This window comes from Diplotaxodon limnothrissa, linkage group LG3, assembly GCF_057381915.1.
Source record: "Diplotaxodon limnothrissa isolate DT_005_m linkage group LG3, D_limnothrissa_male_GT1.1, whole genome shotgun sequence".
Lineage (NCBI taxonomy): Eukaryota > Metazoa > Chordata > Actinopteri > Cichliformes > Cichlidae > Diplotaxodon > Diplotaxodon limnothrissa.
Genome location: NC_140598.1, coordinates 35,488,939 through 35,560,451, shown reverse-complemented (window position 1 = coordinate 35,560,451; position 71,513 = coordinate 35,488,939). Strand labels below are relative to the sequence as shown.

General features: G+C 39.5%; 5 protein-coding genes across 5 annotated transcripts; all 5 read right to left on the bottom strand.

Moving 5' to 3' along the window:
- Positions 1–12,156: 12,156 nt before the first annotated feature.
- On the bottom strand, positions 12,157–13,716 carry LOC146635557 (type-2 ice-structuring protein-like). The gene is made up of 5 exons (XM_085350179.1): positions 13,656–13,716; positions 12,991–13,127; positions 12,782–12,901; positions 12,369–12,474; positions 12,157–12,230 (listed from the first exon to the last, which is right to left on the bottom strand). The coding sequence occupies exons 1-5, from the start codon at positions 13,714–13,716 to the stop codon at positions 12,157–12,159; spliced, it is 498 nt and encodes a 165-aa protein (XP_085206305.1).
- A 6,809-nt stretch (positions 13,717–20,525) lies between these two features.
- On the bottom strand, positions 20,526–30,122 carry LOC146635556 (Fc receptor-like protein 5). The gene is made up of 4 exons (XM_085347503.1): positions 30,053–30,122; positions 21,868–22,131; positions 21,476–21,733; positions 20,526–20,656 (listed from the first exon to the last, which is right to left on the bottom strand). The coding sequence occupies exons 1-4, from the start codon at positions 30,120–30,122 to the stop codon at positions 20,526–20,528; spliced, it is 723 nt and encodes a 240-aa protein (XP_085203629.1).
- A 2,634-nt stretch (positions 30,123–32,756) lies between these two features.
- LOC146635555 (type-2 ice-structuring protein-like) lies at positions 32,757–34,196 on the bottom strand. The gene is made up of 5 exons (XM_085347572.1): positions 34,136–34,196; positions 33,540–33,676; positions 33,331–33,450; positions 32,969–33,074; positions 32,757–32,830 (listed from the first exon to the last, which is right to left on the bottom strand). Exons 1-5 carry the CDS (start codon positions 34,194–34,196, stop codon positions 32,757–32,759), a joined length of 498 nt encoding a protein of 165 aa, XP_085203698.1.
- A 10,407-nt stretch (positions 34,197–44,603) lies between these two features.
- LOC146635554 (Fc receptor-like protein 5) lies at positions 44,604–52,076 on the bottom strand. The gene is made up of 5 exons (XM_085347490.1): positions 52,046–52,076; positions 49,069–49,332; positions 48,677–48,934; positions 46,334–46,483; positions 44,604–44,644 (listed from the first exon to the last, which is right to left on the bottom strand). The coding sequence occupies exons 1-5, from the start codon at positions 52,074–52,076 to the stop codon at positions 44,604–44,606; spliced, it is 744 nt and encodes a 247-aa protein (XP_085203616.1).
- Positions 52,077–59,678: 7,602 nt separating this feature from the next.
- On the bottom strand, positions 59,679–66,560 carry LOC146635553 (Fc receptor-like protein 5). The gene is made up of 4 exons (XM_085350178.1): positions 66,533–66,560; positions 63,549–63,812; positions 63,160–63,429; positions 59,679–59,797 (listed from the first exon to the last, which is right to left on the bottom strand). The coding sequence occupies exons 1-4, from the start codon at positions 66,558–66,560 to the stop codon at positions 59,679–59,681; spliced, it is 681 nt and encodes a 226-aa protein (XP_085206304.1).
- Between the last annotated feature and the right edge of the window lie 4,953 nt (positions 66,561–71,513).

Sequence of the window (71,513 nt, the reverse complement as noted above, 5' to 3'; positions counted from 1 at the left end):
ACATTTGGACTGAGAGGATTCAATATCAAGCCAGATCGGGGTAGAGTCGCATCTGAGCCAGTCTGCGATCACTGTAAGATGAATAGCAAGTTGGTAAAGTCGCAGATTGGGTAAATCAACACCTCCAACTCGACTGGACATCTGGAGTGTGGCCATTTTAAGTCTGGGCCTTGGTAATCTCCTCTTTAACACGAATACCAGAAATTAAAACATCCTGTCTTACAGCCTGGGCTAGTGGTTCTTAAGTTTTGAAACATGTTTTGAAAACTATTACTTCTTCCCAAGGCTGCTCGCTAATTTATGATAAATGAGCCATGGTAAATGATTCTCACTTGGTGGCGCTTTGTATGGCTCATGTGTGTAGCCTGTTCTAAATAAAAACCTTTACATAACAACTTCTTTTATAGTGTGATCTTCACATAGTTTAAAGCAAAATTCACAGTATTAACTAATTCTGTCTTTGAGGATTCTAGCTTAGCCTAGCTATTAGCTTAGCTCTTAGTCACTTACAGCATGGCTTCTTCACCTGGCACCCCCACAATTTACATATATATAGTGATTAATTTTGGGGTAGCATGTTTTTAGGGTTTGAAAGGCACAGATATTGTTTTAAGAAAATATGTCTGATCTGTTGTGAAACTCTGGACACATATGGGATCACTTAAGGTTTTCCCTTAGGCAGCAGTTGTCCTTTATCTCTCTGAAACATTCTTTGGGTACTTTCCCAGCTGGGAATTTACTCAGGGCCTTCGTGATATGATGTTCTGCTTCCCTGGCCTCTGGCTGCTAAAAGGTTAGAGATGAAAACATAACTTTTCTGAAACAATATCAGAACTTCAGTTTTTAAAACATGTTTTGAAAGCTGATACTTCTTCAGACTAATCAAGACTGTCTTGTAACTGGCCTTGTGCTGGCCCATGTGTGAACCACCACTGGCAAACCTGATCTGGGCCGCCAAAGAGCCGTCATTTTTAGTGGTATGTGGGCCATGTGTAAGCACATTGTGTGGGCCAGGTCGGGGCCATACCAATTTTGCTATGTGGGAATGTATGTAATGTATATGCCAGATATGCCAGATATACATTATATCTGGATTTCACCATTATGGCTACGTTTAGGACCCTTTTGGCTAACTGTAGACACTCTTCTCAGTGCGAGAGAAACAGTCCTGCAGTTGATGTTGACGTTGGGCCTTGTTGTGTATATGCATAAGAGAGGAGCAGAGGAAGTGGTCAGACTGGCCTAAATGTGGGGGTTACCTGAATCTTTATGTTTGTATAAACATGATCCAAAGTTTTTTTCCTTTCTGGTCGCACGTGTTACATATTGTACATATTGGTAGTGTTAGTTTAATTAGTGTTAGCCTCCATAATTAGCAAGACTGTTAGCTCCCTCCATAGAAAAAAAGGTTGTGGTGTAACAGGAAAGTACTCTAGGTCCAGTCAGCAGTGTGTGTGTGTCATCATTCTTTTTCCAGACCAGCATATAAATGCACAACCCCCCCCCCATCGTCTCCTTGCTCCACAGGTGTGTTGGATCTTATTGAAATGCAGCTCTCTCAGACATAGAAATTTGCATGAATGAGTAGTTCAAACTTGTTCTTTTTTTTGATCAGGGATTGTGTATTGCTGAGAAACACTCCTAGACTGTGTCTGGCTGGTACTTTTGAGCAGCATCCCTGCTTCTGCTTCCTCTATCCTCCATCTTTCCCATCTGTGAGTAACAATAACAATCCACGTATCACCCACTGGTCGCGTTAGTTCCTTTGGTATGTTAAAGGAGCAGCAAGACTCTTCAAATCTTGTCAGTTTCATGTTGTAGCCGATGTGCAGTAACTCCTGGCCCCTTTATGTGAGATTAGCAACAATTTTAAGCAAACTTTTATTCACTTAGTTATTAGGGGGTAATGTGCTTAGAATTTTGAAGTGAAAAAATAAATGTAATCCATTTTGGAGGAAGCTATAACATATTATGACGTGGAAAAAGTGAAACGAGAACAAGTGAATACTTTTCAGATGCATCCAAAAAAAAAACGGAGTCACGGGATTGAAAATGAACAACAGCCTTCACAAGAAAGCCTTCAACAGTCCCACGTTTAAAATTTTGCACACTTCTTTCTTTACATCATTATTATTTCAGAAAAGTTCAGGAATATCATTCAGTGAATGGGGAATCATTTTAGCATACATCTTGGTGTATACAGTCACGTGACCCTCTCTGAAGCTATGTGTATCTGTTTGTCCTTGGCTCCTGGAAACAGAAAAAACAAAAGACTTGGCACATATCCTCACCCCTCATTTTTATGTGTCACTCTCAAGGTTGTACTTTCACTTTCATTTTGACTGCACAGAGGCCCGGTACAACCTCTCTGATTGCTTTGAGATGTCATTTCACTGACAGTTTCTTTTGTTTGCTTGGTAATTAAACTTGATTTTATTTATTTTACTCTAAAGAAATTTTAAAGAAAAATGGTCATATATTTAAGGAAACCTATTAAAGATTATAAATGTCAGCTAAACCATCTGTAAGGTCAAGTAAAATAATAATAATAATAATAATAATATTACTTCCATCAATTCAGTTTACAACATGGTGTATTATACATGTTAATAAAAAACACAGAGATCCTGAAAATTGTTTTCTGAAGTGGTCATTTGTTGACACAGCTGACACTGCTCTCTTCATTTCCCAGACATCGAAGATCATCGTGTACATCTAAACCTTTGATATGTTCATCATTACAGATGAGGTGCACTTTGGTGCCAGTGTCCTGTCTTAATGATCACTGCATTGCTGACTTCTGTCCAATAACAGCCCTGTTTTGATGACTTGTAGTAGCAAAATTTTCATAGTTGTCACAGGAACCTATGATTCAAACTTGCACTTGTTTTGCTGTTCCCTCCCAGGACTCAATGTCCCCACTCAGTTTTTCCTTTTACTGTCAATCATTGCTTGTTTTTAAGCACTATAACAACCTGTTTTTGTTTAAGCACTAAAATTTGGCAGATTGGGGGAATTTCCACTGCTGCTGTCACTTTCAGAACACTAGGATTTTCTACACTTTGAGTTTCAGTTCCAAAAGAAAAACAAAAAGAAAATCTGTATCCGTTTAGCTAGTTTGTAGATGTGTGTCATAGCAGCATCTGCCTGTATTTAGCAAATGATTAAAAAACTTTCAAATGTTTCCCTCAAACAATCAGCTGCTGCTGGTATGGATAAAGACAAATTACTTCACCACATTTTATTAATTAATTATTTTTCCCTTGGAAAGCTAATTCAGTGCAGGTGTGTGTTATTGTATTAGATTGTTGTTGACAAATCAAAAGCAAACCAGGAGTTAGGGAGTGTTCTTGCATAGGAGACTGGAGGAGCTTAAAGCATTTATGTTTTCCAAAGGTAAGTTTAACTCTATGGTTCCAATGTCTGACTGAACTAAAAGCTGCTGTGGTGCATTATGGGTAATGTGGCACCAACAACTGAAACAGGAGGATGACTGTTTTGATTTATGGTTTTACTCAATAAGTGTACTCACAAGTCATCAGACAAAAGCTTAATCAAACCTAACATCATCATCATTATCACCTCTCACTCCCAGCCAGCTCTGAAATGATTCTCCTTTTTGTGGGGTTGTCACACGTCAGCATTAATTCTCCTTGGACACATGGATAAGGCACTGTCGTCCCTCAGGCCTTTTAGAATCCAGTACTCAAATCTGATGTAGACTCTTTTACATATTTTTCTTTAATTAAGATACAACAGAAACAACACTGTGATGTTGATGGTGTTGCTGCACTCCCCGCTGTCAGATTCACAGCAGTACACTCCACTGTCGGATGGGTAATATAATATATAATAATGGATTGGATTTATATAGCGCTTTTCAAGGCACCCAAGCACTTTACAATGCCACTATTCATTCACACACACTGGTGGAGGCAAGCTACGGTTGTAGCCACAGCTGCCCTGGGGCAGACTGACAGAAGCAAGGCTGCCATATCGTGCCATCGGCCCCTCTGGCCAATACCAGTAGGTGGTAGGGTAAAGTGTCTTGCCTAAGGACACAACGACCAGGACAGAGAGCCCGGGGATCGAACCGGCGACCTTCCGGTTACAGATGGGCTTCCCAACCTCCTGATGATGCAGGATGACTCATGTAATTGGCCCCAGGTCTCACATTAAGCAGAAGAGCATGTGGAGGTGTTTCTCTTCACTGTCCAGCTGCTGAAGCTGCCTGGCACCGCACAGCTCAGATTTATGGTTTCATAATAAAAGAAGACTGACCTGCTGGGATGATGCTCAGAGTAGCAGCGTCAGGTTCAAAAACATCAGGCTGACACATCATTTAACATGCAGTATAGGCAACACTTGGAGATTAATAACATGAATAAACATTAATAACACTTCTACTGCGATTGTACTGATTAAAACCAGCTGAGCTAGAAGAGAGGAGAGACTCACAAAACATTAAAATGACAGTCAGAATACATTTTCAATTAGATCAGCGGATGTGAAGAGATTTGAGCTACAACAACTGATAACTGATAACTGAAATAACTGATGCTGGATTAAGATATACTTCATTCTGCTATATGTAGTCTGTCATAGTTCGTTTAGCTGTATTCTTGAAGGGTCAAACAGACCTCCACCATCAACATTACAGTGAAGTACTAGGATGAAACCCAGAGACCCACTGTAAAACCTGATGGTACAGTGGTCCCTCTCAGGCCACATGTGGCTAGAGTGTGTAGACAGTTCCTGGATAAAGGCATTGATGTCATCGGCGAGCCATGTTTCTCAGATCTGAATCCAACCAAGAACCTCTGGGCCGCTATGTACAGGTAAGCTGACATTTCCAAATAGTTCCAGAGAGGGTCAGGAGGCTCAGAAGTGCCCTGATCCAGATCTTGGAGGAAACCATCTACCTATATCAGGAGCATGCCCAGATGTTGTCAAGACTACATGCAGGCACGTGGGGAACACACGCACTACTGAACCGCATTATGACATGTGTTTGATCCTCGCAACTTTGATTTTTCGTGTGATTTTGAATCCAGCCCTCAAAAGGTTCATGATTTTAGTTTCCACTGATTATCATTATATCATTTTGTTATTAATACTAGTCCAGGATCGATAATTTTAATTAAATTGTTTGAAGTTAAGGCAAGGGTATCGAACTCCAGGCCTCGAGGGCCGGTCTCCTGCAGGTTTTAGATCTCACCCTGGGTCAACACACCTGAATCAAATGATTAGTTCATTACCAGGTTTCTGGAGAACTTCAAGACATGTTGAGGAGATCATTTAGCCATTTAAATCAGCTGTGTTGGATCAAGATCACATCTAAAACCTGCAGGACACTGGCCCTCGAGGCCTGGAGTTTGACACCTGTGAGTTAAAGGTTGCAAGAGAAGATTGCTTACTTGTTTGTAGCAATTCCCAGGGAGCGTTATCCAGGTGAGCTATCAACAAATGGAGGGCTTTCAGATAGTGATGTGACGTTCTGTATCGAGGCTTCGAAGCTTGTGTCGAGTAATGGAGGGGGCGTTTCCGCGATGCGCGTATCGAGGCTTGCTTCATTTATGGGAGGAGCTGAAAATGATGACGTCCGAAGCCTCGCTGCCCGGCTGTACCACGTGACTGGTTCATGAAGTGGTTCGAACTTTGCTGCGAGCTATGACAGAGATATAAACCCCTCAGACTTCATTCAAAATGTGGGTGTTTGATAGAGAGTTGCGGTTAGTGAGAGTTTGGAGACAGTTTGGAGGTTTATGAGAGTGAGGAGAGAAAGTCAGGAGAGAATGGAGCCAGCTAAGAAGAGGAGGATGTCCTCCCCTGTGTGGGAACATTTTGATCTTATTCCTCCCAACAAGGTATGTAAATTTCTACAGAAGATGTATTTTCATAATACTGATGGTGCAATACAATTTATGTTAAGCGCCTTTACTTTTGTACAAGGTGAAGTGTTTGCTCTGTGCCAGGGAGCTGGGATATAACAACAACACCTCATCCATGCTTAGGCACTACAGAGCTTTGCATGAGAATAAGGGGAACAGCGATTGTGGAGCAAGACCAGGTGAGCCATCAAATGCAATGATAATATAGCATGCAGTAATGTTACTAAATGATATAACAATATTATACAGCTGTTATAAGTTACGTGTGTGATATTTATATTTGTGCTTTGTCTTTATTGTCTTTCCTCAGGAGAACAATCTCCAATAGATGAAGACCTGGTTAGCATGGTGATTGAGGACTCCCAGCCATTTAGCATTGTGGAGGACAAAGGATTCAAAAGATTTGTTAAATCATTAAATCCTAGCTATGTTCTCCCCACTAGAAAGGTCATAAAAGCAGTGAAAATTTAGTTTTTACTGAATAAAATGTGAACAGGCAGGACTGACGCCTCAGTGTGTAGCTGTCCATACCTCAACGTTACAAAAGCACAACTACTGTCCACACCCCAACCACACCTCACCTCATAGTAAATGATCATTTTAAGCATTTCCAAATAATCATTTTCCATACTGCCAGTATAAATATACACAGTATACTGCCATCAATACAATATACATGTTTTACACACTCCTTTTGTTGTTGACATTTACAGGCTGTGTGCAAAAGGCCACACTCTTCAAATTCATGCCAACTAATATTTTTACGTCCAGTAGGTGTCCTACTAGAGCAAATGAAGCTTCAAGAAGCTTTGCGCTGGGGTGAACCAATTGGATGAAAAGCTTCAGTGCTTCATGAAGCTTCATCTGCCCATCACTACTTTCAGACCACGTGTTTCTAGCAGGTTCCTTTACCGAGTCCAGAGGGAAATGGAGTCCAGGAGGGGCAGCTTCTCTAACATTTGATTGGTTGCCATGCAAAGTAAGTCAAGACAGGTCGATCCTAGATAATCGATTGCTTGTGTGGACTTGGGGCAGCCAGGTATCCCAGAATGCATTTCAAACCACAGGCAGCAATGGTTTTAAAATACCCCGTTTTTCTGTCACCAGCTACACTTTTAATACTGTTTTAGCCGCAAATGTAGTGTCGTATTCTTCACATGTCTGGTCAGGTTGTCAACATGTTTACAAATTGCTCAGATGCATTCAGAGATGTCACTAGCTCCGCTAACAGTCAGCTGACAGAGTGTACCAAGTGTACCGAGCTCACAGCCCCGGTGTTCCAGCTTAACTGTGAGCTCGGTACAGGAAATAAAAACCCAATAAATATAACCTCAGTAAATGAAGACAGTGTACTGCGGGGGTTATTTCAGCTGTGTACCGGGGCCTGCGCTTTGTCGGCGGTAATAACAGCTCGACTGTTTGCGAGGCGAGCGAGTCTATCCCACGTTTGATCCGAAATCATCGAAGCACTTTTGCAAAGAGGCGATATCTTGACAAACCAACCAGATATCTGAAGATTAAACCACTACATTCTCGGCTAAAAAATATTAAAATGGTATTTGGTGACACACAAACAGGGTTTTTCAAAGTTCAGTTCTGTTAGTTTCAACATGCCGGTTGTTGTGTGCTAGAAACAATGGCCACCAGGCCAAAGCAATGGATTTGACTCGATCAGCGTTAACCCCGCCCCCTGAGTTTGATGGGTGAGGTTGACAGATAAAATTATTTCATGGTGGGACCTGAAGGAGTCAATAGTGCCAAAATGAATTAATTAAATACAGCATTAAATAATTGTTTAAATTTGTCAATAATTAATTACTTAAATGTGTCAATAATATTTATTTAATTAATTAATTCCCATTTTAAATAATTATTTACAATTTTAATTAATTATTGCCACATTTAATTAATTATTTAATGCTGTATTTAATTAATTCATTATGTCAGTCCTGGCGTTCCATATAACAACAGCTCCAATTTGATTTATTTTTAAACTCTTGTGATCAGTATGAGCAAATTGTGTGAGTTTCCATACCAAAAAAATGGTATCAGAGACACTGATTTTTAGCATGGTATACTGCAGATGTTCCTTGGGTTGTTTATGATTTTATGCATAATTTTGCGAACTGCATTCCCTGTGTGGTAACAAAAATAACATTGTTTATAGGTGTAAGCAAAATATTCAGATATGCTACCAAAAAATCACTAACAAAAGAAATGGAGCACATTGTTAGGATCTTGTGGCTGTAATAGCATCCATAACTGAAGGTTTTTCATTCATTTATTTTCACAGGTCTAGATGATCACATCTGTATTTTTTCATTTAAATGAGTTGGACTTGCAAACTTTGTAGTTGTTTGTGGAAATTGCAAGGGAATAATTGAACATTACATTAACAGTCACACACATTACAAAAGAAGCTGTCCACTGCCTTGCATATACACAGACTGTGCACAGTATTTCAGATCTGAAAAACCCTTGCAGGTCCATTTAAGAGATCAGGGGGTCACGAAAAGGAGTATGCAATTGACTTGCTGGCTTTAATGTAAAAAGCCTGTTGTGTAACTTTAATGAGGCAGCTAGACTAAAGCAATATATTGCTTATCAAGGTAAACATCTGACTGATAAGGAAATTGGTACTTGTCCTTTTTTTTTTTTATTGATATTTTAGATGGACAGAAACATTAACAAATATACAACTAGAATAATCATACTGTCAGTTCTCTGTCTGTTTTTTAACAACAACCAACAAATAAGGACTAACAATAACTAAGACAAACAGACAAAAAAACAAACAAACAAACGAAACAAACGAAACAAAAAAAAAAACAAAAAAACATAACCTTGACCACTGATGACATTAGACAATTTCTTCCCTCTACTGACTTTAAAAAAAAGGAAAAAAAAGAAAAAGAAAAAGACAACAGCAAAAATACCAACGACACATGAACCCCCCCCCCCCCCCAAAAGAACATTTATCACAATATCTAGGAGACATTGTCGATGTACAACAAAAAAGGACCCCAGACCTGCTCAAAAATATCTTCTCTCCCCTTCATTCTGTACATAACCCGTTCATATGATGCCATCTTAGACATTTGTTCAGTCCATTCCCTGAGAGAACAGGGGCTGGATGACTTCCAGTGCCTCAGTATTATCCTGCATCCTGTTATGAAAGCCAGACGCATCCACAGTCTCTGTTTTTTTGAAAGGATATTATTGTCAGGTAACAGGCCCAGGACACATACAGCTGGAGATTTAGAAAGATTAAGTTTAAAAATATCATTCACCAAGTTAATGATCCCATCCCACAAATAATCATTTTTCCCACATGTGTACAACATATGAACTAGAGTCCCGGCTTCCTCCTGGCATTTCCAATGCATCATTATCCACAAGCTTCAGCCTGACTAGTTTACTGGGAGTCCAGTAATTTCTGTGAAGCAATTTGTACTGGATAAGTTGAGACTGTGTTTCAGGTGAGCAAACATACCATGATGAAACCAGTGTCTTCCAACTGTCCTCTAAAATCTGGATACCCAGATCCTTCTCCCAACACTGCCTCAGTCCCCCCAAATTGGGAGAGTGCGCCTCTCTGAAGATCCCATAAAATTTGGATGATCCTATTAATGACAGGGGCTGCAAACATCTTCTGAATACTAGATGGAGGGTCTGGATTATTATTCAAAATGGTTTTAATACAGTGTCTTATTTGAAAAAACCTCCAAATTTCCCTTGGATCCAGATTAAATTCTCGTCTGATTTCTGCAAACGGTTTCATACCAGTCTGCCCAAATAAATCCCCCACCTGATTGATACCTGTCCTAGCCCAAGCCTCCCACCAGACCGGTTTCTTATCAATTAATATTTTCTTATTATACCAGATAGAGGCTCTAGCGGTAAGATAAGGGCTAATGTTGGTATATTGGTGAGCTCTAAACCAGGTCTCTTGCATGAAAGCCAATACTGGATCTTTAAACGGTACTGGTCTTCCCTTCTGAGTAAGGAAGGCCTCTAAAGATGAAGGAGCCACAAGATTTTCCTCAATCGCAACCCATGATGGCTTCTCCGTAAAGGAATTATGTATCTTAACTAACTGAGAGAGGGAGAAAGCATAATGATACCAGACCATCTTGGACAATGCCAACCCGCCACTCTCTTTAGCAGCATATAATTTGGACCGATTAAAAGATGGCTTTTTGCCTGCCCACACAAAACCCTCCACACTTGTATTATAAAGCTTTAGCAAATTATGTGGGACTGCTATCGGTAACATGTGAAGAAAGTACTGAAGTTTAGGGGGAATAATCATCTTCACCAAATTAATTCTGCCCAAAAGGGACAGATTTATTTTAACCCAATTCTGCAACAGCGGACGAATGTTTTGAATCACTGGGGAGATGTTTACTTGCATTATGTTGTCTAAACCAGGGGTCAGTTTAATCCCTAAGTAAGTCAAACCCTCGGGCATCCACTTGAAATGCCATGAGCTCCTCACAACTGGCGGACACAATTTAGAAATGGGCATAACTTCCGACTTAGACCAATTTATGGTGTAGCCAGAGATAGCAGAAAAGGAATCAATAATTGAGGAAATTGCAGGAAGTTACTTGTCCTTTTAATCGTCCTTTTTCATATAAACACCCGTGTTTCTGTTTTAATCCTCAAATTAAGGAAGTGTGCTCAGATTGCCAGTTTTTCTTTTAAAGGTTACTGGGTGAATGTCCAAAAGATTTCTCCGTGGCAACCACAGTAAGAGCTGGCTGACTTAAGCTGGTGAAAAGTGATTCAGTTATTTATAATCGTATTTACCAAAGGAGATACTGGGTCATCTTTTATGAAAGGAAAAAGATCACTCTGTCCCATAATTCATGGCAACACACCAACCCCACTGTTCAAGAATGTGATGGAGCTCATGCAGATGTGTGTTTTTAATTTGATTCCATAACAACAGGCTCTTAAACAAACAGCACAACATTACACTGCTGTAACAATATCTGCTCCATATCCAGGTGTTAACATCCATAAAGAAGATAATTTGCATAAACATTCTGAACCAAGATTATAATTATATTAATTACATTATATAAGGTGTTCAGTTTGCATTGAAACAAGCGGAAAGTGTCAAAATGTCCACAAGGTGGAGACAGACAGTAACACACTGCTGATGAGGACATTTGTGAGACTATTTTTCCACCAAGCATTTGTAATCACATAGCTGAATTCGAGATTAAGGATATTGTTTATTAATTTAAATAAATATAACATACACTGAATATCAAAATAAAAGCTGATAGTTTAAATCCACTGAAAAGTAATAATATAAATTTATGTTGCATGTTAGTTTTTCCAATATTACTCATATTGAAATAACTATATACAAAAATATACTAATTTTACATATTTGAGTTTACTTACATCTTATCATTTATCTTAACATATCATTTTATGTTTAAAATTTGTTTTTATTTATTATGGCACCTTGTGAGTGCTAATTTTTTTCCCTACCTCATGTTTACAGTGGGAATATTTTTGGAGTGTAACCTGCTCAAGTGTCATATGTGTCAAAAAGATATTTTTAAGGGAAACTTTAGCCTGCCACCCAAACCTTAAACATACTGAAGAAGAAAAACGTCAGATCTGGATCTGAGAGAGATGAGTGTATGTGTGTTTGTTAAAATGAAAGCCTGATGGTATAGATGACTATGTACATCTCTGTTTATTTGTTTTTGTATGTTTTTATTGTGTATACTCGTCTTCTTTTATTGTGAGGACTAAATTGTTATATTTCTTGATAAGGGACTATAACAATTTAGTCCTTTTTTACTTTGTAATTAGTGTCGTTGTTGTTGTTGTTGTTGTTGTTGTTGTTATTATTATTATTATTATTATTATTATTATTATTATTATTATATATTTTTTACATGTGCAATACAATTTTGTGCGCTTTTGCAAATGCTCAAATGCTGCGCAAAACAAGCAAGTCATGACATTTGCACAATGTCTTTACTCATGGAGCACATTTTGAAACATGCTGTGGTTGCTGGACTGTTTACCCTCATTTTAGTTGTGAGGAGAATCACTGGCAACTGGCAAGGTCAGAAGTCATAAGGACATCAATGCAGCAAATGTTCTTTGCTCACAAGAAGAGTAGCTGATGCTGCAGGAAGCTTAAGTTAATGTTGCAAAAACAAAGAGCAAACACCATCATACATCAGTGTGTGTTTTATGGGAGCTTCATGCTTTGAGTGTCAGTCCAACACTGTCAGGTGAAGATATTCTTGGCGCAGACAGATGGCAGACGATATCCACACCATGCATCAAGCCAGCAATTTGAATCTGCAAGATTCAAGAGCAGAAATCATTCAAATGTTACTCAAATGAAAAACCTAAAGAACCAGCCTTTATGGCTTGTATATTTGATCACTTCAACCAGTCATACACATTAAGCACTCGTTGATAACTGTTCTAAATTACCTCGAGAACTCATCTGCAGACAGTTCTCATAGTAACCATTACTGGGCTCTCCCCAGCACCATTTTGAAAAGAAGAAACTGGTCCCATCATTCCACCACCAAGTACCCTTGTAGAAGAAAAAAATTAGTAGTTCAGACAGGCCTGTGCTTTATCCTAACCAGTGTTGGGCAAGTTACTTTGAAAAAGTAATTAATTATAGTTAAGTTTTCAAGTAATTAATTACTTTTACAATCTTGTTACTCAGTTACTAGCTCATCTACTTTTTTGAAGAAGTAACTAGAAACTATAATTAATTACTTTTTCAAAGTAACTTGCCCAACACTGGTTATCATTAAGGCCTGATCTTTTAGCTTCTCTCCCCTGCCTCAGGTTTCACTGCAGGTGGGAATTAACATTTTCTTTTGACAATATACCTTGAGTCCTTTGCTTCCTCCAATCCAAACTGGCGTGTTGCCAAACAGCTGCATGATCCTTTGGTGCTCCCAGTAAGTGTGCACTGATGCAAGGTTTGCCCCCAAGCCCCAGCAGTGTCTCTTCAATGAAGAGGGACAAAGCAGAGGTTTTTTAAAACAATGAGTGGTTCAATCAGGTGTTAAAGATGATAAAAGTAAAATAAAATTACCTTAGCAGAATCCCAACTCATGGGTGTTTGATTGTAGGTAAAGCAGCGACTACCGACTTGAGTCCAACCGTAAGGACACCGGGCTTGATTCCAACCATCAGGACAATAAATGCACCTCTTGACCAGGTGACTCTTGGCTGTGGACAAATGAACAGTTGTACATGTGTCTCTGGTTAATATCTTATTTTGTATTACTTTTAATTATTATATATCCAATAACTGACAAGTCATACAAGTAACATTGGACATATAAACAATAATTAAAGGTTTGGTGGTGTTCAGGTGCAGTTATGTGTATGAAGTACAGGGCGTTGTCTTTCCTTCACATTTATAGATTGGTATAGATATATGATATATGTTACTTTAAGCTTTGTATTTCAGGAAAGAAGGTCAATTAAAAGTGGAAGCCAATGATTTAGGTATTGAGTATAACAGTATAACAGCCAGAAACCTCAAGGTTTGTAAGGGTTTTTTTTCTGTTAAGCGTGACATAAGTTATTGAAAATCTGGAAAATGCAAAAAACCTGTGGGCATCAATCAATTTTCTTTAACTCTCATAAATAAGATTACATTAATTAAATTAATACATTTTACTATTAATTTGTATGTTTAATTACACTCATATATATATATATATATAATGGAAATTATACTGCCATACTCACCACCAGCAGTGGTTACAGCCATCATTGCACAGAGAAGAGCACACAGAGTCAGCAGCTTCATGGTGATGTTAGTGTCTCTGTGGAAAACAGAAAAAAAAAAGTTACTATCGTAAAAACATGTATAGAACATATTAAGACCAGCGCTTATATACAGTTTAATTTTACGCATTTATATAACCTGTAACTATCAATAAAACAGCAGTGACGTGCTTGTTGTTTTTCATACTCTTCTTGAATGAATAGTGTGTTAAGGACAAGCTTTGTTCAGGTGAAAATACACTGAAACCAGTGTTATTAACAGCATTTGATAGTCTACTATTATATAAAAAATTACATCATTGTGACTCTTTGGACCTGTACTTGTCATAAAAGAAACAAAGTGACTACATTTACTTCAATATGGGAGTGTTTTCAGAACCATCTTCTAGAAAAACCTGAGTGAAACATCTCAACAGACTTCAGTGTCACACACTGATTTTCTTTCATCGATCCTCCATAAAACCATCAGCCTGGATCATAAGAGGTGGAAATGTTTCCATTGTGAAGGAACTGCAGATCAGTAAACAGTTCATACTGCTAGCTTTCACTCTCCAGCAATGCAGTTGTATGTGGTGACACTTTTAGCAGACTGGTGCGAAAACAGCTCAACATATCTGCATTTCCTGCATACTCTGACTGGAACAGGGCATTATGGAAACCAGCAGCATATTTAAGGGTTTCTGCAAAATGATAAAATGGCCATTGTAGGAGAGCAGAGAATGACTCATCCTTTTCTGTCCATTCCTCCTCTTCAAGTCAAAGAAAAAGTGAGAAAGAGTGTCTATCAGGGCGATATTCTGAAACATGATGTACACCACAGCACATATAGCAGACACGCCCAGCAGATTGGAAGAATCAATCAGAGTTATAGAAACACTGTTGAAAACACCAGCATTACATTTAAAACTGTAAAATCTGTCAAGCCGCTGCTGACAGTTTCACCTGGAGACTCCAGTTTGAAATTACAGTTAGCAGTGTTTGCAGGCTTGTTTTAAGCAGTTACTCAGTCACACTCCCAGACTTAATCATCCACCATGTCCACTCAGAAAGGGAGACAGAGAGAGAGAGAGGGCTTTCACTGAAAAGTATACTTAAAGAAAAGATAACAAACCATTTCTTCAAATCAAAGAAGCAATAATTCCCCCAAAATATTTCTCAAAATATTCCAGAAAATTCATCCTAAAATAAAATTGATAATCAATGTTTGTAACATTATTTTAATGCCACAATCATTTTCTGTTTTACTCTGATGTAAATAACCAAAATAGCTTATCCAACTCTTATTTTGACTGTACCTGAAGCCAGGAAGGAAAGAATGAAGCAACTCTCCAAATAAATGGAACGGCCTCTTCAAACACAGAGTGGAAATTGCTGCGGCCCAGGAAGCAGTGGGACACAGTTTCTCTCTGAGTGCCTGAGTTTTAAACTGTGACCTGCATTTACGTCATCAATGTCAACAGAAAGAGCCGTGGATTCATCAAAATTTAAATACAGATTCCAGCAATGATGCCACTTTTATAACTAAAGGAAATGTAACAAAACAACTCTCTCTTTCAGTCAACATCATCATCCTCATTACTGTCTGTTTCCTGTCCATGTGTTTTTCATATTGACTCTAAAACAGAATCTAGAATCTAAAAGTAACTTAATGTCTGTGGGCAGCTTACTTCTCCGGTGGGCTGCTTCATTTCTGATGAACAGTGGAAAAGTGGACTAAGCCAAACACAGCCAAACTAAACTCCACTGAGCAGCTCAGAATAGGAGCCAGCTTTATGGCATAGTGGTGAGTCAACTGCTCCTGACCTTAACTGGTAGCAGTTACTGAGAAAGTTACTGGAATTGGTCATAGTCCAGGAAACAATGGAACACAGTTTCTCCCCAAGTGCTTTAGGTTCGAGCATGCACATTTATAAAAACAACTTAAGTGTTTTTTTGGGGGGAGGTTTGTTGTTTGTTTGTTTTGTTATTAAATGTGACCTGCAATTACTTCATCAATGCCAAACTGAACGAGCTGTAAATTAAGTGGAAAATAAAGTACAGATTCCAAACTTTACTTGGAGATAAATTATCTGAATTTCAGGAGCGGGACCACGCCTCCAAACACACCCCTCCCAGTTCTTATCTATATATGACCCCCCAGTTCTACAAGCTGTTCATTTTTGTTTTTGTGAGGATGCGGAGAAAAAATACAGAGGAAAAACCCAACAATCATATGGCCCCTATGAGCAAGCACTTTGGTGACAGTGGGAAGGAAAAACTCCCTTTTAACAGGAAGAAACCTCCGGCAGAACCAGGCTCAGGGAGGGGCGGAGCCATCTGCTGCGACCGGTTGGGGTGAGAGAAGGAAAACAGGATAAAGACATGCTGTGGAAGAGAGACAGAAATTAATAACAGGTATGATTCAATGCAGAGAGGTCTATTAACACATAGTGAGTGAGAAAGGTGACTGAGAAGGAAAAAACACTCAATGCATCATGGGAATCCCCAAGCAGCCTATGCCTATTGCAGCATAACTAAGGGAGGATTCAGGGTCACCTGTATGTATTATTGTAGGTCAGCTGCGCAAAGCTGGGCATGGACCAACAATAGTAACCAGCCCACCTCAAGAACTGATGTACCTCTTTCCTTATCTTGGGATGCAGGCAGGATACAATGGCTGCTGTTTTGCTCATCTGCAGGTGCATGTGCCTGCCTCCCAAATGGTACCCCAGATACTGTGGTGCACAATGCTGTTGCAATGCAGCAACATCTGCATTATTCTATTCTATTAATGAGGTAATCACAGGTCACATTAAATTGAAAAAAAAAAAGAAGAAGATATTTTTATAAATGTGTGCTCCAACCTTAGGCACTCAGGGAATGTTCCACTGTTTCCTGGACTATGGCCACTGTTTCCTAGACTATGGCCACTGTTTCCTGGATTATGGCCATTTCCAGATTTTTTATTCTTGTTTTCAGATACAGTTTTTAAAAAAGGGAAAAGAAGAAAAACTCATCTTTCAGTTAGTGCTCACATGAAGAGAGAAACATTTTGTGGAGGATTATTGTTTCTTGATTTATAGAAATGTTTTGCTGGCTTTTGTTTACATAACTGCTTCAGAAAATGGCTGATCTCTCTCTCTCTCTGAGTGGACATGGTGGGTGGGTGGATCTGGGGATGCAGAATGACTCCATCACAGTTGTGGTCAGGTTGTCTGGGGTGTGGAGAATTTTTTTCGGTAACTGCTACCAGTTAAGGTCAGAAGCAGTTGACTCACCATGAGGTCACGGTTTCCTTCCACATATAGCTTTGCAAAAATTTCATAAAAAGAATTTGCAGCAACAAAAAACTGTTTCTGTGATGCTTAGAGCTCAAATTGCACTGCTGGAAACAGTTTATTTTGATGCATATGCTGTTTTTTTGCAAATTTGTATTATAGGATTTATTTTTGTTTTTCCTGCAGTATGTAGAAATTGATGTAACTCAAAAATAAACCTATGAAGTCACTCAAAATAAATATCCTGTGGTTGGAAACTATTTTGTGCAACTTTTTTATATTTACAGTTTTGAGGGATAAGCCTCTTAATTTTCTCTAACTAGAAATATATGTAAAAAACAAAAAGCCAAAAATGTTTTTTAATTTTTTGTAGTTTATTGCACTTTTTTGCAATTTATGTAGTAATTATGCACTTAATGCATACATATTATTAAAATCTGGGCTATAACGATTGTATTGATGTATAGCAACTTGAAATGCTTATGCTTCTTCCTGCTCCTTTTTGAACATGAAAGTAGTTGTGGTTGCTCGTTTTCCTTTTGTTTTGCTTTGTTCATTTGTCTCTTTTAATTCTATGTTGTTGTACTTTTTCAACATGTTCAAAATAAAGATTCAATCAATCAATCAATCAATCAATCAATCAATCAATCAATCAAATGCTCCCAAAAATGACACTACAGCATGTAAAAATATAAAGATAAGCTCTGGCGGACTTGGTTCTATGGTAGGTCTTAAAGGGTTAATGCCAATCGAAAGAGCAGTAAATTCACTGTAAAATAAAATACAGGTTCCACCAGGGATGCTGCTTTTTTAACTAAGGAACATTTCACCACGAAACTCCAGTCAGAAATTTTGATCAGCAGCATTATCCTTAGTACTGTGTGTTTCATGGACAAAATGTAGTTTCTTAAGCTCCGCCAGACTAATAATAGAGGCTCATTTTGAAACAACGGTTACTCCAAAAAACGTTTTTCATTCAGTGTGTCCCATTTTTGGCAGTAAGAGAGGGTTTCACTCTGAACCACAGGACTGCTGCTCAGGGACATCAGTACATCACACTTTAAAACCAGAGTCTTCCTCAGTACCTTCATGCTGATTTATCCATGTCTATTATGCTAAAAGTACACTATACCAAGTTGGTGTCAGGTAGCAAATTGCTTTGATTGCTACTGGGTAATTGACTTTCTGATTTTGTGTGTATATCACATGTTCAGATACTAGAAATCAGTACTACTATTTTCCAGGTTTTTGCAGACCTTTTCTATGCTGCTGTCTACACATACAGTGAATGTTTAACAGAAGTATGGTGCATACTGTTTCTGTATTTGTTAATAGAATAGAATAATGCAGATGTTGCTGCATTGCAACAGCATTTTGCAATGCAGTACAGTACGGCCTCATGTACCACACACCGCATATGCTGCTTCATACTTGGATGATGTCATCATCCAAATATGAAGCAGCATGAGTCCAAGTAAAACTTAGACTCATTACGTTCTGGACCTGTGAGCGAAGCTCCTGGTTCTTGGTAGGTTATTACGAGAGAATTTGCTTCAGATCCAGGAAGCAGTATTTGTACAACACAGAGTCTTGACTTAGACATGCTTCACCAGGAAACAAAGTGTTTGTAATGCTTCTTAGTTAAGCTCAAAGTTACTTCCTAAGTGGCAAGGACTGTTTGTGATCAGACAGCAAGGGGGAGACATAGACTATGAAGTGGTGTATTCAGACACGACTTCAATCATACAAATGTATTACCTCAACTTCCTCAAAGCATGAGGGGGACTTGAAGAGATCTGTGTCTCTGGTGAGGTAGAGAAAGACTGAATTGAGTGAATTGGGGCCTGAGGTGCAGTTCAGGAAAGAAAATAGTTTAGACCAGTTGTTGTGCACATAGATTCACAAATCCCACCAGAACATGGAGCTGCTGACCAAGTAATTAACAAGTAATTAACAAGATAACGATACATTTGTTTATTTATAAGAACATTATTGTCGACTGACTGTATGTTGAGCAAATAGTGGACCCAAATGCAGACAAAAAACTGAATGTAGAATGAATAAAAAGCCCTTTGTTAAGGGTGATTATATGAGTACAAATAACAAGATAAAGTGAACAGGGACGAAAACTAAACTAAAACCTAAACTGGAAGAAATTAAACTATGACAACTATGACAAAAGACATGAACATGATTCAGGGCAGGAGCATGTGAGAAGCTATGAGGAAAAAACATGAACATGGAACATGCGCAAGACCTGAGTTGAATCGTGAAATACGTGAGCTTAACGTTACGTGGAGGAAAGAAACACAGATGATCTGACAAAGACTGAATGAAAACACACAGACTAAATACACAGAGGGGTAATGAGGGAAGTGGAAACACCTGGGGAAAAGCTGGCACTAATGAGCATAATGACATCACAGGGAAAAAAGTACAACTAAACACATTCAGCATAGAAGACACAGGACACCCAAGACTTTCAAAATAAAACAGGAAACATGACAACACAAACCTGTACCCCTGGTTTCCTAAAAGAAACTTCTTATAAAATGTAATACACAGAGCAAATATGAAACATAATACATTAGTTTTTATTTGATTTTAACTACAATAATAAAGACATTACTACGTTAGCATCAGAGTGTTAATATTGACATATAAAGACTAGCATGAAGCTTATGTACATTTTGACGTTGACATAATCATTGTTTTTGTCTTTTAAACCAAAAACACATCAAATGTGAGAATTATGCAGTTTTCAGTTCAGTGCAAACAGCAGATTGATCATCAGGTCATGAGCTAACAGGGTAGGCAAAACATCAGCTGTTAAAAAGTTATAAAGTTAAAAAAGTAAAACCAAAAAAATGTTACTTTAATCCTGGTGATACATTGATCGTTATTGTTCATCATGATCTTCATCCTCAGACACTCCAGTCATAGATGATCAGACTCTCTCATTTTTGTCTCAGTTTCAGCTGCAGGAGGAACAGAAACTTAGTGGGACTTTTTTTAAAAGCAGAATTTAATCCCATATAAGCAGTGTTATACAACAGTGGCACTTTCTATTGTTGCCATGAGATCTAGCTCTGACCTCTGACCTCATTAACAACAATACGAATCCCTGATGATAATTGTCTGTCTTTAAATCATGAATATTTTCTTCACTTAATGAACATCAACATACAAACATGCCTGAGGTCACTAGCTGAGCCACAACCAAGGGTCTGTTTCACAAAGTGTAATGAGTTGAGAAGCTACGTTACACCACTGTGGTCAGTTGGCATCTACTGTCCAACTGGAAGAGGCTGCAAATGGAAGACGTGAATCTTTCACAGCAAGAGGTTAAAGTGTTGCTGCTGCTTTTAAGTTATTTTCAATCAGATGTATCTATCACCTGATTTCATACTTGAATTATTGTTAGACTGACAAAATAAGTTTGGAAAAATAGTTTTATGATTGATTTTTTGACATTTGTTAGGCAGCTACGATGTTGTATTGGACCTCTGACCCTGTGTGGAAATTGAATATATTATTCTAAATATATATTTTTTTGTTTTACTCTTACCTTGAGTCAACCTTTGCACATGGATATACACAGTATCAGTATACCAGTGAACAGGATGAACAAAAAGATTGTGTATGCCAGCCTGGGAAGAGATATCAGAGGAGGAGGAGGAGGAGCAGTCGTAGATGGAGCTCGAGCTGTGACACAGAAAAAGTTTTGTCATTATTTTTCCTGTTTAGGACCAAATGTTACATGAAAAGTAAATAAAGAAAATCCATCGTTCATAGTGGTGAAGAGTTTACTGTGTAAATGGACTAGCTCTTATAAAGCACTTTTCTACTCTCATTGAGCACTCAAAGCGCTTTATACAACTTGTGTTTTAGTCAGTTTTTATTTGAGTTCACTACTGAGAATGCTAAACACAGACCCTGAACATTTTTGGGACCCTAAAAATGTTGGGACACTGTATGTAAGTAAATCTAATGCAGTGCAGGCCCATCTTGGGCCTAGTGAAGGGACGAGATAGGAGGCTCCTTCTCATCTGCCGGAGACGAGGCTGGTGTGGACCTCGCTCTGGAGAAGGGATTCCTGGACTGCTGGTGGACCCGTAATAAACATCTGGCATAATTACACCAGGGAATTATAGTGAATATAGAAAATTGTATTTTTATGGGTTTTAGAATTGTTTTATTTAGTCTCCATTAGGATTTTAGTATATTGATAACATTTTATTGCGTATGTTTTTTAAGAGTTGGGGTTTTTTTTTGTCTGGAAATAAACTGTTTCCGATTAGACCTGCTTGTGCCCTTGGTATTTGACTTGCTTGCTCCCCTTGTATTTAAAATAATCATTCTACTCAGCATGACATTCTGGCGCATCAGCTTTCGTATCCGCATTACATAGGCAAAGAGGAGGATGAGGGTTCTGATTTATAGTTTTACTCCTTGAGTACTGGATACCTGTTCCTAAAAGCCATCAGACGAAAGCTTCATGAAACTTAATATCATCACCATCACCTCTCACTTCCAGCCAAACCTCTGGTGACTGTCCTTTAGTGGGATGTTCACACTTGTAGGAGGCTTCGTTCTCCTTGGACACATGGATAAAGCTCAACCTTCCTTCAGACGTTTTTTCAATAACAGCACCATTTCTGTAGAAAGCAGCACTGAAATTGGACGTAGACTCCTTTGCATATTTTTCCTTATAGGAGCAGTTTAGTGTCACACTGTCTCCCTCAGTCAGAGGAACAGCAGGACCCTGCAGGATGACACCAGCTGAAATGCAGAGAGAGAAACTGTGGTCTCTGACTCTGGTTTTGTTCTTAGTTAAAAAAAAATTGCAAAATGCGTTAATTTTATTTTTACTTAAGATACAACATCAACAATCTGACATTACTTAGCAAGCTTACTTGTCACTGTGATGTTGAGGATGTTGCTGCACTCCCTGCTGTCAGACTCACACCAGTACACTCCACTGTCTGATGGGTAGACACCTTTGATGGTGCAGAATGATCCATTTAATTGGCCCCAGGTCTCACATGAAACAGAAGACCTTGTGGAGGTGTTTCTCTTCACTGTCCAGCTGCTGAAGCTGCCTGGCACTGCACAGCTCAGAGTCACGGTTTCATAATAGAAGAAGACTGACCTGCCTGGATGGATGCTCAGAGTAGCAGCTGCAGGTTCAAAAACATCAGGTCGAGACACATCAGTTAACATGCAGTAGACTACATGCAGTGATCAATGACATGAACATCAGAGAAGTAACCTGTACTGATCGTAAGTGCTAAAAGAGACGGGAGACTCACAAAAGATTAACATGAGAGTCAGAATAAATATTCCATTAGACCAGCAAATATGAAGAGACGAGCTACAACAGCCATTATAACTAAAATTGGATCAAGATGTATATTATTCTGCTGTACATGCTTATATATAGGGATGGGTATTGATAAGATTTTCACGATTCCGATTCCATTTTCGATTCTGTTTAACGATTCGATTCTTTATCGATTCTCTTATCGATTCTTTTTAAAAAAGGAGAACACTAAGGTCGATTAGCTTAGAACTTTGTTTTATATCTTCTCTTTGAACAAGATAGAAATTTAGGAGTAACATGGCCTTACAAACCCAACAGTGAGATCTTAAGAGATCCAGCCTATGGCTCTTCAATGTGGTGTCACAGGGACCCCGGGGAAAAAAAATTGTAAATGTAAAATAATAAAATAAATAATCTTCTGTAGCAATAACAAAGTTTTACTGCCTTACTTTCAGTTAATGTATTTTGTTTTGCACTATGCATATTTTATATGCCATTAGGTCATTTATTGTGAAAATTCTCATGTAGGAACTATTGTACTGCATTTTGGTTCCACTGGTGCACCTGAGGGAGATGCACGCCCATGTTGATGTGTGAGCATGGCAAGTTGAAGCAAGAGAAGCCAATTTAATTCAGAGAAAGTTGTTTCTTAAAAGTATCTGTAAAGTGCTCATTTCTGCCTCAAAGCATGGGTCAGCCAGCGAGGTATGTTTGTATGTTATATAGATCATTTTATGTCTTTAATTCACTCGTCTTACTATCTCATTGGATTTTATGTTATGTTTTAGTTCGACGGTGGCGTAGTTTGTGATCAAGGTGAAGCTGTAACAACCCCAAGATCTTACAACTAACATTAAAGCCAACTTCATGCCATCAGTAAAAGAACTCTTTATTGACTTTAAGAAGAGGTAGAAGTGATAGTCGAACTCGGACCTGCATGATTCCCGGCCCCCTGGTGGCAACATCGTGCCAGTGCACCAAGGACCAAGCTGCTGCAAATGTTAATGGACACACAAGTTCACAGTTGCTTCTTCATAAAGATGTCCAGAAGCCAGACATTAAAGTTTATGTTTGGAAAGATGACACAAGGAAGGAGAAACAATAAGGAACTGTGTTAAGCCTGACAACAACAGCATCACAAGTTAGCAAGAAGGGAATTAATGCACCCAAGTTCACAATGCATTACTCAAGTCAAGTTAAAGGGAGATTTTGCATCAACAAATAAGTGCATTACAAGAAAAACAAAATGTCAGACACAAATGAGACAGAAATTGAAGCTCCCAGTGCAGAACAAGCTGCAAGGCAAGTGGATGAAACCTCTTTAGAGCAAACAGTGCAAATAGAGCAACGTAGAAGTGAAAGGTCTCGCATGCTCACAGAAAAAGGAAAAGAATTCCATAATCAAAGGTTACAAGGGTTGCAACGTCGCTTTGACAGTATTTATGACAGATGGAAAGCATTAATCAAAGTGGCAAAAAAATCTGTTATAAAAGGAGATCCACCTGACATTCTTGAAGGTCACATGAACGTTGTACAAAGAGAAGCAGCCGAGCTTAATGATATTTATGATGAATACAGAGCAATGGATGGACCACCTCATGATATGCGTTCCAAGCTAGACAAATGCACATCAGTGACTACAGTAGTTTTGCAAAAGATCAAATGTCACATTAAAGGAGAAACTCAAGAGGAGATTGTATGGCCTGATGCAGGCTCTATATTTACATCCTCTAGCTCTGTTAGTGTCTCAGTTCATAGTCCATTTAAAGCCAATACAGTTCTTTCTAATGGTTCCTCCTCCAAAAGACAAGAAGCTGCAGCAGAGTATGAAGCCACAAAGGCTGTGCTTCAGATAATGACAGAACAAGAGAAGTACAGAGAAAGAATGCAAATGCTTGAAGAAGAAGACAAACGCATATTCGCAGAGCAAGCAGCTGCTGCAATGTCACAACGTCTCCTAGAGGAAAAGGAGGAAACTGAGCGCAAGTTACAAAGAGAAAAGGAGAAAGCGGCCCTGATAAAGAGACAACAAGAGGAAAGTGCTGCGAGGAGAAGGTCAGTTGAGGACTTAAGAAGAGAAATTGAAAGATTGGAAAATCTGAAAGGACTCAAGGCAGCACAGGCAAAACTACAAGTTTATGAGGAAGACTACATTTCAGTAAAGCAAGAAAGAGTCACTCTAAACCCTGCAAACTTACAGGTAACAGAGTCCAAGAATACTGCTAATCAACCCTTACAACCACGAAGAGAGTCAAATGTCACTTATGAGAGCACAGGTGAGCTTGTAAAGGTTTTGGCAGAAGCTATGTCAGCTAATAGACTGCCTATTCCAGAGCCCTCGGTATTTAGTGGGGATCCACTTAAGTTTAAGCATTGGAAGGCGTCCTTTCAGACTCTAATAGAGAGAAAGAACATTCCCACTGCCGAAAAGATATTTTTTCTACAGAAGTATGTTGGTGGCTGTGTTAAGGAAGCCTTAGATGGCTATTTTCTGATTGGCTCTGAAGACTCATATGAGGCAGCATGGAATATGCTCAATGAACGTTATGGAGAGCCTTTTGTCATTGCTAAGGCCTTTAGAGACAAGTTACACACCTGGCCAAAGGTCACAGGAAAGGATAGTGCAGAGCTAAGAAAGTTTGTGGACTTTTTACAAAGCTGCCAATCTGCAATGACTAATAATGAGAATCTGAACATTCTCAATGATGGCATTGAGAATCAAAGACTTGCTGCTAAACTACCAGATTGGTTAAGTAACAGGTGGAACCGAAAGGCTACAGAGTACCAGCTGGAGCACAAAAGATTCCCACGTTTCAGTTACTTTGTAACATTCCTGTCAATGGAGGCAAGTATCGCATGTAATCCCATTACATCATACCAAGCCATAAGACAAAGTGACTTTGACCAACCAAAGACAAAACCTCAACCTACACCCATTCCTAAGAGACAAGATACAGTGAAAATCTTCACAACTAACTCTACTGAAAGAAGCATGGTCTCTTGTGTGTTTTGTAAAAGAGCAGGACACGGCTTACACAAGTGTCGTAAGTTCACTGAGAAACCTGTCGCTGAGAGAGTCAAATTCATTCAAGGTGAAAAATTATGTTTTGGCTGTTTAAATAGTGGCCATCTCTCCAAGAACTGCAGCAACAAGATGACATGCAACACATGCTCAAAACGGCATCCTACATGCCTGCATGAAGAAAGACAAGAGGCAAGGAAAGAACCACCTAAAGAGCAACAAGTAAGTGAACTGAAGGAAACCCAGCATCAGGTAACACAGTCACAAGACATAGTCAATGAGACCACATCTAATAGAGTGACTCATGAAAGTAAAAACACACAGACATCTGCAATAGTCCCAGTCTACGTATCCACACAAAATGAGCCAAGTAAAGAAGTACTGATCTACGCTCTGCTGGACACACAGAGTGATTCTTCATTTATTCTTAATGAAGTAGCAAATAACTTGGACACAACCAAAACTCAAGTTAAGCTCAATCTATCTACAATGTCATCCAAGAAAACTACTGTACCATGCACAAAACTTGAAGCTCTGCAAATAAGAGGACTGTTTTCCAAGAAGAAACTCACTGTACCAGTTGTTGACACACGAGACTTTATACCCGCTAATCGTAGTCATATTCCTACTCCAGACACTGCAAGGGCATGGTCACATTTGGAGCATCTCACTGAACATATTGCACCCCCTTTGGACTGTGATATAGGACTCCTTTTAGGGTACAACTGCACACAAGCCTTAATGCCCAGAGAGGTCGTATGTGGTGAAGAAAACCAGCCATACGCTCAGAGAACAGATTTGGGTTGGAGCATCATCAGCTACTGTGATTCATGTGATACAGGTAATGATGTAATTGGAGTAAGTCACCGCATCATTGTAAAACAAGTTATACCAGAGACTGAGTCACCCACAAAACTAAAGAATAAGGTTCATTACATCTGCAAGACACAAGTAAAGGAAGTAACATTTCCAGATGTAATCAAAGCACTTGAATCAGACTTTACAGAGAGAGCAGTGGAAGAGACAAGCATTTCGCAAGAAGATGTCCGCTTTATTACAAAGCTACAAGAAGGAATAAAGCAAAAGCTAGATGGACACTATGAAATGCCACTGCCTTTCAAGGGTGACAGGCCAGATCTTCCCAATAACATGCCAAGTGCAATGCAACGTTTAAGTAGTCTCGAACGCAGATTCAAAAGGGACCAAAGGTACTACACAGACTATGCAAATTTTATGGCGAACATGATAGCATGTGGTGACGCAGAGAAAGTGCCGGAGAAAGAACTCTGTAATACACCTGTTTGGTATATCCCCCACCATGGGGTATACCACCCTCAGAAGCCTGGCAAGATACGTGTAGTCTTTGACTGCTCTGCACAATATCAAGACACTTCGCTGAACATGCACCTGCTTACAGGGCCTGACCTCACAAACACTTTGGTGGGAGTGCTCTGTAGGTTCAGGAAGGGCTCCGTTGCTGTAATGTGTGACGTGGAACGCATGTTTCACCAGTTTCATGTAACACCTCAAGACCAGGACTACTTACGCTTCCTGTGGTGGGAGCATGGTGACCTAAGCGTTCCACCCTCAGTCTTTCGAATGAAGGTTCATCTCTTTGGCGCTGCTTCTTCTCCTGGCTGTGCCAACTTTGGGTTAAAACATCTAGCCACGCAAGGTGAGGGAAAGTTCACTCCAAACACTGTAAGGTTCATTCAAAGGAACTTTTATGTAGATGATGGACTTGTTAGTGTTATGTCAGAGTCAGAGGCCATAAAACTAGTCCAAGAGGCAAGAGAACTGTGTAGCACAGGTAAACTAAGATTACACAAGTTCATATCAAACAGTGAAAATGTGATAAAGTCATTGCCGAGAGAAGAGTGTGCAGAAAGTATTAAGGATTTAGATTTGGCACTTGGAGAGCCATTAATGGAAAGGGCTCTTGGTGTTCAGTGGTGCGTTTCTGCTGATGAATTTCAGTTCAGAATAACTGTAAAAGAGCACCCAATGACAAGAAGAGGAATTCTGCGCACAATAGCATCAGTGTATGACCCACTGGGATTTGTGGCACCGTTCATCCTAAGAGGAAAGCAAATCCTGAAACAGTTATGTCAAGAGAAAGTTGGATGGGACGAGCCACTCTCAAATGATCTCAGCACACAGTGGGAATCCTGGCTCCTAGATCTTCAAAACCTGTCAAAGGTGAAAGTTCAAAGACATGTCTTACCTGCAAACACAGACATTGCACAGTGTGAATTACACCATTTTTCAGACGCTAGTGTGACAGGCTACGGAGAGTGTAGTTATTTAAGAACAGTAACATCAAAGGGTGATGTTCATTGTGCCCTAGTCCTGGGAAAGGCACGTGTAGCCCCAACCAAGGTCACTACTGTCCCTAGACTTGAATTAACGGCTGCAGTAGTTGCCGCAAGAACAAGTGCAATGTTAAGAAATGAACTGGAGATAAGTGATCTTGAAGAACACTTCTGGACAGATTCCAAGGTAGTGTTGGGATACGTGAATAATGATGCAAAGAGATTTCACGTGTTTGTGGCAAATAGGATTCAAAGGATACGGTCACTCACAGACCCACGACAGTGGCATCATGTACCATCTGAAAGTAATCCTGCAGACCATGCATCAAGAGGACTCAGTGTCCAACAGCTACTCAACTCTAACTGGTTTAAAGGTCCAGAGTTTTTGTGGCAAAGCGAGCTACCTGTTGAAAATGGCAAGTTTACGGAAGTCAAGCCCAATGATCCAGAGCTAAAAACAGTACATGTGTTCAACACCAAAGTAGAAGAAAGGAGAACAATACTAGACCGTCTCACCAAATTCTCAGACTGGAGAAGAGCGGTTAAAGCTATTGCTCGTCTACAGAAATTTGTGAAGGATTTTAAAGGACTCACCCAAACAAAAGGTGAAAACACAAGTGTTGAGGACAGACAAAGGGCAGAACTGTTCATAATAAAACTTGCACAAGAAAACACATTCAGCAAAGAAATCAAGGACTTAACTAGAGGAAAAGGACTGTCAAACCAGTGTACCTTGATAGGCCAGTACACAAAACTGTGTTATTGCTAGAAGCAGAATGAATGTTAAATTGTAAACATGTTCCTATTATAATGTTTATGTAGAAATCACAATAGTTTTGTGATTTGGTGGGAGTTTTACTGCCTTACTTTCAGTTAATGTATTTTGTTTTGCACTATGCATATTTTATATGCCATTAGGTCATTTATTGTGAAAATTCTCATGTAGGAACTATTGTACTGCATTTTGGTTCCACTGGTGCACCTGAGGGAGATGCACGCCCATGTTGATGTGTGAGCATGGCAAGTTGAAGCAAGAGAAGCCAATTTAATTCAGAGAAAGTTGTTTCTTAAAAGTATCTGTAAAGTGCTCATTTCTGCCTCAAAGCATGGGTCAGCCAGCGAGGTATGTTTGTATGTTATATAGATCATTTTATGTCTTTAATTCACTCGTCTTACTATCTCATTGGATTTTATGTTATGTTTTAGTTCGACGGTGGCGTAGTTTGTGATCAAGGTGAAGCTGTAACAACCCCAAGATCTTACAACTAACATTAAAGCCAACTTCATGCCATCAGTAAAAGAACTCTTTATTGACTTTAAGAAGAGGTAGAAGTGATACAAAGTATAACATAAATTATTCTGTAGCAATTACACAAGAATATCCAGTAATGTCCCTGCCTACAATTAAACACATTCACTTACCGAAAATCGGGGCATCTGCTGTGGCAAATGGGTGCAAGCCTTTGACCACAAACTTAGTCACTGCTCGGTAACATTAGTCTATCCTGGCCTGAAAGGAGACGCTACCGGTAGACTGCAGCGAGAACTGCCAGCGAGCGCCAGCCAGACTCTGTCTGTCTCATCATGGTCACCTAAACGCACAGTAATGGGAGTAATGGCAGATAAGGCAGATCGCGCTAACATAATATGCACTGTTAGTTGATTATTTACCTGCCGCATTAACGGGAGAGGACGTGCAAACGTTACCGCTGCTGCTGGGCTGAGATTCACGAGTCCGGAGCGGAATTAAAAACACGACATTCATTTAAGGGCATCGCGTGTTTTGTGAGCAAATGCTTTTGCATATTCGTAGTGTTTCCTCCCTTAAATGAAGTATCTACTTTGCAAGTATTGCAAGTTGCCCTGTTGTCATCCTTTCTTGTAAAGTATAACCAAACTTTTTAGCGTTTGAGCCGCCATGTTTCCTGCCAGGTAAATGACGCTCCGCAACGTGGTGACGTCATTCAGGGCGACTGGAATCGATAAGGGAATCGTTTGCAAAAATGGTAAACGATTCCAAGGAATTGAAACAGTGGGAACCGGTTCTCAACAAGAACCGGTTTTCGATACCCATCCCTACTTATATATATATATATATATATATATATATATATATATATATATATATATATAAAAATATAAATAACTGTCACGGTCTGCTGGGCTGTATCATTGGAGGGGCAAACTAGCATCCACTGTTTAGCATTAAAGTACAGTCTAGTGTTACATGTTACAGCTGCAGAGTCAGAACTACACTTTCTCAACTGTTTGAGGCTTTAAGAGCGTTAAAAATAATAAATGAATCAATGCAGTTACACAGTGGAGACAGAAGACAAGAGGATTATTAATGTTCACACTGCACTGAAAAAGGCAACTCACAACCAATAAACCCATGTGTAAAATTAACTAAAAGTAACATCTGTAATAGAAACACATTGATTTACCTTTAACAAAATCCAAACAGTGAATGAGAGTCCACAGTGAGAAAGTGAGAAGAGACTCCATGGATTTCATATTATAGAAAACAATATGAAAAACAAGTCCACAGTGTGTGGGAGAATAAAACATTTGTTTCTTCCTTCTTTAAATCAACACCCGTGTTTCAGTTTTAATCCCTGAATAAAGGAAGTGTGCTCAGATGGACAGTTTTGCTTTTAACCCTTTAAGACCTACCATAGAACCAAGTCCGCCAGAGCTTATATTATATTTTTACATGCTGTGGAGCCATTTTTGGGAGCATTTCAAGTTGCTATACATCAATACAACCATTATATTTATAATATTTAGCTGTCAGTTTTGTAACCTTAGTCATGGCACATGTATTTATATTTGTCCACATTTAATTTGTGTAGATTATAATATACATGTGGGCAAACAGACCAAAGGACAACTTTTACAACAGGGCAATAGCCCTAATCAATGCTAACAGCTGAACTTATTGGCTACCTCCCTGTACTTTTTTGGGGGTAACAACAATAACAATAATAATATTTAAATTTATAACAAGGTATAATGATAACAATAATGTGCAATAACCATACACTTCTTCTTCTTTTTATTACTCAAGTTACTGTAATAAATACATTTGCACTATGTGTTGTACATAGTGCAAATGTGGGACAGTTTTTCCAATTTCATTGTACCATGTATGACTGTACAAAGAGTTATCTTATTTTACATTTATGTTGCATATTCGTTTTTGCAATATTATTTTTTTATATTTAAATAGTTCATTATCACTTATCTTACCTTATAATTTATTTGTGTGACATAAGTTATTTTTTGTGGCACCTTGTTGGAGGTAATTTTGGTTCATCCATAATGTTTACAGTAGGAATGTTTTTGAAGTGTAACATGTGTCATGTGCATCAGGAAGATAACAGAGTAAAACGTTGAGTGCACACTGTCTTCCTGTGTTGGTGGTTATTATAGAGGATATTTCTTTCATATTTCATCAGGAAAGAGCTGTCTCTGAGAGAGATCTTAAACATTTAACGGTCCTGAAACTATCAAATGGCATGAAGCAGAAAGCCTCGCTCATGTAAGGTTATTAGCCCTGGACTTCCTTATATGAACAAAATGCAATGGAGTACACAATTCTAGCCTCTTATGTTCAATACAATTTTGTTTTGCTTTTGAGACTCAAATGATTCACAGTGGTAATTTACTCAAGTGCTGTGCACAACAAGCGAGTCCTGTATCTCATGACATTTGTATTATGTCTATACTCATGCAGCACATTGTGAAACATGCTGTGGTTGCTGGACTGTTTGCTCTCCTTTTAGTTGTGGTGAGAATCACAGAAAATTGATAAGGTCAGAAATCATAAGGACACCCATGCCTCACACGTTCTTTGCTTACAAGGAGAGTAGCAGATGCTGCAGGAAGCTTAAACAGTAGGCAAATAGTTGGTTCTTATGAAAGAAAACCATTTCTTGATGTGAGCTGGAGTGGTAATCATTTCCAGAGCCTTGGCACCACAGTAGCATGAACATTTTAAAACAAATTCTAAAATCAACTGGGAGCTAATAAAAAGAGAATAAAATAGGGATGATATGAGGTTACTTGCTATAGTGTGTCAAGAGTCTGGCTTCAGCATCGTGTATTGCCTTGAGACATGAAAAGGACGATTTATCTAAGCCAATAAATACAGGAATACAATAATCTAAGTGCAATGACACAAATGCATGAACAAGTTTTCTAGTGTAGAAGAGGAGGTCACAATTAAGAAATGTTCCTTAAATGAAAGAAACAGGTACATGAGATCAGTTTTATATGTGAGTCAAAGCCCAAAGATGAATCAAATATTACAAACACTGGTCTTTGCAGAAAAGGAGGGAATGACTTGAGTGATTCTTGAATTAACATCAGGAGGTGCTACAATGCTAGCCTCAGTCTTGCTAGAGTTTAAAAGAAGGCAGGAGTCAGTCACTAATCTGGGATAAACAGGGTGGACAACCTGTCCAATCGGTGAACCTCAGCATATATAGCTGAATGTTATCAGTATAGGAATAATAAGAATGCAAGGAAAATACTGAATAATGCTAAACTAAAGGAATGTGGCCAGAAAGAAACTGAAAATAATCATTAATCCAGGATCGAACCTTGTATAATCATCAATAAGTCATTAGATTATTGTGTTTTATTATGCTTACTATCAAGGATTTAGGCCTTCATTTTTGTCATTTTCCCTGTGCTCAGAGATGAGTACATGCACAGCAAGCTACAGATATGTTTCCTTGTATTGTAATTGTCATGTAGAGAAAAATCTTAGTTTCCTCTTACTTTACTGTATACAAAGAGAGTACTAAGAATATTGTTGGCAGAAAGACAGAAAGTAGTTTAAAAAAAGTTGAAATTATCATAGCATGCTCACCCAATCTGGCAGCACATTTAAACATCAGGGAGTAAATACAAATTGTACAACACATCTTAGGTGTAATGGTCTGGTAACTGGTCAAGATAACTTGTACATGCATACAAGGTAGAGAAAAAATAATGCATATAACTGCTTAAAATATGTGTATGTGCCACAAAAGAAGACGGACATGTTTGCTTGAAGCTTTATTCCTCAAAAAAGAGCAAACACCATCACACATCAGTGTGTGTTTTATGGGAGTTTCGTGCTTGAGTGTCAGTCCAACACTGTCAATTGACGATATTCTTGGCGCAAACAGATGGCAGATGATATCCACACCATGCATCAAGCCAGCAATTTGAATCTGCAAGATTCAAGAGCAGAAATCATTCAAATGTTACTCAAATGAAAAACCTAAAGAACCAGCCTTTATGGCTTGTATATTTGATCACTTCAACCAGTCATACACATTAAGCACTCGTTGATAACTGTTCTAAATTACCTCGAGAACTCATCTGCAGACAGTTCTCGTAGTAACCATTGCTTGGCTCTCCCCAGCACCATTTTGAAAAAGAGGAACTGGTCCCATCACTCCAAAACCAAGTACCCTTGTAGAAGACAAAATTTGAAAAAAAAGTACTTCAGACATGCCTGTGTGTAATCCTAACCAACAGATCAGCTCACTTTAATGCAACCACGCATAACTTTCTGTATATCTAACTGGCAAATCTCACATTAGGCATATTATTTACCTGGTTAATAATCTCTAAAAGGCAGATCCTCAGATCTCCACCCAAGATTGTTGATTGACATTTTTGACATAATATTGTAGGTGGGAATTAACATTTTCTTTTGACAATATACCTTGAGTCCTTTGCTTCCTCCAATCCAAACTGGCGTGTTGCCAAACAGCTGCATGATCCTTTGGTGCTCCCAGTAAGTGTGCACTGATGCAAGGTTTGCCCCCAAGCCCCAGCAGTGTCTCTTCAATGAAGAGGGACAAAGCAGAGGTTTTTTAAAACAATGAGTGGTTCAATCAGGTGTTAAAGATGATAAAAGTAAAATAAAATTACCTTAGCAGAATCCCAACTCATGGGTGTTTGATTGTAGGTAAAGCAGCGACTACCGACTTGAGTCCAACCGTAAGGACACCGGGCTTGATTCCAACCATCAGGACAATAAATGCACCTCTTGACCAGGTGACTCTTGGCTGTGGACAAATGAACAGTTGTACATGTGTCTCTGGTTAATATCTTATTTTGTATTACTTTTAATTATTATATATCCAATAACTGACAAGTCATACAAGTAACATTTGAGAAATAAACAATAATTAAAGGTTTGGTGGTGTACTGGTGTGCAGTTATGTGTATGAAGTACAGGGTGTTGTCTTTCCTTCACGTTGATAGATTGATATATATATATATAGCTGTATGCTTTGTATCTATTAAGACAATATAATTAATTGTAACAATGGTAACTTATATATCTTATCTATTATCTTGGATTCAGCATGACATTAGTTATTGAAAATCTGGAAAATGTATTTCACTTGTGGGCATCAATCCCTTTGCTTTAACTCTCATAAATAAGATGCATATGTTACTATTAATTTGTATTTTTAACTACACTCATATATAAATAATGGAAATTATAGTGCAATACTCACCACCAGCCGTGGTTACAGCTATCATTGCACAGAGAAGAGCACACAGAGTCAGCAGCTTCATAGTGGTGTTAGTGTCTCTGTGGAAAAAAAAGCTACTATCAATTCAATACAGAAAGGATGAAAAAAATCTGAGTTTGTCACAGAACATTTACAGAAATAACCTGGAACTATCAATAAAACAGCAGTGACGTGCATGCTGTTTTTCATACTCTTCTTGTATGAATAGTGTGTTAAAGACAAGCTGTGCTCTGGTGAAAATACACTGAAACCAGTGTTATTAACAGCATTTGATAGTCTACTATTATATAAAAAATTCTCTTTGGACTCGCAATAATTAGCAATAATTCCATTCAAATATTTCTCTCTTCATGTGTTTTCTTTCCAGAAAACAACATATGACTGCAAAACCAAATATTTTCAAACCATTTCAGATCATTCATCCTACAATAAAATTGATAATCAATGTTTGTAACATTAATTTAACGTCACAATTTGTTTTCTGTTTTCTGCTGATGTAAACAACCAACATGGTTTACTTAACTCCTAGTTTGACTGTACCTGAAGCCAGGAAGGAAAGAATGAAGCAGCTCTCGAAATAAATGGAACGGTCTCCAAATTCCAACACAGAGTGGCAACAGTCGCGGTCCAGGAAACAGTGGGACACAGTTTCTCTCTGAGTGCCTGATTTTTAAACTGTGACCTGCATATACGTCAGTGACGTCAACAGAAAGAGGCTTAAATTCATTGGAAATAAAAATATAGATTCCATCAGTGACGTTACTTTTATGACTTTCATGACTAAGTGAAATGACACATGAACTCTCTCTTACAGTCAGCAGCATCACCCTCATTACTGTCTTTTTCCTGTCCAAGCCCTGCTGTGTTTTTCATATTGACTCTGGCAGAGAGCCTAAGCTCTTGGGGAAGTGGATCCAGGTGAATCATCTTTATGGATCCTGTTGTGTCTTCCAAAAACTTTCTAATTTTAACAAAGAAATAGTTATTCTCTTTTTTTATTTTAACCGTCTACCTCTGATTCACCATGTGTGAATGACGCAGAGGGACTTTTGAATGTCCCTTTAAGACTTTTTTCACCTCACGTTTTTGTTGTTTAGTTTTAATGTTCTTCCTCTTTATATAAAAATTGAAAGTCTTCATCCATTACAACATCCTCCTCCTCCCACACTGACTGAGTTACTATGAAAGAATTTAGCCTGTCTGTTCCTTCATTCCACCAACAACCGTTTCACCACCAGAGATGGGCAGTAACGCGTTACTGTAATCCGATTACTTTTTCAAGTAACGAGTAAAGTAAGGGATTATTATTGCAAAAAAGGTAATTAGATTACTGTTACTTTCCCGTAAGCACGCTGTGTTAAGCAACAATGGATAATATATCGAGCGTGGGAGAGAGTATGAGCGTGCAGTGTTTAAAGCGTGGAAGTACTGACCTTACTTTGAGTTTGATTCTGTAAAAAGTGACAAAAACATTAGTGTCCGCTATTCACTGTGTGGGAAGAAAACTTCTTTTTACAGCGAAAAAAACCCCTAAACTTCCAAGCAAACACAGAGTGCGCAACGACGTAATGGGAAATTCACAGAGAAACTCCCGGATTCTTCCACTGACATAACCGCTGCGGCTCACCTGCACCAGGGCAAACATCCGCCTGCTAAACAGGTGAAAATAGAGCAACAGGACCACTGAGTCTTTGATTTTATTTATTTTCTGCTGTGTTTTACTTGCATCTATTTGAAAGAGTGAGTGTAAACACAAAATAAATCTTATTTTATGTGCAGGAATGTGCAGAAAATAGGTTTAAATGTTAAACTAATTTCTTCCAGTCAGAGAATGTTGCATATAATTTATTTTTTGCTTGATGCATAAAGTTAAAAGGTTAAAACTAATAAAACAAGTTTTAAAAAGAGGTTTTTCATTTGATTACATTTTATATGATGGATTATGCAGAAAAGTAGAATTGGGCTGAAAGATCTATCGCTACCTACTCAGGGTATAAATCATGTTATAATAAGTAACTAAGTAACTAATTACTTTTGAAAATAAGTAATCAATAAAGTAATGGGATTACTTTTGGGGGGAAGTAATCATTAATTAGTTACTGATTACTTTTTTCAAGTAACTTGACCAACACTGTTCACCACATTGCATGTAAAGTTCTTTCATCTTTTCACTCTTTTCCTTTTTTATCACTTGCCTTGTGCCTTTTTCCATATCTACATTCATCTGTTTGTTACCTACTTGTTCAGCTGTCTCTACTTGGGATGCTCCCCCATCCCGCATCTGAAGCATTTCATATTTTCAGATACTATATGAAGAACAAAGTAAAAGTTATCGATTCAATCTTGAAAAGCAATGCTCAATTCTTTATCCCCCGTGAGAGTCATTAAAACCTGTATTTTAAAGGAGAAAACAATGTTTTAAGCAAGGAGATTTGCAGCCAAGAAGCATGATTTTAATAGCAGAGAGGAGCTGTGCATGCTTAGACAACTCCTGCTTCGTTTCTGATGAATGATGGAACACTGGTGATTGTAAATGGACTAGTTTTTACATAGCACTTTTTTTATTGTACTTGAGCACTTGAAGCACTTTACACAACATGCCTCATTCATCCATTAATGCAAGAAACTTTTGTCTATGCTTTCTGTCTCTTTTTCCTTTTTTTTGTGTTTTCTACTTAGCATTCACCACCAATCTTAACATGCTTTATCCAAAGCACACTCTCTGCTAAATCACCCGTAATTATATTCAGAATGTTCATTTACTTTGTTTTTAGGGCTTCTTTATCTTATCTTTTCTTTATCTTTCCATTCTGGACTTTCTCAGCGTGTGGGTTTAGCTACTCAGTATCTTGCCGGAGCCTCATTTTGCAATGCCACACCCGATCAACTATCCAACAGCCAAACTAAACTCCTTCACTGAGGAGTGGTGAGTCAGGTGCTCCTGACCCGAGCTGGTAGCAGTTCCTCAGAAAAACCTCAGACAACCTAATGAGCAGCACAATGGAGTCATTCTGCATCCCCAGACCCACCCGTATACCTCATCCACTCAGAGAATGAGATCAGGTATTCCCTGAAGCAGTTATTTAAACAAAATACAACAAAACATTTCTATAAATCAAGAAACAATTAAAAAATGTCTTCATGTGAGTACTAACTTAAAGATAAGTTTCCTTTTTTTTACTGCATCTGAAACCAATAATAAAAGTCTGTAGAAAAAAATAATGTGGAAGTGGCCATAGTCCTGGAAAGGAAACAATGGAATTGAGGTTGGAGAACACACATTTATAAAAACATCTTTTTTTTATTTTATGTAGTGTGACCTGCAATTACTTTATTAATGGCAATCAAAAGAGGAGTAAATTCATTGGAAAATAAAATACAGGTTCCACCAGGGATTCTGCTTTTATGACTAAGGAAAGTTTCATCACACCAGTCGGAAATTCTGATCAGAAGCATTATCCTCAGTACTTTGTGTTTCCCGGACAAAATGTAGTTTATTCAGAACCACCAGGCTAAAAATAGAGGCTGGGTTTGAAACAGCAGTTACTCAAAAAAAAAAAAAAAAAAAACAACCACAGGACTGCTGCTCAGGGACATCAGTGCATCACACTTTAAAACCAGAGTCTTCCTCAGTACCTTCATACTGAAAAGTACACTATACCAATTTGGTGTCAGGTAGCAAATGGATTTGATTGCTACTGGGTAATTGACTTTACATTATTTGAAAAAAAATAATTACAAAGAATCACATTCTGATTTTATGCATATTACATGTTCAGATACTAGAAACTGGTGGAAAATTGAAATGTATTAATGGACCAATTCCTATGCTATTTTCCAGGTTTTTGTAGACCTTTTTCACGCAATGAACGTTTACCAGAGGTTTGGTGCATACTGTTTCTGTATTTGTTGTGTTGGACTGCAAAAGAACAGGCTTTTTTCCTGGCCTTGTCTTCAAACAATCTTAGTTCCTCCTGCCACAGATCCAAGCAGATGTGATGAACAGATGAGGAGAGAGAGGAGTTCAAGTCAGCATCAAATAAGTGCTCTGACATCTTGATTTTAAAGTGATGTCAGTTAAAAGAGGTGGTGCACATACATTACTTTTTATTTGATTTTAACCATAATAATAGAGACAAACATTACTACATTAGCATGAGAAGTGCCAGTATTGACCTATGAAGCCTAGCATGAAGCTTATTTACATTTTGACATTGACATAATCATTGTTTTTGTCTTTTAAACAAAAAACTCATCCAATGTAAACTTTATGTAGTGGGACCTTTTTTAAAAGCAGAATTTAATCCCATATAAGCAGTGCTATACAAAAGTGGCACCTTCTATTGTTGCCATGAGAACTAGCTCTGACCTCTGACCTCATTAACAACAATAAGAATCCCTGATGATAATTGTCTGTCTTTATCTGCTGTGACATTTGTGCTGAAAACATCAATATCCGTCTTCACTTAATGAACATCAACAAACAAACATGCCTGAGGTCATCTGATGAGCCACAACCAAGGATCTGTTTCACAAAGTGTAATAGACGGAGCTCTAGCTGTGACACAGAAACGGTTTTGTCATCATCTTTTCTATTTAGGAACAAATGTTACATGAAAAGTAAATAAAGAAAACTGACATTTCATGTAGTGGCACAAGATTGCTTCTAAAAACTGTGGAACAACTTTAGAATAGGTGCCAAGTGCTGTTACGTTAACTTTACCTTCCTTACTCTTTTGTCACGACCATGGTCCTTCCTCCTGCACATCTCCTGTGACTGAGAGGGCTTGTTACTAGCTGTGCTGGTACTACCCTTGATGGTGCACCAGTAGCCCTGACAGCTAAGATGTTGTTTACTTTACACATTTTTCTGCACGTATTGTGAGTTTATTTTTATTTTCCTCTCTTAGGGAAGTGCTCAGTATGGCAGATTACCAGTCCAGACCTGGCTCTCATCTGGCATTTCATTACAAACAGGCTGTCATGGAAATCAATGCATGGACTGAGGAACAGAAATCACTGAGTGCAAAGACAGTGCACAGTGTTTTGACAAGTGTAGGATAAAGCTCTAACATACAAAGAAGAAGCCATGATGCAAACACGACCCAGAAACATCTTCTCTGTGCTAAAGTTCATTTAAAATGGACTCAGGTAAATCAGGAAACTACTCCCTGGTTGGATGAATCAAATTGGAAATTATTTAAGGAAAACATGGAACCTTTGACCTCTGAAGAGAAGCAGGGTGTGCATTTGTGCCCTATGGGACTGACAGTTTGCACATCTGAAGAGGCACGATCAGTGCTGGAAGATATCTACATGTCTTACCACACCACAACTTATTTGCCTTTGTCAAATCAAAGGCAAACCGGGAGTTAGGGAGCATTGTTGTGTAGGTGGGTGAAAAAGCTTAAAGGTTAATCTGACTCTATGGTTCAAATGTCTGACTGAACTATATGCTGCTGTGGTGCATTATGGGTTACGTAGGCACCAAAACTGAAACAGGACGATGACTGTTCTGATTTTGTTTTTACTCCTAGACTACCAGATAACTGTTCCTAAAAGCCATCAGATGGTGCAGGAAAATCCATTTAATTGTCCCCAGGTCTCACATGAAACAGAAGACCTTGTGGAGGTGTTTCTCTTCACTGTCCAGCTCAAATCAAATCAAATTCAAATTTTATTTGTCACGTACACAGTCATACACAGTACGATATGTAGTGAAATGCTTGGACAACTGCTCGTGACCTAAAGAGAACAAAAAAGGAAAAGGCTATGAATAAGATAGGAAATAAATATGAAAAATTAAAAAGGGTAAATTTAACTAGGAAGGAATAAAATATAAATTAAGGTTAAAAATGAAATAACTGTACAACACAAATTAGAATGAAGGGTAAATTTAACTGGGAAGAATAAGATAAAGATAAATATATAAATTAAAGTTGAAAATAAAATAACTGTACAACAAAATACACAATATAGAACTATATAAGAATGTATGAAGAAATCTAAATATAAATAAATATATACACAATAACAGCAGCTGTACAAGTATTAACCGGAAATGAAGAATATAGTGACCAGTGTTGTGCAAAACCAAAGTCCAGAAAGTCCAGTGTGTGTGTAAGAACCATATGTGTGGGTCAGTACTGTGTGGTGGTGTGATTGAGAGACCGTATCGCCTGCGGGAAGAAGCTCCTCCTCAGTCTCTCTGTGTTGGTCTTCAGGGAGCGGAATCGCTTTCCTGACCTCAACAGAGAGAACAGTCTGTTGTTGGGATGGCTGAGGTCCTTCACGATCTTCCTGGCCTTGGTCCAGCACCGCCTGCTGTAGATTGAGTGCAGGTCAGGGAGCTCGGAGCGGATGGTGCGCTCAGCTGACCGCACAACCCTCTGTAGAGCTCGTCTGTCCTGCATGGTGCTGTTCCCGAACCAGGTTAAGATGTTTCCCGCCAGGATGCTCTCTATGGTGCACGAGTAAACGTTCCTGAGCACCTTGGAGGGCAGTTGGAAGTCTCTCAAGCGTCTGAGGTGGTAGAGACGCTGTCGGGCCTTTTTCACCACGGTGTTGATGTGACAGGACCATGACAGGTCCTGCGTGATGTGAACTCCGAGGTATTTGAAGCTGTCCACTCTCTCCACTGGGCACTCGTTGATGACGGGGGTCTGGTAGTTCCTCTCCTGCTTAGTGCTGAAGTCCACTATCAGCTCCTTTGTCTTACTGACGTTTAGAAGGAGGTTGTTCCTCTGGCACCAGTTCTCCAGATTCCTAATCTCCTTCAGGTAGGCCGTCTCGTTGTTATCAGAGATCAGGCCCACCACGACGGTGTCGTCAGCAAACTTGATGATGGTGGTGGAGCTGGTAGTGGCCACACAGTCATATGTGTACAAAGAGTACAGCAGGGGGCTCAGAACACACCCCTGGGGGGCTCCAGTGCTGAGAGTGGTGGAGGCTGAGACATGTCCGCCCATCCTTACTGCCTGTGGTCTGCCAGTTAGGAAGTTGGAGATCCACTGACACATAGATGAGCTGAGTCCCAGATGCTCCAGCTTGGTGGTGAGTGTGGAGGGAATTATGGTGTTAAATGCAGAGCTGTAGTCTATGAAGAGCATTTTAACATAATTCCCCCTTCTAGTGTCCAAGTGAGTGAGTGATGTGTGGAGGAGATGAGAGATGGCATCGTCTGTGGAACGATTTGGACGGTAAGCGAACTGTAGTGGGTCCAGTGTGTCTGGTAGTGAAGAAATGATGAAGTCTCTGACCAGGCGTTCAAAGCACTTCATCACTACTGAGGTGAGGGCTACAGGGCGATAGTCATTGAGAGAAGCAGGGTGGGGTTTCTTCGGGACAGGAACAATGATGGACTCTTTGAAGCATGTGGGGATCACCGACTGAGATAAAGAGATGTTGAATATCTCAGTGAACACAGGAGCTAGCTGGTATGCGCAGTCTCTTAGGATACGACCTGGGATGCCGTCTGGTCCTGCTGCTTTCCTGGTGTTCACTCTCTTGAAGGCTCTCCTTACTTCATGCTCGGAGATGACGAGCACGTTTCCGGTGCTGGCAGTATCTTCCTGTCTGCAGCCGTTAGCGCCGCTAACACTAGCATTGTTGGAGACCTTAGCTGCAGCCTTGAAGCGAGCATAGAAAGTGTTCAGCTCGTCTGCCAGAGTCACGGCCGCGTTCGTCATACCGGTTGTTGGTGCTTTATAGTCCGTTATTGTCCTTAGTCCCCGCCACAGGCTCCTAGAGTCACTCTGTTGGAGTTGTGACTCTAGTTTCCTCCCGTAGCGCTGCTTCGCCTCTTTCACCGCCCTCCGCACGTTATATGACGCGGCTTTGTACGGGTCCATGTCCCCCGTCATGAGTCCCGTGTTGTAGGCAGCGGTGCGGGATCTCAGAGCGTCGCGGATGGTTTTATCCACCCACGGCTTCTGGTTGGGAAACGTTGTGATAGTCTTTGTCTCCACGGTATCATCCGCTAGTTTCCCGATGAATCCCACAACCGCTTCCGTAAACACGTTGACGTCATCGTCGGAGCTGTTTCTGAACATGCCCCAGTCTGCGTCATCGAGTGCGTCCTGTAACGCGGCCACCGATTGATCCGTCCAGCGCGCGACCTTCCTCTGAACCGGAACTTCCTGTTTCAGCCTTTGTTTGTATTTTGGCATGAGGAAGATGGCGGCGTGATCAGATTTGCCAAACGGGGGGCGGGATTGTGCCTTGTAGCCGTCCTTGACCGTAGTGTAGCAGTGGTCCAGTGTCCTTTCACCCCTGGTGGGGCAGGTGATGTGTTGATAAAAGTTCGGCGCTGCGCGTTTGAGGTTGGCGCTATTAAAGTCCCCCGTCACAATAAGCGCAGCGTCCCGGTGTTGTGTCTGGTGCTGTGTGAGTGCCTCATGCAGCTCGCATAAGGCGGTGACCGTGTCCGCTTGTGGTGGAATATAAACGGCACTTACAATGACCGATGTAAATTCCCGAGGTAGATAAAAAGGACGACACATGATGGACAGTAGTTCCAGATTTGGTGTGCAGGAGCGTGTGAGAGGAACAACGTTCGCACTGTTGCACCAGTTGTTGTTCACCATTAAACACACGCCGCCTCCCCTTGACTTCCCCGAGTCCCGTGTCCTGTCCATGCGGTGAACCGAGAAGAACTCGGCCGGCTGGATGGCGTGGTCCGGCACCGCTGGGTTCAGCCATGTCTGCTGAAGCTGCTTGGCACTGCACAGTTCAGAGTCACGGTTTCATAATAGAAGAAGACTGACTGCCGGGATGGATGCTCAGAGTAGCAGCTGCAGGTTCAAAAACATCAGGTCGAGACACATCAGTTAACATGCAGTAGACTAAATGCAGTATGTGGAGATCAATGACATGAATATCAGAGAAGTAACCTGCACTGATTGTAAGTGCTAAAAGAGACGGGAGACTCACAAAAGATTAACATGAGAGTCAGAATAAATATTCCATTAGACCAGCAAATATGAAGAGACGAGCTACAACAGCCATTATAACTAAAATTGGATTAAGATGTATATTATTCTGCTGTACATGCTTAAATATAACAGTCACGGTCTGCTGGGCTGTATCATTGGAGGGGCAAACTGGCATCCACTGTTTAGCCAACAGTACCCTGAGCTACTAGGATAAAACCCACAGACCCATTTTATTCCCCTGATGTTCCACAGATCTGAACTCCAACTAAGAACTTCTGTGATTTCCAAAAAGTACCACAGAGTGTCAAAACACTCAGAAGTCTATGCAGTTACACAGTGAAGACAAATGATAAGAGGATTATTAATGTTCACGCTGCACTGAAAAAAGCTCATGACTCACAAACCATAAACTCGTGTAAAAAGAACTAAAAGTGACATTTGTATAAGAAACATATTGATTTACCTTTAACGAAATCCAAGCAGTGGATGAGAGTCCACAGTGAGAAAGTGAGAAGAGACTCCATGGATTTCATATTATAGAAAAAAACAAGTCCACAGTGTGTGGGAGAATAAAACATTTTGCCTCTTTCTTCTTTAAATCAACATCCATGTTTCAGTTTTAATTCTTAAATTCAGGAAGTGTGCTCAGATGGCCAGTTTTGCTTTCTACGGTTTTAAAGGTTACTCAGTGAATGTCCCCAAAGTTTCTGTCAGCAAAAATAAGAGCTGTCTGACTTAAGCCACTTCAGTGTTTGATTATTTAATTACTCACCAGAGGGGACGCTGGGTCATCTTTTATGAAAGGAACTTTCTAAACCAACATTATAAGTATTTTAATTACTTTATATAAAATGTTCAGATTGCATTAAAATAAGCAACAAGTGTAAAAATGCCCACAAGGTGGAGACAGACACAATGCTGATGAGGACATTTGTGAGACTATTTTTCAAATTTTTTGATGTCAAAGGCACATCTGCCTGGTTACTGTTATTTCTTCATCCCACTTACCACAGCAGATAGTTAATGCCAGGTTACAGAGTAACACAAGAGTAATGTTTCTAAAAGTAAGAACATATATTTTTTGATGTATTTAGAACAGCAGTAATACAGACAGACACTGATGCATAAAATGATACATTAAACCACAGGACAAATTATAAATTAAAGAAGTATTTGACAAATCTCTTACAACAGGTTTATAAAAGACAATATACTAGTTTGTATATACAATCCTATATAAAACAAGTGCAGCCTGGAGCGTGAGCGGCCCTGGTGAAGGTTTGCACTCTCAGAGTGCTTCTTCATAACATTGTGACACTCAATTTGTCCTTTAAACATAAAACTCATCAAATGCAAAAATGAGACAGTTTTCTGTTCAGTTTATATAATTTTAGATTCATACAAAATCGAACATCATTGCTGCTGAGAGGTTATTAAGGTTGAAAAGATCAGTGTAAGACTATTGCTTTAATCCCAGTGATATGTTGATTGTTGATCATCGTCTTCCTGCACTCGAGTTAGAGATGATCAGGCCATTTCCTTTTAGCCTCAGCTCGAGCTGCAGGAAGAACAAAAACTATTTATAGTGCGACATTTTTCAAAGATGACATTTAGTCACATATAAGCTGCTTCATACAACAGCAACAACAACACCTATTGTTTCCAGAGAACCAGCTCTGTTTCCACCTCATTGACTGTAACAAGGATATCAGATAACTGTCTGTCAGCTGTTCTGCCACAGAAATGACTCAACAGCAGCTGGAAACTTTGCTGTGAAATGTGATGCAAACAAGTGAACATCCATCCTCGCTGCAGGAGCATGAACATACTCAGACACAACCAGGGGGCTGCATCACATGGTGTCATTTGACTTTGCACCACTGTGGATGCCCCGCTCCCCTTAATGTGGTTAGACTGAACCAAAGATTATAATAACTGTTTCTACTCTATGGTTTCACTCAGTCAAACAGTCGTTGCCTTCAGGTGACATGATGATCGTTATCTATGTGTTAGGTCTGATATCATTAGCTTGTTCTGGCTCCAAATGCCCACCAAGCAGCAGCTTAAGAAGCAAAAGTAAAATGGTGAAATTCTGACAGTGACGATGTCCAGGCCTGCATGAAAAAGAGGACATTTTAGATTTAATGGAGGGTGAAGTAAGCAGTAACCTCTACTGTAGCCTTCTGACTGGTAAATAACCTGCTCTACCACCAATACATTCACACACACACATAAAAAAATGACATTTTGGCTCACAGCACTGCATTAAACCCATAAATACTTGGTGCCAAGATGGGAAACACAACAATCAGCACTGAAATTCCATTACGATTACATAATTTCATATTTCAGACCTTAATGTGAGATTTTATCATTTTGCTCATTCTTTTCAAAGCTCTTGATTTTTTTTAAAAAAAGGTGAGGCCTACTCATTACAAGCTGTAAGGTTGGGGAAACGTGCAGTCAGCTGAGACTGAAGAAGTCACTTGGATGAGTGACCAAATGTTTCTACCACTGAAAACATTACGTCCAGATGAGCAGAATCAACTTTTTGGGTTCAAGCATCAGGTTGATGCCTGATGCTTCAGGTCTGCAACCTCATGCAGTCAGATTCCATCTTTAAAGCAACTTTTGTGCCTGATGACTAAAGTAATAAAATCCAGCCTGAACGTCATGGATCTAAAACTGAACTTCAGAAATGTATTTACAAATAGTGACAGAGTGAGGTAATGCTACTTTTCTTCAATGATCTCCCAAAGCATTGCAAGATACAGAGACAAATACCAAAACAACTCTGGAGGTTTAAGAGGTATTATACTCTCAATAAGGACGCACATTTACAGCTGTGGTTTAGCTCACTGGGTTCAGCAGGTGATGCATATGTCATAAAGCTAATACAGAAACCTGAGCTTTTACTCTGAGTTCTGCTCCCAGCTTTCATGTCTTCTCTCCACTGTCTTATTGCAGTAAAGGCCTTCCAAAAAAGTGCATGTTAAAGATCAGTAAGAGAGGCGCAGCATCTGCAAGTAAGCCTGCAACTAAGGTGGCACCATGTGCATGGGCTAATGGGTTAAAAGTCTGACATTGTGAACTTAATGTCCAGAGTGAAATTTTAGTTTTTGTAAAGTTTACTCATTATATATGATAATAATTCATTTTTGACATTTCTTCAGCACCTATGTCCTCTGACCCCTTTAGGAAAATTGACATAAACCAACATAATCAGAATTTTTTGAAGTTTTCTTACCTTGAGCCCACTTCCTGTAGGTGTACACAGCCAGTATGAGTATACAGGTGTAGAGGATGAACAGCAGGATGGTGCTCAAAAGTTTGGGCAGAGCGATCGGAGGAGTAGGATCAGGATCAGGATCAGGGGTGGTCACGGGAATATTATTCTCTGTTAGGAGATAAACTTTTATCATCAGTTCTTCTGTTTAGAGCGAGCATTAAAAAATGTTAATTTTAAATCAATATTTCGTGTTGATACATATGCAGAGATTACTGTGCATTTCACAAAAACATTTCAAGGAACCACATCAGGACATGAAAAACAGAGCTTCTGTGAAATGAGTCAAAGTTTTCAGCATAAAGATATGAGATGTATGACAAACCTTATACCTGGCCTACAGTACCACTTCCTGTGGTAGAACTGCTGCATATCCAGGAAGCAGCTCATATATATGAAAAAACCTGACACGCTTCATGTTGGTGACACGCTTCCAGTGACATTTCATTTCATTTGCTACAGTAGTTAGATTTTTCAGATTGGTTTTATAACGAAACACACAGTCATTTCATTTCTGGATAAGAAAGCAAATTACTCCATAAATATTTTAAACCAAATCTAAAATTCTAGCACATTTCTCTTTTGACCTTTTTATTTATTTTCTTTTTTAGTAGGGATGTCGGCCGGCAGTGTGTTCTCATTCTGGGACATCGATTAAAGCATTTATTTGCCAAATACCAGCTTCACTTACATCATAGTTGTGTGTTTAAGAAAAGAACTGGTTATGTCTCTAGTGTCTTCTCTAGACCCTAGGACTCTAAGACACCAGAAAAAGCATGTGATAGAGTGCAACATAGTGACTTTGTACTGTGTACTGTGTGCAGAAGTCAGGACGTCAGTGTCAGAGAAGTACACGAGAAGGGTGTTGCAGGACATGTAACAGGATGAGACAGTCATGAGGGGGATTAACAGATGGGTTTATGATGGGGTTGGGATGACATCAGAGATCAGCTCTGAGCTCCTTCTTATTTGAGATGGTGATGGACAAGCTGACAGATGAGGAGTTTCTGTGGACTATGATGTTTGCAGATGACACTGAAATTTGTATTAAGAGAGTGGGGAACAGGTGGAAGAGAGCCTGGGGAGGTGGAGGTAAGTTCTGGAGATAAGATGAATGAAAGTCCCTAGAAGTAAGCTAGAATACATGTTTGTGAATGTGGGAGACAGTGCACAAGAGAGGCAAAGAAGAGAGTGCAGGCAAGGTGCTGTGGGCAGAGATGAGTGTGAGTTATGGCAAAAGGATAACAGGAAGAATGAAAGGGGGAATTACAAAATGATAGTTACAGCTGCTGTGATATATAGTTTGGACAAGATAACACATCACTTCTCCCACCTCACAGCTGGAGGTGGTAGACAGTGGCAGAGAAAAGGACACTAAAGAAACTGCTGGACATTATGAACAATGCTGGGCATCCTCTGCGCACGGCCATTAACAACCAGAAGAGTCTGTTCAGTGACAGGTTGCTTCTCCCAAAGACAAGAACTAACAGACTTAAAAACTCCTTTGTCCCACACGCCATCAAACTGTTTAACTCCTCTCTGGAGGGGAGAGGGAGGGGAAACAGGAGGACAAAGGAGGGGGGAACAACTAAGCTGTAGTGCCTCTTCACCTCACTGTGCAATACCTTTTGTGCAATACTTTTGTTAATAGTCAACAGTGCAATAGACCTCAATACTTGAAATGTGCAATTCACTTGTATTTTTTATTTTTATTCCTATTTATTCTATTTATCCCCTTTGTATATTTTATTTATATATGTCTCTGTATTTATATATGTCTCTGTATTTATATATGTGTGTGTGTGTGTGTGTGTGTGTGTGTGTGTGTGTGTGTGTGTGTGTGTGTGTGTGTGTGTGTGTATACATATAATATTCTGTAACTGTAACTTCTGTCGGTGCTGTGCTTTTGGAAACAGAATTTCCCAGAGGAACCCACCCGAGGGATTAATAAAGTTTTATCTTATCTTAGAAGTGACGATAAACAGCGAGAATAAAACTGAAAACTACTTGGTTAACTTTTGATTTAGGAATATAAAACTTTAGGTTAATCAATGTCCCGGAAATGTTAAGATTTAGTTTACTCTTTAAAACTTACAGCTTTAAACCTGGCTTTCACCAGGCAGCATAGAGGGGTAGACATACTGGTGCATTATGGTGATACAAGTTTTGCTAATAAGTTGTGGTCAGGTTTATACAAAAAACATCCCATTTAATCACCAAGTTATAATTGAAACTGCTTTATGTATGCAACAGTATTTATAAGCTGTCAGACGAAAGCTTCATGAAATCTACCATCATCATCACCTCTCACTTCCAGCCAAACCACTGGTGACTCTCCTTTTGTGGGATGTTCACACTTGTAGAAGCCTTCGTTCTCCTTGGACACATGGATAAAGCTCAACCTTCCTTCAGGCTTTTTTTCAAAAAAAGTACCATTTCTGTAGAAAGCAGTACTGAAATTGGACGTAGACTCCTTTGCATATTTTTCCTTATAGGAGCAGTTTAGTGTCACACTGTCTCCCTCAGTCAGAGGAACAGCAGGACCCTGCAGGATGACACCAGCTGAAATGCAGAGAGAGAAACTGTGGTCTCTGACTCTGGTTTTGTTCTTAGTTAAAAAAAAATTGCAAAATGCGTTAATTTTATTTTTACTTAAGATACAACATCAACAATCTGACATTACTTAGCAAGCTTACTTGCCACTGTGATGTTGATGGTGTTGCTGCACTCCCTGCTGTCAGACTCGCACCAGTACACTCCACTGTCTGATGGGTAGACACCTTTGATGGTGCAGGATGATCCATTTAATTGGCCCCAGGTTTCACATGAAACAGAAGACCTTGTGGAGGTGTTTCTCTTCACTGTCCAGCTGCTGAAGCTGCCTGGCACTGCACAGCTCAGAGTCACGGTTTCATAATAGAAGAAGACTGACCTGCCTGGATGGATGCTCAGAGTAGCAGCTGCAGGTTCAAAAACATCAGGTCGAGACACATCAGTTGACATGTAGTACACGCAGTGTGAGAAGATCAATGACATAGATGCTGAAACCTTTTCTGCCACTGCACAGATTCAAACCAGCGACCGTTTTGGACAAAAGTTTCCACAAACTCAACATTGCCAAGAACGACATGGTAATGTTAGGCTTTTAAGCCCCACGCCCGCTACCAGGGGTAAAAAGGAGGAGCTCACGTTTAATCAGTTATAACACGGTGTCAGAAATATAAGTCCGAACATGTGCGGTATCCACAAAAACCTCTGAATCTCAGTTAAAATCTCATATAAACCATTTCTACAAAAACTAAACAGAACGAAAACAAGTCATGATTAAACCAACAGTTACGTAAATGTCCGCTAAACAAACAAAACCAAACAAGAAATTCTCCAGACTTTATGTAACCAGCTAAAGAAAGGTGAGTTATCTTCCAGAGATATCAACGATTCCAAACACCAAGTTTCACAACACTCTGACCAAAATTCACTGAACGAGCCGCAAAAGAAGACCACAAAAACACAGAAAATGGCTTACTGTTCAGATTTCGCAGTTAGCTCTTAGCCACGTGATTATCAGCAGTTTCCAAGGCTAACTAACCGCATCAGAGCCATTTCCGTCAACAACCTACATTTTAGACCCACCTACAGACACGTGACTGGATGGAGGTCACATGTAGTAATTTTGGGGCCACGTTGAGTTTGGCCTTGCAAGTTCTGATTGGTTGAAGTGACAGGAACGTGGCATCATTACTGTGATTCTATTGGCTCAAACGATTAAAAAGAGGTGTCAATCATGCAAATTTACCAAAAGAAACCAAAGTTACAGCCCCTCAGAATTTAAAGGGCCAGAGGCCAATTAAACGCTACATGCGCATGGCAGAAAAGGGCCATTGCCATGTAAATGTGTGGTTAATTCTTCAAAAATGTATTAAAAAAACAAGCATTTTTAAGCAAAATTAATGAATTTCTGCTTAATTTTATTTTGATACCAAAATTGTAAGCACAGCGTTTGTATTTGCGGAGAAATAATCAATTAATTTTGGGCATTTCATTTTAGAGCAGGAAGCTCAGAAACCACTTTGGGGCTCAAGATTAATGATTTCTTTGAAATGTTTTATTTCCACTTTAATCTCTAATCTTAACCTTATTCCATTTCAAAAAAAAGTAATTGGTTGCACAAATTTGAATTTATTTTCGATTTTCTCAAATCTGCACTGCACATCAAAAGAATACTTTCAGGTTCAATATACATACACTTAAATCTTTTAGTAAGTGACACAGTCAGCTTTTCATGGGTGATCATGATTAACTACAACTGGTACTTTATTTCTGTCAGCACTAACGGACTTGTTTCACAGCGTTCATCAGATTAACCAATACTCAAAAAATGGGAAAGTCCAAAGATCTGAATGAAGATCTAAGAAGTAACATACAAAGGCACAGACTAAGACACACGCGCTTGATTGGGACAGAGGGGGAAACAGACATGGGAACAAGACAAAAAGAGAAGATGGAGAGGACGAGAGACATGATGGGCTGTGGAGAACACACATGGATGCACATGAAGGACAGATGAGACAAGGATGAAACACAAGGAGGAAAACCTGGGACAACTGAGGGAGACAAGACACAGAGGGGGGGGGGAGCGAGACCACAGAAGCCGAGCAGACATAGACATGAGTGGGGAAAGCTGTAAACTCAATGACATTAGAAGAACCAAAACTCAAACCTAAAACGTCTTAGCAAAGCAAAAAATCAAACATCAACAAATATGTTAACCTAAAAAAGTAACATCAAAGAGCTGGGTCAAAGACCCAGAACCAAAACATTCTGCCAATAAGAAAGGTCAAACTTCCCATCAGAGTTATGCCTGCAGCTTGTTGTTGGCTGTCACTAATATTTTTTAAATGTTAACCAAATATTTCAACCTTTTTTTGTTTAGTTTTTCAAAGTCATTAAAGATGTAAGAATAGTTGAAGAAACCATTAAAAGCCCACAATTACCTCAACATTCACTCCCCTGATGAGTGTATGGAAACTTCTGACCATGAATGTTCAAGAAGGGTTAATTTTAGCTTCAGGGAAAACTAATCCATGTAAATATTCCACCATGTATCAAGTGATGGGAGTTATAACAACCATGACAGCTGATGTCGCATTAACATGTACGAGAGGAATTCAAATTCAAAATCATAAAACGCACAAAATCAGGAATCTGCCCAGCTTACAGGGGCTTAGAGACAGATTCCACCCGAGGACTCAAGTCATCAGTCCATCACAGAGCTAAACATTCACAGACAACCATCCTTACCTGTGAACAATTAAAATAACTAGTTAACCTAACAGGCATGTGTTTGGACCGTGGGAGGAAGTTAGACTACCAGGAACTCACACAGTCCAAACAAAGACACAAACTCCACTCACAAGACCCTTTAACCCTTTGGCTCAAAACCAACACGGCTCATTTCTCAAATGATTTACAGAAGAAAAAAACAAATATGCTTTCTGATGTTCACATGTAGCAAAGTGTTTTAAAGAATTTCAGAAACTGCTTTTAAAACTTTAACCATCATTTAAGAATTGACTCATTGCAAATGAGAAAAAACTGCATGCAAGCTATAAATATAGAAACAAACAAAGATCTGTTGTTGACAAATATGAAATAAAAAGTCAGTTTTCTTACTGATCATGAGGCAGACTGGTGCGATCATCATCCTGTTTTAAAGATGACTTTGTTTGAAGTCTGAAAAAAATAATTTAAACCACATCCTGCCAAAGCCTTCTCACACCATGCACAGCGCACACCCACAAAATAACATAAAAAAACTCATCAAGTACCCTATGCTGGACCTGCAACACCTTTGCATTTATATCTAGAGACCATAAAGTCTAAATGTCTTCTTTATTTCTGTTCCTTTAGAAAAAGTAGTTGAATGTGTGGACTGTAAAACAGAGTTTTACAGATGGAACATTTTCTGTATTAATATTACAAATATAAGCCACGGTTACATAAACCAGGCCTAAGGTTGTGCATGTGCACATTGGTATCTCTACTAAAGTGTAACAATCAATTCAATTTTATTTATACAGCACCAAATCACAACAACAGTCGCCTCAAGGCTTTATATTGTAAGGTAGATCCTACAATAATACATACAGAGAAAAACCCAACAATCATATGACCCCCTATAGCAAGCACTTTGGCGACAGTGGGGGGGGGGGGGGGGGGGGGGGGGGGGAAACTCCCTTTTAACAGGAAGAAACTTCCAGCAGAACCAGGGTCAGGGAGGGGCGGCCATCTGCTGCGAGGGGTGAGAGAAGGAAAACATGCTGTGGGAGAGAAACAGAGATTAATAACAAGTATTAGGTGTTCTGGTAACGCCTAGTGGTAAATCCCGAATAAATCTTGCCAAAGGCTATTTGAGGCAACCAAGTCTTGCATACTTTATCTTGGCATTTTATGCCAATTTTGTATTAAAAAGTGGTCAATAAAACGAATAGAACAAGAAAATAAAATAAAAGAAGTTGCTCATCACAACTTTGATGTCAAGTAAAACATACACAGATTGTCTAAAAAGCTGCACTTCTAAGAATTGATATTAAATGTCTTAAGCTTGCATTGTACCCAAGGATTCTGTAAAATATTTACATACTGTATACAAGATGTCAATACAGTGCTCAGAGGCACCAGGTTAAAAACTATTAACACCAAGATGCAGTTTACCAACATCTCTGTGCAAATTTGTGAAATAATAGTCTACTAAGGCCTATTAAGAAAGAGATCACAAAAATCACAAAAATTGAAAGTTTATTTCAAGGTAATTTCGCAGTCCAAATTAAAATCTGAAGAAATTCTCTCAGGGCATTGTGTGTTTATGTGGACGAGAGAGTCACACAGCAACAACAAAGAGCATAATGTAGTGGTTATCTCAAGCATAAAAGTATGTTTTGTTGATATAGTGCAATGTAAGAGCTTATGGAGTTTTCAGAGTCTAGACAGTCAAAAATACTCATTGTGCACACAAAAACAGATATCAATCTGGATAGTGGTTAATTCAACAAGGACACTATTGGCGTGTCCAAAACCATGGGCTGTATCCTCCTGAGGACCTGGCCTTCGTGGTCTACGTGGGCCGGGTCCTCAGAAGGTCCAATAGGCTGGACGTAAAGGCCGGACAGTCTAGCCTACAGATTTGCGCCAGCGCTGTCTCGCTGGAGTTTAATCAACTCGGCCGTCTGCTCCTTGCTGTCTAAAATATAACAGGACGATTGCGTAAATTCCCGACCATCTCACACTTCTGTTTAATCAGTTTTCTGTTTGACGTTTATTCAGCTGTGTGAAAACCCCGGAGGAACCCACCCGAGGGATTAATAAAGTTTTAATTTATCTAATCTAATCTAATGACTTTAATCCAGCCAAACTGATTTACTCCTGAACAAATAAAACACTGAAAAAAGCCAAACAATAACATTTTCAAGTTATCTAAGTGACTTATATATCAAGTTTAACCAGAGTAGCGAAAGACCGCGTTGCTCTGAAGATGATGTGCCGGGAGTTTGCCGTTCTCGGCAGCTCTAGTGACCCTCGAGCTCCCGGCGAGCTATCGAGCTGGTGGGTAACAGACGTCTTTGAAAACATCGGAGCACTTTTGCAAATATGTGATATCTTGATCTAAGGAGCTTGGAAAGAAAAGCGTCTGGACTTCTTTAAGTTACTTGAAGACGTTTCACCTCTCATCCGAGAAGCTTCTTCAATTCTAAGAGTCAAATGGTGGAGAGTCCCAGATTTAAGCCCTGTGGGAGTTTCCCCCCAAAAGAGGGACAAAGGACCCCTCATGATCCTCTAACTAATCACATGAGCCAAGGTGTGAAAACGGGTGTGGGTCACAATCAGCCAGGGTTTCGGGTGAGCTCATTGTGAAACCTAGCCCCACCCTATCATGTGATTTCCTGAGGTCAAAGAAGCCATTTATGTCCACTGTGACGCCTTAACGCCCACTCACACTCTGGGCCATCTGACCTCAGGAAATCACATGATCACTGAAATCACTGTGAGCGACCATCTTTGAACAGAGGTGGTGGCCTATGACACCAACTGTCTGCCATCTATAATCCAGTTTTGAAGGCGTCTGGGAATCGACGTTAAATCCATACTGTAGATCTGTGCAAACACAGAATACTGATTAGCAGCAATATAACAATTAATATAGCAATTAAATGAAATAGGCTGTAATTGCATGTAGCTTGCATGTATGCCGTTTTTCTTGTTTTCATAGCTCTGGTAATATGTGTTTAAACTCAGTGAGTTGTGAAGTCTTTTCTTCTTCCTCATTTTCAGTAGAAAATGCCCTTCTTTAATTATTATCAGTTCAAAGTTCAACATAAGTTGTTTTTTGGCAGAGAAAAAAAAATACATATCACCACACAAGTGATGGGTCTGCCTGGCACAGACCCACTGCTGGAACAAGACAATTCTACTACAACAGCAAAAGCAAGACGCAAGTCACCAAAGTTCTTTGTGTTACTTATGCACAAAGGAGAGAACAGTGACGAGCGCCGTTCCTTCGCTTGACCCCAGTTGCTCTCGTCTGCTCCCTCGTAGCACTGCTCTTTATTGTCGTTACATGAATATGCATACGTTCATTAACCCACGACATCTTACATAGGCATACATGTGAACAAAGAGACAAAAAACAAAAAACTTTTCTGTGTGTCATATAGGTATGTGTGTGGGTGTGTGTGTGTGGGTGTGTGTGGGGTCAAGATGTGACCCTGTGAAGACTCCCCAAAGCTGGTGCCAGGAGTCTAGCGGTCCACCTAAACAAAAGGCACTTGTACTTAAACAGATACAGAGTAGGTGTCCTCCTATACCATAAATCAGTAAGAGAAGGTACGACCTCTCTCATGACCTTAAGATGTGTGTGCATGCCAGAGTGCTCTGGGTAGCACACAGAGTCTTTGCAGACTGTTAAGGATCAGACCTCTATCATTATGCAATCGATTATAATCGACTAAGCATTTCTGAGTACATATTTCTAAGCATAAATAACAATCAACAATATAACCCTAACAACTTCTTAATAGCAATGAACTGGTCTGCATTGGTGCATCATATCTTTATTCTCTTCCCCCTCCTGCCCCCCCCTCTTTCTTAAATAGATAACTATCATATCTGATATCATATCTCACAGTACAATAATATTGAATGGGTTGCATTGTTGTATTTTGTCATGTTTCTCAGGTCTTTGTCTGAATTTCTACGAACATTATTGCTAAGGATTGTCTTATTGCATTGGAGTCACACTGGGTTAAATATGTACACTTGGGTTTTAAGGGGTATTTATTATTTTCTTCTTTTTTTTGGGTTGTATGGAAGCCCCAAACGCAATTTCATTGTTCTTGACAATGACAATAAATAAATAAATACTAAATACTAAAGCAAACACCAAGGATCTAACTAACAGTTTCAAGGTTAATACTTCATAAAATTACCCAATGAGTGTTTGTGGACACACAGTCCAGTTTTGTTCTGTTACTTGACATAAACTGCCTCATCTTTGTTTTCAAATACATCATCAAGATTTTTTTTTCATGTCCAGTTTTTAAGGACTAAAAATTCTGAAAGTAGAGGTCCAAATGGAACAAATTTTTACACCTCAATATCTTAATTAATAACAAGTGTGTGTGTGTGTGTGTGTGTGTGTGTGTGTGTGTGTGTGTGTGTGTGTGTATGTGTGTGTGTGTGTCTATTTTTAGTTTTTATTTTTTTATTTGCCAGGTAGTCATCTGATCATGCTGGAACTCAGAGTGGAACTGGGAAGAGCGGATCGAGGAGGCCAACGAGAGGAAACGCGACAAGTACCAGGAACTAGTGCAGGAGTGCAGGGGAAGGGGGTGGGAGACACTCTATGAGCGCATAGTAGTGGGTTATAAGGGCTTTGCAGGATGATCACTCTGCAAAGTCCTTGACCAGCTGGGTGTGGCTGGGGCAATGAAGAAGAGGTCCATCCAGGCTGTGAGTGAAGCGGCAGGGAAAGCCACAAGGTGGCTGTGAATTAAGAGGGCTGATCCGTGGCGATCACCCCTGGCTGCGTGTGTGATGTTGCAAGATCCAAAATGCCTAATGACCCCAGGATACATCACTAAAGATGCATGCCAGTGCATCCAGGAGATGTTTCTTGCACAATCATATCAAATGTCTCTAAACACATATGTATTGTTAACTTAAAAAATGTCCATGACCAAAAACCAACACACAGTTCTTTTGAGATAAATTTACATTCTGCTGTGCGACCAAGCTGTTGGACAAGCTGTCCGTTTGGCTGTTCTTGCTCTTCTCTCAGTCAAATCTCTTCTTGTTGTGGTTCTGCTTGCTCATTGTTTGGATGATTGCTTTGTCCTATGTTTTTTCTTCCTGTGCAACATAAAACAAGTTATTTGCTTCTCAAAATTGATCATTAACATATTATGTTGTTTGGACACTCTGGTCAACATGTGGTTAAGCTAACAAACTTACATCTTAGGTTGTGGAAAACAAGAAATATTTCAAATTAAAAGCAAGAAAGACTAAAGAGAGAAAGTATTGGTATGTTAAAGAATTCATCAGTTTTTCTTTTGAGCTGAGAGGGAGGGCCAATAAAATTCACATTGAATAGCTTTAAGCTATAGCAGATCACCAACCACTCCACGCTTCAGTTATATGAGATACATTTATATTTTTAGCACAGACTGATTTTTGAACTTTTATTTCTTGATCTATATAAAGGATCCAGATCGTTGTAAACAAAGACTCTTGTAGGTCTGATATTAGACACCTTTTGTCAAGCAGGTGTATTCATATCAATCTGATTGATGTTTATTGATGCCCAACATTTACAGATTGCATTGAGTGATGTTAGGATGAAAATTGATAGTGACTGGAGATTTTAGAAATTTTATAATACAGCAACTGTAGCCATATATTTTACATTTAGTATGAGGTAACATGGAGGTTTTTGTTTTTATATTGCATGAGAATAGCACTGATGACAACACTGATATTACCACTCAATTACATGTGGTAGTTTGTGTGTAATAAGCAGGAAGTTAATACTGTATTCATGATTACTGATTGAAACAAGCATCAGGAAGTCTTGAAGGAACTGGATTTAATTATTAGCATTTTGCCTAAGTCAGTTTAAAGGAATAATACATATTAATACATTAGATTCACGTGTGAGTGTAGAGAATCCTCTTTCACAGCATAGTTTATATCTGGATGACAATACATGATATGCTAAAAATATTTCAGATAGGAAAGAAAGTGGAAGACATGTTTAAAATGTCCAGTACACACAAATACAATGCCATGTTCTCACACTTGTCTAATTCAGGGTTGCACAGGATGAAATCCACCGTCCTGTGCAGCATTCATCATTAACTGACCTCTAAGCATCCAAAGATCCTGTCAGAGTACCTCGGTTGACCAAGTGTTTTATATTTAGTTTCATATTTCATGTTTGGGCATCATAAATCAGAAATGATCTTTTCATATTTATATCATATAATATTATATTTATATTACATTATAGTTTTTGAGTGTTGTTTATTTAATATTTGCTGACTTATGTTCTCTACTAGTTTAATTTCTACCACTCTTGAGTTTATCTTGTTGTTTGGGTTGTCTTGTGTGTTTTATGGTTCCCTTTTATGTCATTGTTTCATCTGTGTGTTCTTCATCGGTGTCTCCCAGTTAAGTCAGTCTTGTCTTCATGTTGTTTTGTCATTTTGTCTTTCTAGCCATGTCTCTCCTTCCCTCTCTCTCCCTCCATGTTTCTCCCTCTCTGCGTCCCTCGCCCTCTTGCTCATGTGTTTGTTTCATCTCCCGTACCTGTTCCCATGTTCTCGTTCTTGTGTTTCATCCTTTGTCTTTCCAGTCCATCATGTGCGTCTGTTACTGTCAGTCTTTCCTTTGCTCTATTGTCAAGTGTACGTGTCCTTGTCTGGGTCTCAGTCTGCATTCCACTTCCTGTTTTTATTTTCATGATACCTTATCTCATCTGCATTGTGTTCAGTTTGCTTCCGCTGTCTCGTTATGTTTAATTTCTTCCTGCTGTGCTCCCATGTGTTTCCACTTTCCTTATCACCCCTTTGTGTAGAGGTTGTCTCAGTCTTTCTTTATCCCTGTGCTGAGTCTCTTCTCACCTCCCCTCATGTTTCATGGTTTCCTAGTATTTTTCCCAGTTCAGGTTATTTTTGCGTTCTGATTTTTGCTTATTTCTTATCCTTGTCTGCGCTTGGATCTGCACCTCGCCTCACATGATCTGCAACAGCAGGTCTTGACAGATGTAGCCTCTCCTGCAGCAAGCAGCACCAAGCTGCTGTTTGGAAGGTCTTTGAACAACCATTTCACAGAAACAGACTGTAATATAAAAAAAAAATGCAGCATTATAATTTGTGTGTAAAGTAAAATTATTAATTTGTCTTTTTTCTTTTCTACCTAAAATAACATATTGGAATATTGGCATGCACTGGAATATTTAGATTATATTATTAGAAATAAACCACTACAAAAGTCACTGGGTGGAGCTATATTCTGAGGACACCACACCTCTGAGCCATTGGCCTATGCTGTTGAAGTTGGAGTTGAAACCAGTCCATTGGTTTATATAAACATGGATCTAGGATGCAAGTCCTCATAACATAGCTATCCACTCACAGCGAATTTCTGAGTGGCTCTTTTCTAATGATCGACATTGAATATTCCAATATGATATTTTAGAAAAAGCAAAAGAGTAGTTATTATTTTACTTTATACACAAATTATAACAGTGCCTTTTTTTAATAGGACACTGTATCTGTAAAATTGTTGCTCAAAAAACTAACAGTTACATTGTGCTTGCTTTAACATTGTTTTTTCTTTTGGATTTTTCAATATGCAAGTGGCTTGCTTGGCGTTACTTGCTGCAGGAGAGGCTGGATCTTTGGATGGTTAGAGGTCAGTCAATGACGAACGCAGCAGAGGCCTGTGGTGTTTCGACCCACAACCCTGAACTGGACAAACAGGAGAATATGGATGGCATCTTATTTTTCTGTACTGGACATTTTAAACATGTAATTTACCATATTATATATTATCATCATTATCATCATCAGGCAGTGTTGCAACCCTTATTACACAGAAACTACCACAGGTAATTGAGTGGTAATAACTTATAAATTGCCACAAATCTGTTCAGGTTTGTTCAGTTTTTTTCTTGTTGTTGTTTTTTTTATTGTGAGATGTTTTTTTTAATTAAAAGAGAAGAAAACTGTTACTTACACTTTTGCCAAAGTTTCTAGAATTTGCACCAAGCAATGACAGCAATGACAGTGATGACAGTGATGACAACCCCACCAACAATGACACCAATGGCACCGGCACTAACAGGGTTGTTAGTGTTGTCATTATCATTACCTGAAAAACACAGAATCAATATGTCAACTTTTTTTTTGTTTTTTTTTCTAACCATAGTCTTCTAAGAACACTTATCCTCCCATCAGTCTCACAGCAGCAACATATCTGCCAAATCTTATTTGCTCTGTTTATCACAGATTTATAGTGATGATAACAGCATTCAGTCACTGCCCACAACTGTGCTGAGTCTGCTAGATCAAAGAGGAGGTGACATGTATCGGACTGAAAGCCATTGATTATTTTTCTTTTTTTTTCTCTTTTTTCTTTTGTTTTTTCTTTCTTTTTTTCTTCTTTTCTTTTTTTGCTTTTTTCAAGTCTTGATTCTCTTTTCACTCCATTTCTGCTAATGCATTCCCTCTTTTACCCTCCGTGAGTATTTACCTGTAAGCAAACAAAGCCTGATCACATGTGATTTGTCAACAAAGGTCTGACTACAGTGGGCTATAAATGGAAATCCAAAAGCTTCCAATATGAATACTTTGTTCATATTTTATGGACTATTTATAAAGACTGGCACAGCATAAAGTCCAGTTCACTCATGAGCAACTGTCACTGTTGTGGGTATGTGTGAATAAAGCCATAAATAGCATTACAAAAATGGGATAATTTCCTTAGGGATTAATAAAGTATTCTGATTCTGAAACTTCCGTTGTAATAAATAAGACAACAACTGATATCTGTGAAATAGCTACAAGTCTCCAGTGGATTCAAAAAGTAAATTTATGAGAGACGGGCTCCAGCAGCTTACTGGAGCGGACATTAAATCAGAGAGTATCTTGATACTCGTATTGGCTGCTGTTGAAAATATACTGCAATTCAATGCAAAAAGCATGAGAAATGTCTTTGTTCTGCACAATGAGCTCTTTACTCACTATCTGACGACCAAGCACTGGACCAAGCTTTTATTGGCAGGCAAGACACTGAAGAGCATGCAAATTGAGGCACACTGAAAAAGGAAGTCTGGGAGAGCTAATCTGTCATAGAGCTGCAGCACACTGAACAGTATAGCAGTATATTATGAGGAACAGATTGCATTGGTGTTCTATTAGAGCCATGATTGTAACCATAACTGTCATGCAAAGCTTGAGTAGATGAGAGTATCAGAGGGAATAAGATAAGTGGATTTGTGCTGGAGCAAGCACACGTGTGCATGTTTGGTTATATGCGTGGGTGTGCATGAGTCATGTGTTTATACATCCCTCGCTTTTGTGAGTTTGAACACAAATACCTGGATAAATGTTAACATTCTAATTAATGAATATTAAGTATATTTAAAAAGTCGCTGTTAAGTGAGTACATTAACTTTCTAGATTTTTCAACAGGATTATCAGTATGTGTTTGCCACCAGGTTGAAAGCTCAGGAACTCCTCAATGAGTCTTAGTGGATCGGGCAGATTTATAGCACAGGTCCATGATGGAGGTGCTTTGCTATAACCGTATTAAACCCGGGTAGCAAGAGAAAAAGAGGGGGTTGGGCGCAATCTGATACAGGGCTTCCTCTAATCAGCCAGAGGCTCCACACTGATTATTTTTCAATAGGCTGATAACATCCAAAATAACAGTTACAAGCTCAGACAGAACGTTTTTTCTAACCGTTCTCTAAACTACCATAACAAACCAAACGGTTTGTGCAATCTTAAAAATTACAACGGTTCCTGAAAGCAGCAACATTGCTTACCTTAATGATTTTAGCGTCACACTAGAGTCAGTGTCAACAGAAACATTGACAGTAGAGTCTTGTACAGTTATTTTATTTTCAACTTTAATTTATATATTTTATCTTATTCTTCCCAGTTAAATTTACCCTTCATTCTAATTTGTGTTGTACAGTTATTTCATTTTTAACCTTAATTTATATTTTATTCCTTCCTAGTTAAATTTACCCTTTTTAATTTTTCATATTTATTTCCTATCTTATTCATAGCCTTTTCCTTTTTTGTTTTCTTTAGGTCACGAGCAGTTGTCCAAGCATTTCACTGCATATCGTACTGTGTATGACTGTGTACGTGACAAATAAAATTTGAATTTGAATTTGAATTTGCATCACAGCCGCCCAGGGTTGAGAAAGAGTAAGTGAGTGCGAAAGAGCCATACAGAAAACTGAATTTCAACCCAGATCAATGAGTAATGATGACAGGGTTTCATGGCAATAAGAACATTATGTGTTATGCCATGCTATTTTACTTTATAAATGACTCATCACCCATCACCAAATTAGAAAAAGACGAAAATAAGCAAGACAATATCCTGATTTGCATGTATTTACATATTGAAGCAACAACAAATGACTTGTCGCATACATGCAGGTTAATAAGGTTTTAAAATGGCATCATTGTAATTTAGACAGGACTCATTTTTGTTTTGTTTTTGCTTATTTTGATTTCACATCATGTTTGATGGAAAGAGAATCCAGACTTTAAATCTGAGCAGGATGACAATATTACATTCATATTTTTTTAACACAGGTACCTTGTATGGATCTTTTTGTGTTTAAATTACAGCCGTCATGATCCTGGATCTGGTCACCCAGTTTTTATGTGTTGATCATTAATATTCTGTATATCTGTGGTTCTTGTGGTTTAGGTTTTTTTTTTGTATTTATAGCTTCCTAAGTTATCTTTAGTATTTTGTGATTTGTAGTCTTTAGGTTTGGTTACTGTGCCTCCATTGTGTTCCTTGTGGTATGTCTAATCACCCTGGTCCCCATGTTTGTGTATTTCCCGTTTTACTTTGACAGTCACGTGTCTTGTGCTAGAGTATCTGGTTGTTAAGTGATGACTTATGAAGCTAGCTTAGCACAAATATAGAAACATCCTCCAAAGAGCTGCTTTTTACTTTCTTGCTTTGAGTACATTTCAGAGACTTTACTTTTTTACTTTTACTTGAGTAAAGAAGTTGAAGCCAACTCTGCTTCCTGCTGCTTCCAATAAAATAAACCCATTGTAACTTCTTATTCTGTGTGTTTCACTTCATAAGAGAATTTTTCTGACACTTTGGTCCTTTGAGCCCGATTTCAACATCTCTCCTCTTCACTTCCACCAACGCTCACCAACACCGTGCACAGGGGAGACTATATGACTCCCGATAAAGACCTCTGCCCTATCACGTGCAAAGTGCTGTTTGGGAAGGTAAGGCCGGCAGCAGGAAGGATCTATAAAACTTACAGCTTTAAACCTGACTTTCACCAGGCAGCATAGAGGGACATAGAGAACTGTGATGTACGGTGGTAACAGGCTTTGTTAATTAGTTGTGGTCAGGTTTATACAAAAAACATCCCATTTAATCACTGAGTTATAAATGAAACTGCTTTATGTATGCAACAGTATTTATAAGCTGTCAGACGAAACCTTCATGAAATCTACCATCATCATCACCTCTCACTTCCAGCCAAATCTCTGGTGACTCTCCTTTTGTGGGATGTTCACACTTGTAGAAGCCTTCGTTCTCCTTGGACACATGGATAAAGCTCAACCTTCCTTCAGACCTATTTCCAATAACAGCACCATTTCTGTAGAATGCAGTAATGAAATTGGACGTAGACTCCTTTGCATATTTTTCCTTATAGGAGCAGTTTAGTGTCACACTGTCTCCCTCAGTCAGAGGAACAGCAGGACCCTGCAGGATGACACCAGCTGAAATGCAGAGAGAGAAACTGTGGTCTCTGACTCTGGTTTTGCCCTTAGTTACAAAGTTGCAAAAATGTGTTAATTTTATTTTCTTTAATATAAACTATCTGTCATTGCAAGCTTACTTGCCACTGTGATGTTGATGGTGTTGCTGCACTCCCTGCTGTCAGACTCGCACCAGTACACTCCACTGTCTGATGGGTAGACACCTTTGATGGTGCAGGATGACCCATTTAATTGGCCCCAGGTCTCACATGAAACAGAAGACCTTGTGGAGGTGTTTCTCTTCACTGTCCAGCTGCTGAAGCTGCCTGGCACTGCACAGCTCAGAGTCACGGTTTCATAATAGAAGAAGACTGACCTGCCTGGATGGATGCTCAGAGCAGCAGCTGCAGGTTGAAAAACATAAGGTTGAGACACATCAGTTAACATGTAGTACACGCAGTGTGAGAAGATCAATGATATAGATGCTGAAACCTTTTCTGCCACTGCACAGATTCAAACCAGCGACCGTTTTGGACAAAAGTTTCCACAAACTCAACATTGCCAAGAACGACATGGTAATGTTAGGCTTTTAAGCCCCACGCCCCGCTACCAGGGGTAAAAAGGAGGAGCTCACGTTTAATCAGTTATAACACGGTGTCAGAAATATAAGTCTGGACATGTGCGGTATCCACAAAAACCTCTGAATCTCAGTTAAAATCTCATATAAACCATTTCTACAAAAACTAAACAGAACGAAAACAAGTCATGATTAAACCAACAGTTACGTAAATGTCCGCTAAACAAACAAAACCAAACAAGAAATTCTCCAGACTTGATGTAACCGGCTAAAGAAAGGTGAGTTATCTTCCAGAGATATCAACGATTCCAAACACCAAGTTTCACAACACTCTGACCAAAATTCACAAAAGAAGACCACAAAAACACATAGCGGCGCAAATGCGCTCAGACAGAAATTGGCTTACTGTTCAGATTTTGCAGTTAGCTGTTAGCCACGTGATTATCAGCAGTTTCCAAGGCTAACTAATGGCATCAGAGCCATTTCCGTCAACAACCTACATTTTAGACCCACCTACAGACACGTGACTGGATGGAGGTCACATGTAGTAATTTTGGGGCCACGTTGAGTTTGGCCTTGCAAGTTCTGATTGGTTGAAGTGACGGGAACGTGGCATCATTACTGTGATTCTATTGGCTCAAACGATTAAAAAGAGGTGTCAATCACGCAAATTTACCCAAAGAAACCAAAGTTACAGCCCCTCAGAATTTAAAGGGCCAGAGGCCAATTAAACGCTACATGCGCACGGCAGAAAAGGGCCATTGCCATGTAAATGTGTGGTTAATTCTTCAAAAAATGTATTAAAAAAACAAGCATTTTTAAGCAAAATTAATGAATTTCTGCTTAATTTTATTTTGATACCAAAATTGTAAGCACAGAGTTTGTATTGGAGGAGAAATAATCAATTAATTTTGGGCATTTCATTTTAGAGCAGGAAGCTCAGAAACCACTTTGGGGCTCAAGATTAATGATTTCTTTGAAATGTTTTATTTCCACTTTAATCTCTAATCTTAACCTTATTCCATTTCAAAAAAAAGTAATTGGTTGCACAAATTTGAATTTATTTTCGATTTTCTCAAATCTGCACTGCACATCAAAAGAATACTTTCAGGTTCAATATACATACACTTAAATCTTTTAGTAAGTGACACGGTCAGCTTTTCATGGTTGATCATGATTGACTACAACTGGTACTTTATGTCTGTCAGCACTAAAGCACTTGTTTCACAGCGTTCATCAGATTAACCAATACTCAAAAAATGGGAAAGTCCAAAGATCTGAATGAAGATCTAAGAAGTAACATACAAAGACACAGACTAAGACACGCGAGCTTGACATTGGGACAGAGGGGGAAACAGACATGGGAACAAGACAAAAAGAGAAGATGGAGACGGCGAGAGACATGATGGGCTGTGGAGAACACACATGGATGCACATGAAGGACAGATGAGACAAGGATGAAACACAAGGAGGAAAACCTGGGAACAACTAAGGGAGACAAGACACAGAGGGAGGGGGAGCGAGACACACAGAAGGCGAGCAGACACAGACATAAGTGGGGAAAGCTGTAAACTCAATGACATTAGAAGAACCAAAACTCAAACCTAAAACTTCTTAACAAAGCAAAAAATCAAACATCAACAAATATGTTAACCTAATAAAGTAACCTCAAAGAGCTGGGTCAAAGACCCAGAAACAAAACATTCTGCCAATAAGAAAGGTCAAACTTCCCATCAGAGTTATGCCTGCAGCTTGTTGTTGGCTGTCACTAATATTTGTTAAATGTTAACCAAATATTTCAACCTTTTTTTGTTTAATTTTCATTAAAGATGTAAGAACAGTTGAAGAAACCATTAAAAGCCCACAATTACCTCAACATTCACTCCCCTGATGAGTGTATGGAAACTTCTGACCATGAATGTTCAAGAAGGGTTAATTTTAGCTTCAGGGAAAACTAATCCATGTAAATATTCCACCATGTATGAAGTGATGGGAGTTAGAACAACCATGACAGCTGATGTCGCATTAACCTGTATGAGAGGAATTCAAATTCAAACTCATAAAATGCACAAAATCAGGAATCTGCCCAGCTAACAGGGGCTTAGAGACAGATTACACCCGAGGACTCAAGTCATCAGTCCATCACAGAGCTAAACGTTCACAGACAACCATCCTTACCTGTGAACAATTAAAATAACTAGTTAACCTAACAGGCATGTGTTTGGACCGTGGGAGGAAGTTAGACTACCAGGAACTCACACAGTCCAAACAAAGACACAAACTCCACTCACAAGACCCTTTAACCCTTTGGCTCTAAGCCAACACGGCTCATTTCTCAAATGATTTACAGAAGAAAAAAACAAATATGCTTTCTGATGTTCACATGTAGCAAAGTGTTTTAAAGGATTTCAAAAGGTTTTTAAAACTTTAACCATCATTTAAGAATTGACTCATTGCAAATGAGAAAAACTGTATGCAAGCTATAAATGTAAAAACAAACACAGATCTGTTGTTGACAAATATGGAATAAAAAGTCAGTTTTCTTACTGATCATGAGGCAGACTGGTGCGATCATCGTCCTGTTTTAAAGATGACTTTGTTTCTCTAAGAAAACTCTAACACATTTAAACCACATCCTGACACTGCCTGCCCACACATACACAACGCACACCCCCAAAATAACATTAAAAGAAAACCATCAAGTACCCTATGCTGGACATGCAAGACCTTTGCATTTATTTAGGCTAAGGTTGTGCATGTTATCTGTGCTAAAGTTTAACATCAAAATGTTCTGGTGTCACCTAGTGGTTAATCACCTTACTTACAACATATTTGCTTTGACGGTTGTACAGTAGTAAAAACATTCCTCTTTAATCCAAATTACATCAATAAAGGTTATTCACAGTAATCACTGTAGATAACTGCTGTGAGTTTTATATTTCCTGTTTCCAGTCAATGTTTTTTTGTATTCTTCAGCCTTATTTCACAGTTTAAAATATTCGAACTCAGGACACATGCGGCATTTCACATTCATCTTTAACCTTGTAGAGATGAAAAGAAATCTTTCCAACACTGCATACATTAGTGTAGCTTGGATGAGTAAAGAGCTGTGAAAGAGACTTTGTTAAATCTGAATGGATGAATAAGGAGACAAAAAGCTTAATTTTGTCAGATGGGGAGAGAAGAAGTCTCTTCCCTTCACATATATCAATCATACAGATATGACCTTGCCAACTGACCAACAGCTGACCCTGGTGGTGATGTCATTTAAATGCTTTTGATTACAAATCAATGCACCATTTAAAACCTCAATTTGAATATTGTGTGTACTGTCATCAATTTTCTTTTACTTTCTTTGAACATAGTGGACCATGAATATCACCTGCTCCTCTGATGGTGGATATTTAGCAGGGGAAAGACATCCTGCACTTTTTATTTTGTGGATAAAATGTGCGAGCGCATCACTTTCCTGTCTTTTACTGTGGATAATGTCATCTTCTGCAGGAAATTCCAATAATATAATAAAAATATCCAAGTGACTTCTTCAGTCTCAGCTGACTGCAGGTTTCCCCAATCTTATAAACAGTACATTTGCATAATGACTGAAACCAGCCCGCTGAAGGAACAATGGGCTGGGAGGTCAGTTCCTTAATCGTAATTATGCAAATAATTAAGATTAAGAAACCTGCAGTCAGCTGAGACTGAAGAAGTCACTTGGATGAGTGACAAAATGTTTCTCCCACAAAACATCCAGATGAACAGAATCAACTTTTGGAGATCAGAAAGAATTATTACCCTATCCATTATAAAACATCCACCTATGACATTACCAATCACTGTGACGGTGATGCTATTGCTGGACTCCTTTTTAGATTCACACCAGAAGAGGTCACGCTGACAGTACAGTAAGTACATTGTTACTCAAATGGAAATTCAAAAGGACACTCATGAAATCACTGGAAAGCATGACCACCCATCAAACGCTGATATGAACGCCCATGCCAACGCTCTTTAATGTTTGAGTGCTGTATGCTTTTGAAAAGCCCTTCAATGTTTTTAATTTAGTCTGCAATGAAGAATGGTTGACAGTTGTTTTTTTGATTCTTACTGGATACAAACAGCATGTTTGGTCTTTTTCCCAGAGAGGCTATTAGCCATAATTTTACTGTCCTCTCTGGGTGTTATTGTCAGTATTCACGTTTGATTAAATCCCTGTGGCATAACTGACCAGTGTCATTGATTTGCTATCCTCCTTGTTGCATTGACTTGTCGAGCCACAAAATACTTTTTTTTTTTTGCCTGTCCCATTTGGTTCTTTAGCCGTCAGAATTGTTGTCTGAAGACCAACAAGGATACCCAATGGATTTACTTTGCCAAATGGATCTTCATGGCATTGCCGTATTGGTCCATTTGATCGATCTTTGTTTTTATTATTTATTATATTTTATTTTCAGATGTTACAGACGGGACAGACATGAGTGAGGGATAAGAAAGGGAGAAAGAAAGAGGAAGGAAAAGAAAAACAGAAGGGGAGAGGGACAGTGAGAAAGGGGGGGAGAAAAAAAATCTCCTGGATCACCTGTTGAGAGAAGAAGAATAGAAAACAAGCAAAAAAAAACCCAAAGCAACATACTAAACACAACACCATCGCATTAATCTAGCTAAGTGTAAACAGCAGTAAATACTAAATATTCAATGTTGTTGTGCAGCACGCAGACCGACAGCACAATGTGCTTTGAAGTAGCAGCCAGGAAAGGTGTAATTTAAGTCTACCAGCAGTGAACATCCGTGTGCATACCTGTGTGGATCAGCGCGCTTGTATTCAAATGGTTTCTACATGTAATGGTCTGCAAGAGGATGTAGGGAGCCATAGCCCCATCCCCCAGGGCGATCGTGGCTCAAGACTTGGGTGTTCGCCTTGTAATCGGAAGGTTGCCGGTTCGAGCCCCGGCTTGGACAGTCTCGGTCGTTGTGTCCTTGGGCAAGACACTTCACCCGTTGCCTACTGGTGGTGGTCAGAGGGCCCGGTGGCGCCAGTGTCCGGCAGCCTCGCCTCTGTCAGTGCGCCCCAGGGTGGCTGTGGCTACAATGTAGCTTGCCATCACCAGTGTGTGAATGTGTGTGTGAATGGGTGGATGACTGGATATGTAAAGCGCTTTGGGGTCCTTAGGGACTAGTAAAAGCGCTATATAAATACAGGCCATTTACCATTTACCATGAAGCAGGCATGGAGGAGATCCAGGCCCCAGACATCCAGAGGCCCCAGAGTGCGAGAGCCCAAGGAGGACCACCGGAGGGGCATCCGTGCCACGGGAAGGGCTGAGGATCCCCAGACGAGGTGTCACCCAGTAGCCACCGAGCAGAAGCTAGAGGGGGGCTGCACCGGCGTGCCCGCCGGCTCTGCCGGCGGCCAGCTGTGCCAGAGTGAACCGAGCCACAGGCCCAGAGGCCGGAGGCCCGAGGGCCCCCCGCACCCCGGAAGAGGCCTGACCGAGCAACAGGCGCCAGGCCCCGCCAGGTAGCCACCGGGAGTGAGCCGGTACATACCTGAGTGCCCAGCCCCGGACACCAAGAACCACCAATGCACCGACCCCTGAGGGCATCAGTCACCGGCAGGGAGTGTGCTGAGGGGAGATAGGCCTTGGAGGGCCTGGGAGTTCCCAGAGAGGTGGAGTCTAAGACCCTACCTGACATATAGACACAGGCACACACAGACACAAACATGCATTCCCACCCTCATGCACACGTATACAAACACTCAGCACTCACCCAACATAAATGGACATGTACACACAATCACACTCTCCAAACATACTCTATACCCCAGGTCCAGGTACCCTCGCCCCAAAGGGGGAAACAGAACCCAGACCCAAGAGATGTTACCCTTCCCCCCGGGGTGGAGGCAAGCAGAGCATTTATTTACTCTAATGTAACCATCATTTTGAAAAACACTGAACAAAACAAAACTATGTTGGAGATGAGGGGGAAAACTGAAGCAAAAACTTGGGTCTGGGAGGAGCTCAGAGACTTTCGGACTGCTTCAAAGAAATTCTGTCACACCGTCAGGTGACTCAGGAGGGGAAAGAGGTGCTCTACCTGAACGGTGTATAGTGCAGGTAGAGCACCACAAAGGTCCCACTGTGTGATGTGGCCATGGTGTGGAGTTGTGGGAGAAGTGGGAGCAGTGGGGAGAGTAGCTGCTTAAGTGAGTAGTGTGGGCATGCGGCAGCAGTAGAGCTTGCTGCTGCTAGTGACAAGGTGGGCCTGTGGGCCCTTGGAAGTGCCTCCTTCTTTGTTGGTTTGGTTGTTGCGATCTTTTTCTGTTTTTTGGTCTTATTGATAGAGCGGCATTGCTGTCTCTTTATATTAAGGTTATATTTGTAATAAAACCATATTATATGCTAAACACCTCTGTCTTGTTTCCCTTTCATTTTGTTCCGGACCTGTTTGCTACTGTTCCCCACCCCTTCCCCCAGACGTCATTTGTGAGGACGTAACACTCGTTAAGTTAAAAAACAAGTCCTTTATTCATAGGAGGCAAACATGTTGCCACTGTTGATCATTTAGAGAAGAGGAAACTAGAACATGTTATATTACACTGTCGGAAGTATCAGGTGGAGCAAAGACAACTGACCCAAAACCTCAGTAACATAAAAATGAAACTGGATCTTAATGATTTACTGCAAAAGGACTCAAGAAGTTAAAGTTATCAGTCCTTTTCCCAGTTTTTATAAGAGTAAATTGTTTGGGAGAATCTGATGATTTTCTGTGGGTTTTTTTTTTTGGAGGGACGTTCCTGTCCACTCCATACCAGTTGGTGGCGGTAATGCAACAAGAAGCTCATTGATAATTGAGGCAGCGCCACTTCCGGGTCAAAGATTACCTTCGTTCCACGTCACAGACACCTTTCGTGCATGCGGGGTACCGATCGGGTTTCCGGTACGGATCGGGTAGTGACAGGCTGTTCTCCGATAATGAATTTGAACCGTCTAATTCTGCTTTTGCTACATTTCCTTGTTGAAGATGCCATTGCGACGGATTCAACTTAATTTGATTCTTTCTATTCGGTTGTTCAGTCTGACGTCACCAGCCGTGTCTGGGCCTAAACTCTGCTGCAGGTCCATATATCAAACGATCACTATGGCATTACTGAGAGTTGAAAAACTGTCTAAAGTCTTTCATCTTTAATAAAATGATCAGCGTTCTGCTCTACCAGGTGTAACAATTGAGTTTAACATCCAGGAATCCATGAAAACTGAATTTATGACATTTAACGGAGTTAGAAGTTAGCAGGGAGTTAGCTCGCTAGCTTCTATCTAAATACAATATAGCATGTCCTGACTGCGGGGTTTTGGAAACAAATTAAAACGTACAGCTTTGCTATCATTTCCAGCATAAATGAAGACAGAAAACTAAGCAGCAGTGACGTTTGTAGGGTTACTGAAGTTGGGCTAGCTGGTATATAATGATGTGCTACGTGACCGCTAGCGACACAGCTATGTTAGCATAATATAAACAAGCTAACTTT

Excerpts from the sequence above, each read along its gene's own strand:
- LOC146635557 (XM_085350179.1), bottom strand. The coding sequence starts at position 13,716 with ATGAAGCTGCTGACTCTGTGTGCTCTTCTCTGTGCAATGATGGCTGTA. Across the intron at positions 12,475-12,781 it reads GAGGAAGCAAAGGACTCAAG|GGTACTTGGTGGTGGAATGA; the intron begins GTATATTGTCAA and ends TTCTTCTACAAG. Across the intron at positions 12,231-12,368 it reads TCTGCAGATGAGTTCTCGAG|ATTCAAATTGCTGGCTTGAT; the intron begins GTAATTTAGAAC and ends TGAATCTTGCAG.
- LOC146635556 (XM_085347503.1), bottom strand. The coding sequence starts at position 30,122 with ATGAAATCCATGGAGTCTCTTCTCACTTTCTCACTGTGGACTCTCATT. Across the intron at positions 21,734-21,867 it reads CCTCAACATCACAGTGACAA|CTGGTGTCATCCTGCAGGGT; the intron begins GTAAGCTTGCTA and ends TCTGCATTTCAG. Across the intron at positions 20,657-21,475 it reads GGTTTGGCTGGAAGTGAGAG|CTCGAGCTCCATCTACGACT; the intron begins GTGATGGTGATG and ends TCTGTGTCACAG.
- LOC146635555 (XM_085347572.1), bottom strand. The coding sequence starts at position 34,196 with ATGAAGCTGCTGACTCTGTGTGCTCTTCTCTGTGCAATGATAGCTGTA. Across the intron at positions 33,075-33,330 it reads GAGGAAGCAAAGGACTCAAG|GGTACTTGGTTTTGGAGTGA; the intron begins GTATATTGTCAA and ends GTCTTCTACAAG. Across the intron at positions 32,831-32,968 it reads TCTGCAGATGAGTTCTCGAG|ATTCAAATTGCTGGCTTGAT; the intron begins GTAATTTAGAAC and ends TGAATCTTGCAG.
- LOC146635554 (XM_085347490.1), bottom strand. The coding sequence starts at position 52,076 with ATGATGATCGCACCAGTCTGCCTCATGATCA. Across the intron at positions 46,484-48,676 it reads GGTTTGGCTGGAAGTGAGAG|AGAATAATATTCCCGTGACC; the intron begins GTGATGATGATG and ends ATCTCCTAACAG. Across the intron at positions 44,645-46,333 it reads CTACAGGAAGTGGGCTCAAG|CTCGAGCTGAGGCTAAAAGG; the intron begins GTAAGAAAACTT and ends TTCTTCCTGCAG.
- LOC146635553 (XM_085350178.1), bottom strand. The coding sequence starts at position 66,560 with ATGATCGCACCAGTCTGCCTCATGATCA. Across the intron at positions 63,430-63,548 it reads CATCAACATCACAGTGGCAA|CTGGTGTCATCCTGCAGGGT; the intron begins GTAAGCTTGCAA and ends TCTGCATTTCAG. Across the intron at positions 59,798-63,159 it reads AGTGAGAGGTGATGATGATG|GTAATGATAATGACAACACT; the intron begins GTAGATTTCATG and ends TGTGTTTTTCAG.